The sequence below is a fragment of the Panicum virgatum genome, chromosome 1N (genome assembly GCF_016808335.1).
Source record: "Panicum virgatum strain AP13 chromosome 1N, P.virgatum_v5, whole genome shotgun sequence".
Taxonomy (NCBI): domain Eukaryota; kingdom Viridiplantae; phylum Streptophyta; class Magnoliopsida; order Poales; family Poaceae; genus Panicum; species Panicum virgatum.
In genome coordinates, this window is record NC_053145.1 from 57,243,261 (window position 1) to 57,311,328 (window position 68,068).

Here is a 68,068-nt window from a genome sequence, read left to right on the forward strand (position 1 = left end):
GCCGTCCAGTAGGCGGAGAGCTCCTCGCTTCACCGCCAACAGGCCGCCGCTGGCGGCGCGAGCCACCACGGGCGGGAACCGTCCGAAGTGCGACTCCCCCCACCGGAGCAGGAGGCCAACGCGGGTGGTGCGCCAGCCTCGCCGCCGGTGTCCGCTCCTCTCCCGCCGCGGCCGCCGATCCACGGTCGCGTCGGCCCCAATTACGACGCGCGCAATGTCATTCAAGGCCGGCAACAGGCGAGGCACCACGCCGACGTCGACCGCGCGGCCGCTCGAGCAGAGGACGCGCGGGCGTACGCACCCAATCCAGAGTGCTCGCCGCTCCAGCGCGGGGGACGCCCTTGCGATCCCGACATCGATCACGACCGGAGCCCGAGCCCGGACCCCTTTGGACCGAGCGCCTTCTCCAAGGCGATCCGTGGGGCTCATTTCCCCCAGCGCTTTCAGCCACCGGCGAACGTCGTGAAATATACCGGGGACACAAACCCCAGCGTGTGGCTGGAAGATTACCGACTCGCATGCCGGGCCGGAGGAGCAAATGATGACCGCTTCATCATCCAGTACCTCCCAATCTGCCTGGGAGAGAACGTCCATGCCTGGCTGGAGTTCTTGCCCGCCGACTCCATTGGCAATTGGGCGGACCTCCGGAAGGTGTTCGTCGGCAACTTTCAGGGCGCATACGTGCGCCCTGGCAATTCTTGGGACCTCAAGAACTGCCAGCAGGAGCCCGGTGAGTCCTTGCGCGACTACATCCGGCACTTCTCCAAGCAATGCAACTCACTCAGTGCGTTCCTCAGCGGGACACACTGCAAAACCCTGGTCCACAAACTGGGGTGCCAGAAGCCGCGCACCGCCCACGAACTCTTGGACATCGCCACCAACCACGCCTCTGGCGAGGAGGCGGTCGGAGCAGTCTTCGAGCGGGACCAGCACGCGGCGAAGGCGAAGCGACACGACCCCGATAGGCCTTCCTCAAGCCGCGATGATAGGAAGAACAAGAAGAACTGCCGGCCTCCCGCCGCCGGCGTGGTCGCGGCGGACGACCGCCAAGATAAGCGCCCTCCCAGGAACAATCACTTCAACCAGCTCCTGGAGAAGCTGTGTACCAACCACGGCTATCCGGTGAGCCACAAGTTCAAAGATTGTGACATGATGAAGCGCCTCCTTCGCAGGACAGCCAAGTCTGACGGAGACGGCCGCGACAAGCAGCCCGACGCCGACCAGGACAAGGAGAAGCCGGCGGAGGGATTGTTCCCGAAGGTGGACCGGTGCCTGGTCATCATCGGCGGCCTGGAGGATGACTGCTCCAGGCGACAGCAGAAGGTGCGGCTTCGTGAGGTATGTGCTGCCGTGAGCGCAATTCCCAGGAATCTGAAATGGGCATCCATGCCCATCGTCTTCGATCAGGACGACCATCCGACTAGCATCCCTCGACCCGGGAGCTACCCCCTCGTCGTCGACCCCGTCATCAGCAACATGCGCCTGTCCAATGTGCTGATGGACTGGGGCAGCAGCCTCAACATCCTTTATATCGACACCCTGGAAGCCATGGGGATCCCGTGATCCTGCTTGCGGGCCTCGCTCTTCCCCTTCTATGGCATCTTGCCAGGCATGAAGGCATACCCGGTCGGCAACCTCGACTTGCCGGTCACGTTCGGCAACAGAGCCAACTACCGCACCGAGACCCTCACATTCGAGGTGGTAGACTAGAAGGGGGCGTACCACGCCATTCTCGGGTGCCCCGCCTATCCCAAGTTCATGGCGGTGCCCAACTACACCTACCTCAAGCACAAACTATCGGGGCCAAACAGAGTCATCACCGTGAGTGGCTCCTTTGAGCAGGCCTACGCCAGCAGCCGCGAGCATTTCGACCTCGCCACCACCGCGGCGAACTCGACGGAGCTCAGCTAGCTTCGCGCCGCCACCTCCGAGTGCCATCCTGACCCTAGCAAGCCCAGCCAGGCACCGACTTTTGTCTCGACCGAGGAGACCAAGTCGGTCGAGGTCAACGACGCCGACCCAACAAAGATGGTGCGGGTTGGCTCCCAGCTGTCGGCCAAATAGGAACTCGCGCTCGTCGACTTCCTCCGCGCCAACAAGGACACTTTTGCCTGGAAGCCGTCCGACATGCCGGGCATCCCAAGGGAGGTCGCCGAGCACGAGCTCCGCATTTTACCAGGATCCAAGCCCGTCCAGCAATGACTACGCCGCTTCGACGACGAGAGGCGTAGGGCCATAGGGGAGGAAATAGCTAAACTGTTAGCTGCTGGCTTCATAAAAGAAGTCTATCACTCCGACTGGCTCTCCAACCCAGTCCTTGTAAGGAAGAAAACTGGTCAATGGAGGATGTGTGTTGATTACACCAGCCTGAACAAGGCATGCCCCAAAGACTATTTTCCTCTGCATAGAATAGAACAGATAATCGATTCCACCTCCGGATGCGAGATCTTATCTTTCTTAGATGCTTACTCGGGCTATCACCAGAAAGCGATGAAGGAACCCGACCAGCTTGCAACATCCTTCATCACACCATTCGGCTCATACTGTTACGTTTGCATGCCGTTCGGGCTCAAGAACACATGTGCAACATACCAGCGATGCATGCAAGCCTGCTTTTCCGACCAGATTAATCCGTCAACCGACCCCGACCGGGCAGATCCGCCTCGGGCGACGATCGCGGTCTACATTGACGACATTGTCGTCAAGACGCCGCGCGCGGACGACCTAGTCGCCACCCTGAGCGCCACGTTTGCAAACCTCAAGAGGTTCAACATCAAATTGAACCCCGAAAAATGCACGTTTGGTGTACCTAAGGGCAAACTCCTCGGGTACATGGTGTCCGAGCATGGCATCGAAGCCAACCGCGACAAAATCGCGGCCATCACCAACATGGGCCCTATCCGTGGCATTAAGGGCGTCCAGAGGTTAACTGGGTGTCTAGCAGCGCTCAGTCGGTTCATCGCCCGACTGGGAGAGCAGGGCCTGCCGCTGTACAAACTCCTAAAGAAGTCCGACACCTTTGTCTGGACGGAGGAAGCGCAAGTGGCCCTCGACCGCCTCAAGACCCTCTTGTCCTCTGCCCCGGTCCTTGTCGCACCAGATCCTTGCGAACCCTTCTGCTTTACCTGGCAACCACCGACCATGTGGTCAGCGCTGCTCTGGTGGTAGAAAGGGAGGAACCGGGACACGCCCTCAAAGTCCAACGTCTCGTATACTTTGTCAGCAAAGTACTGACTGACACGAAGTCGCGGTACCCGCAGACATAGAAACTTCTCTATACCATCATCATGGCGGCCAAGAAGCTGTAACATTACTTCACCGAGCACGAGGTGTCGGTCGTCACCTCATTCCCACTCGGTGAGGTGGTCCGCAACCGCGACGCCGTGGGGCGGATTTCCAAATGGGCGGTCGAGCTAATGGGCTACGACGTCAAGTTCGTACCACGCACGGTGATAAAGTCTCAGGCCTTGGCCGACTTCATCGCCGAGTGGACGGAAGTTCATGCTTCGACCCCAGAAATCTCTCACGAGTACTGCACCCTCTACTTCGACGGGTCGGTCATGGGACCCGGCGCGGGGGCCGGGGTTGTCTTGATCTCCCCAGAGGGAGGCAAGTTCCAGTACGCAGTCCGCCTCCATTTCCCCGCGTCCAACAACGTCGCCGAATATGAGGCGCTCATCAGCGGCCTCCACATAGCCATCAACATTGGGGCAACCCGCCTATACGTCTACGGCGACTCCAAGCTGGTAGTCGACCAAGTCATGAAGAACTCCAACTGTGAGAGCCCCCTCATGGATGCATACTGCCAGGAAGTCCGCAAGCTAGATGGGAAATTCCGAGGTCTGGAGCTCCACCACATCCCGCGGAAGCAAAATCCCGATGCAGATGCTCTCGCAAAGATGGCCGCCGAGCGCAAGCCGGCGCCCAGTGGCGTTTTCGTCAACGACTTGAACGCGTCGTCAGCGTGAGAGAAGCCGTTGACCGGGGACAAGACACGGGCAGAGAAAACAGAGCACGCTCCCTCTGACCCAGCCCCCGACCAGACACCCGGGGGCCCACTCTGCCTGGCTACGGATCAATCCGACTCAAGCCAGGCAGACAACACAGATTGGAGAGCCGACCTACTGGCTTATCTCCTTCACGAAGTCCTCCCTGAGGAACGCAACGCAGCTCGCCGGATAGCCCGATGAGCCAAAACATTCGTCGTGATCGACGGCGAGCTCTACAAACGCAGCCCCTCTAAAACTGGCATTCTCATGAAGTGCATCCCCACTGCCCAGGGCAAGGAACTTCTTCTTGAGATACATGTTGGGATATGTGGACACCATGTTGTACCACGCTCCCTGGTCGGAAAAGCTTTTCGACAGGGATTCTACTGGCCAACGGCACTATGCAACGCGGAGGAAATCGTCCGCGCATGCAAAGGCTGCCAGTTTTACGCAAAACAAACCCACTTGCCAGCCCAAGCCCTCCAGACCATTCCCATAACATGGGCGTATGCCATGTGGGGTTTGGACATAGTCGGGCCACTGCGAAAGGCACCAGAAGGGTTCACCCACCTACTTGTCGCAATCGACAAGTTCACTAAGTGGATAGAGGCAAAGCCGATCACCACAATCGATTCCAAGGAGGCCGTCAAGTTTTTTCTGGACATCGTCTACAGGTTTGGCGTGCCAAATTCCATCATCACCGACAACGGAACCAACTTCACGGGCCACCAATTCTAAGAATTCGCGGAAGGGTATGGGATCCGGATCGACTGGGCATCAGTCGGACACCCACGCACAAATGGGCAAGTTGAGAGAGCTAACGGCCTAATCCTCCAAGGACTCAAACTACGAATTTTCGACATGCTCAAAAAATTTGCGGGTCACTGGGTGGAAGAACTGTCGGCAGTGCTCTGGAGCCTACGAACCACACCTAACCGATCGACGAGGCTAACACCTTTCTTTCTGACATATGGCTCTGAGGCCGTGCTCCCTTCCGACCTGGACTACGGCGCCCAGAGAGTCAAGGCGTTTGACCCAGAAATGGCGGCTGAAGCCCAAAGGGACACCATGGAACTATTATAGGAAGCAAGGTTAGCAACATTACGCCGATCGGCCCGTTACCAACAAACTTTGCGCAGGTACCACGAGAGGCGTATACGGGAGAGGACGCTGCAGGTCGGAGATCTGGTCTTGCGACGAGTCATGTCGACGAAGGACAAGCACAAGCTCTCGCCGCCATGGGAAGGACCCTACAGCATCGCAGAGGTCATACGCCTAGGCACCTACAAGCTAAAAGACTCTGACGGTAACATACTGACCAACTCTTGGAATATAGAATAGTTACGTCATTTTTTTCGTAAGAGCACCAGCGGCTTAGCCCAGTGCCCCGACCCGGCCACCTCCAGCTTGGAGCACTCGGGGGCCCGACACATGTCAATTTTTCTCTCCCCGCACAGCACAGTAGAATCTCCCGGTGTCCCGACCCGGCCACTCCCGGCTCGGAAACACTCGGGAGCCTATTACCTGCTTTCTATCTCTTCGCATCACACAAGCTTTCTGGTCTCTAGCACCCCGACCCAATTGCACTCGACTCGGAGCGCTCGGGGGCCAGACCATGGTCTTCGACCATCCCATTTTTCTGGTGCTTTTTCACCTCTATAGCCCCTTGAACCGAGCACTCTCAGGCCAAGGCACTCGGGGGGCCTCACAGGGACGGACTGTGCAGCACACGCACACCAATTTCTCTTGTCACACAGCACGCAAAAACGTCCACAAGCAAGTCGAAAAGCAAACGGTGGAACTTTTTCGAAAAAACCAAACTCGCGCAAGACGGAAAATGGGGCAAGAGCATAAGAAGCAAACAAGACACTAAACATAAGCAGGGTGCCGCACACACAGCGAACACCCCAGATATTCCCCCAAGCCGCACGAACGGCTTGGGCCCCAGCATTTACAAACATTTCATATTTAAACAAAATAAAAACATGGCTGCCGGCCGGCCCCGTGCTCCTCCTCCATCCCGCCCGGCCACTACAGGCCGTCCAGGTCCGGATCCGCGCCACGCTGCAGGAGGTCGTCGACGTCCATCTCCGCCGCAACGATCCTCCCGAACCCGGCAAAGTTCAGCATGGCCGTCCGACGGACCACCGCGCTGGAGGTCTCCGGGAAGCCGGGGTCGATTCCCCCGAGGTGCATCCCGGTGCGAAGCTGGACGGAGGCCAACGCGGCAGCGGCACCGCGACGGATCCCCAGCCTCACCGCCGAGCGAATGATCACAGGGAGGGCGTAGAGCTGATCCACCCGCATAGGCGCACGCGGCTCCACCACGCGGAAGACGGCGAGCGCACCCTCCTCCAGGGCCTCACGTTGGTCCTCCACCTCCAAGTCCTCCTCCAGCACTGCGGATAAAAATCATGAAATGCAGGAAAAACAGGGGATGGAAGACACGACCAAGAACAGAACTCACCAAATGCATAGGCTTGGGCATCCGCGGTAGCATCCCTCGCCGCACGCGCCTCCTCCTCGATAGCACCGCGGGCCACTTCGACCACCCGCAGGCTCTTCCGCAGGCTCTTCCGCAGGCGATCGATCTCGACCGAGGCGACCGAGAAGCGGCCACGCGCCAAGTCGCACTCCCGCTGCAGGACCGGTATTACTGGATGGACCTATGCAGGGCCGGACTCCGAGGACGTGGCGGACGCCGCAGTTGAACCCGGCGCGGCAGCAACGGCGAGCGACGGCACCGCGACGACCTGCGCCGGAGGTGCGACGAAAGACGAAGCAGAGCCACCGGCGGCAGCGGCAGATGCCCCAGCACCGTCCCACGCCGGGGGTTCTCCAGACGAAGAGGAGTCGGAGGCGGCGGTGGCGCCCGACGACCCGACGCCACCTTGCCCCGCAATCCACTCGCCAGGACTCGACGACGCCACCCTACCACCACGCAGGTATCATCAAGAACATGGCAAGACCAAATGCAGAAGCAGATGAAGGAAGGCAGCGCCGAAAAATACCTCCCCCGGAAGAACTCGCGGCATACCCGTGGCAGGCCGTGCGGCGGAGCACTAGACTCCTCGTCGCGGGGGCGCTTACCGTTGGCCATCGGGAAGATCACGATGACGAAGAAGACGGTTAGCACTTCCCTTTTCTCCTTCTCCTCCCACGCCTTGTCATCTCTCTGTTTTTTTCGCGAACTGGCAGGCAACAGCATCGTCGGAGACGAGGCGGCAGGAAGGAAGGGCTTAAATAAACAAGCATCATCACTCCTCGACGGTTCCCGAGTAAAGCGACGCCTCGAGACGCGAGCCGGTGCACACAGACCTCTCTGCGGCAGCCGGCGCGACGCATCGGCTTACGGGTGCGTACTCCATAATTTCAATTAAGATCCATCGTCGTCCATACGTTTCCAATTGCAGGGAAGACGGCGAACCGTTTCCATGCCTCAAACGAATCTTCACTGCACAATTCGATTTCAAGGTTCGAAGGCCAGTCCTCTAAGGGCTCCGCGCCGCCTTGACTAAAAGAGCCAGGGAAGAAAAACCGAGACGAGCACCAAGCGGCCCGAGCCCAACCTGCCCCGGCAGCAGTCGGGTCGTCTCGAATTTCCTTGTCCGATCCGGCCTCTAGCGTTCCACGGAATCCCCTCCATGGGGAGGCCAACTAGGCCACCCGAGCCGGCGGACGGTTCGGGCATCTGACTGGCATGCGGGCCGTTGAGCAGCGGAGTGCTCCCAATGGGGTTCCGTCGACCCTGTCGTCCGCGACGGGGTCGGACTTCACTCGGATTGTCCTTAAATGTGCGTACCCGCTATCGAGCTCACCGAACCTGTCATTAGGGGCCATCTAGGTCAAGTGGCAGGGTTCACCTCTTCCGATCGCCACGGATGGCAGTGGAGTTCATTCATCGTTGAGGCATGAAAATGAAAAAATAGTGCGGCAAAACGAACAAGCACAAACTCCCCTGGGCAAACTTTATTTCATTGTTCGTCTTCTTAGGACAATCGGCCGAAAGCCGTACAACAAACAAAACCTAGCTGGCCTCGACTCGGGGAGACAGTGGATACAATGGATCAAATCCATTTACTCCCACAAAGGGAGCAACAAAAAGGGCCTAAGGCAACGACCGCTACCTGGCAAGCTGGAGGACATGGCCAAAGAACGTCGTAAGACTTCTTATAGCACCTCGCAAGCCTTCTCCTAGCATCAGCCGTGCCGAGGGGCCCCCGGCGGAGATAGAGGCAGATGACGCTGTCGAGGAGTCTAATGGAGCTGAGGTTAGCTCAAACTCCTCGCCGGCGCCGCTTCTGGGTATCTTCCTCAAGCATGGGAAGAGGGGCCATGATCTCCTTGCCCCGGCCACGTCGCCTTCCAGTCGCCACTCAGAAAACCGTCCGCCTCCAAACGGAGGCGCGGAGACCCATCCTGGCTGCAAGACCACCCTGCCAAAAGAGAGAGAGGAGCCCATGACCGTCCCCCGCTTCCACGAAGTGCAGTGCCAAACTGCGCCACCTTCCAGTTGGAGCTGGAAGATGAGGCAGCGGATCCGCAGCTCCACGCCGACGACGCGTGATTCACCCACCCGAAGTCTCGGGGGAGTGGCACTAGTAAGAAGGACGCAGAAGGGCGACCCCCATGGCAGGATAGGTCCACCACCACTAGGTCATCGGAACGACGCCGAAGAAAGTCCAACGAGGCCACCAGCGAAGCCGGGAGCCCCCCGCGCCGATTGGCAAGGGGGCCGGCAGACCAGTGGCCTGGCTTGCCAAACTCTAGCAGCAAGCCCTCGGACTCCTCGGCGCCGATCAATGGTAGGCGGGATGAACTCATTGACGAGTTCATGCCTGAGGAAGATCCAACGCCGCTCGCAAGCATTCTTCTAGCACCAGAGACATAGGACATGCCCGCTCTCATCTAGAGCGCGAGTGTGGGGTGTGAGGAAGAAAACTATCAAAGAGATTTCCATGATCCGTTTCTTGTGTGGAACCATGTATCCATAACACCCCTATTTATAGGCAAACGTGGACACGAATGGCCACGGTGCCCAACAGACCGGTCAAACAGGACACACCAAAAGTCCTCACCTAGCCGTGTCCCCCCCCTCTTCAATGCCAAGGGGCCGGGCCCAGCGCGCCGAACGGCCGCCGCCCCACTCGGGACACGGTCGCCGCACGACCAACCAATGAGGGGCAGCCCCGAGCAGGGGGAAGCCAAGGCACCCGCGGCGCGGTGATAAGACGTGACGACAGGCCTTGAGATTCCACGGTACCCGCGCTCCAGCCGGCCATCAAGACCGGCATGACTCCGTCACGCCAGCGCTGGCGCCCGCTGAAAGCTGAGAACACGGACAGGCAGACGGGACGCTCCGGTCAGAGGTCATCAAACCGAGTCCAGCGGCTCCATGATTATTAAAATCGTAGAGCCACTCGGGGGCCTCTGACGGGGGTGTGAACCCGGGACCCCTGACGGGCCTGACTCGCATAAGGGCAGCCCAACAAGTCTCCTGGGCTGGATGCGGCGCGGCCCACCAACCAGCGTGGGCAGTTGCCTTCCTTCATAAGCCAACACGGCCGGGAGCCCGACCTCCCGCGACACGTGGAGGCTCCCCAACCTGGCACCCGAGGTCAGAGCCGTACCGGACGACCCGAGCCGTGCGCTCCAAGATTGCCGCCCTGCACGACAGGCGTGCCGGTCAAACCCGGCCCACGTACAGGCTCCACGACGCCTGCTCCCCTTATCACGCGACATGAATATAGGCTACAGGGCTCTCTGATAGGGGGACAACGCCTCCCATGTGGGCCCCGCGACACAACGAGAGAGGGCGTAACGGACGTCGCCTCCCGCGCCGTAATGATGGTTGCGCCTGCACACCACTCCATTACGCCAGCGAGCGTGAACGGACGGCCCTGCCTAACCTCGGTAAGGCACCCCACACTAGGCGTGCTGTCTTTCAGGCAGGGGCTACGCGAGGAGGACGTGAGGTAGCCCTACAGATAGGGGGCGTAGGTCCAGGCGGACAAGACTGGAGATGACCCCCGAGCGACCACCCGAGTGACCAGGCCATCCCAACCGGCCAGGGAAGGGACGGCGCTTGGACAACCCATTGCCCAAGAAACCCAACCAGACTCAAGCCTCACCCCTACCGACTGACCGAATGGGCCCCAACGACTGACGAAGACAAAAGACTCCCAGACAGAGCCAAGACATAGCGCTAGATATATGTAAATGGGGGCCCCACCTTGAACTATAAAAGGGAAAGCCCCCCGCGTCGGAGAGGGTTGGACTCCTAGAGGTTCAACACTGTTGGATACTGTTTGTAAGCTCCCCTCAGAACTTTGAGCACCCGGGCTCGAGAGCAATAGAGTAAGAATACCACCCCCCATACTGGACGTAGGACACATTCGGCCTGAACCAGTCTAAATCCTTGAGTCTTTGTGTGCTAGACCATATCCGATCAAGCGCACTACAAACGAGCAATCGAGTAGTTTTGTAGTCGCCCATTTCTCGCAGCGACAAAATATTAAAAATATTACATCCTAAGAGGTAATATGACATTAGATCAACGGTCCACAATTACTTCGGTGTACCGTAGCAAAACCTCGTGAAACAACATACTAGTAGGTTAGAAGTTAGGGCGCGTTTAATTACCAAATTTTTTTGGGTAAACTTTTTTTACACCTTTTCCAACACTAATTACGAGTATTAAACATATACTAATTATAAAACTAATTATATGGATGGATCGGAAATCGCGAGGCAAATCTATTAAGTCTAATTAATTCATCATTAGAGGTTGTTTACTGTAGCACAACATTGTCTAATCATTGCATAATTAGGTTCATTAGATTCGTATCGCGATTTCACCCGGGGTTATGGAATTTTGTCAGTTATCCACATTTAATATTCATAATTAATGATCAAACGTTCGAAGTTACTGTAACGCAATAAAAAATTTGATAACTAAACAGAGCCTTAAAACAGTGCGCACATGGGATTATACAATCAACAGTATCCTTACTCTTTCATTTCTACCGAGAGGAACCTCTTCTGTTGTGAGCATCAGCCCTGCAGTAACAGGTCCAGTCAGTATTTGGTGAACGATAGTCATATCAAACACTTACTTGCTACAGAAGATTGTACTACCTAGCAGATTGGTTTTCTAGAATGGTTTTGTACTGACGGTTATCAAAAGTCGTGAACAACGAAGATACTAATTAATATCAAAACCTAATTTCAGTATCCAGACAGGTTGAATCGCCGGAGCTTATTATAGGCAACATCATTATGAATTTTTCAACCCCTCTCTCTCCTCCTCTCCGTTCCAACCCCATCCGCCTCCACCGCTCGCCCCTCCCCCCCCCCCCACCCCCCACCCCTCCGGCCCCCAACGCCAACCTCCCCCAACGCCAACCCGTTTGCCTCCACCATACGCCCCCACCGCCGATCTCACCCATCGGGGGTCCTTCACCGCCGCCGTCGGCCTCGCCACCCACACCTGACACCCTGCCTCCTCCGTCGAGCCGGCACCGCCCATGGCCATCTATCCCTCCAAGGCCGCTGGCCATGGAAACTCCCCAAACTCTAGCCCCCCGAGGGAAATCTATTCGTCGCGCGCACTGCTGGCGCGCGAGCTATCGCAGAAGGGGGCGGCACTCACTGCAGGTGGGCCCACGTGGCACTGTACTTCTTCTTCCTCTCAATCTCGCGAGGGTGATGGCCGCGGGGTTGGGGGAGGGGGTGGACGGGTCCGGGGGTGGTACGTCCGGCCATCGGCGAGGTAGCCGACGGCCGGGTGGTGGCGGGCGGCGGCGGCCTTTAGGCTCCGGGTTGCCGGGGCTCCAATGGCCACCGGACCTAGAGGAGGGGTTTGGGGTGGCGGCGGTCCGGCGATCATGGCGGGTTGGCCGGCGGAGGGCGAGGCAGCGCCAGCCGGGCTGGGCCGGACCCCCGGTGGGTGGTGTGGGCGGCGGGGGCGAGAAGAAGGCGGCGCGGCGGCGGCTAGACGGCGCGACGGCGAGCGGAGGCGGCGGGGGCGCCGCCGGAGCCGGGGAGGCGGGGGCGTGGGGCGCGGGGCGGACGGCGGTGACTGCGACTGAATCGCAGGGAGTCGCAGAAGATGGCGAATAGGAGAGCTGCTATCCGTGTAGGAAATAGGTTGGACTAGTTTTTTTTATGGCACAGGTTGGTACCCATGAATGGCGTGCATATGTTCGTTTGCTTTGCTGCGTCGACACGGATCAAGCGTGAACAGGCAGTTTTTTTTTTTTTTTTGAGGGCAGCGTGAACAGGCAGGCAGCAACAGATTAGCCGCCGCCACGCCTACTAGAGCCAGGTCAGCAAGCCCTAACCAGCAACGGCTATATTCAGCGCGTCCCGTCTCCCCCTCGGCGTACTAGCCGTTGTGTTCCGGCGGCGTTCCCCTTCCCTCCCCGTCATCGACCTCCTCCTACAAATAATCGTCAGCGGCCGATCCCTAGATCCCACAGCTCAAGCAGCTTCTCTTTCTCTCCCTCTCATCGCCTCCCCACGCCCATCCGAGCGCTTGGGGAGACGAGACTCTGCGATATTCCGCCTCGCTCATCAAAGCTCTCGAAGTTCTCCGCATTTTTTTTGGCTTAATCCGCTTGTTTAATTGTATTCCATCTTCTTCGCGTATTAATCTGTGATTGATTCTAACCTGCTAGTTTACAGTTCGTGTTTAATCTCATTGATTCTGCTGTTTCTATTACTGTTCCGTGTCGTGCTTGTCTTGTACGTTTGCTGCTGCTAACCATGGACGCAGGTTCCCATCCGATCTCCTCAGAGAAGAGCCGCGTCGCCGCCCCGCGGCCGCCGCTGCAGGAGGCTGGCTCCCACCCCTACATGCCGTCGCTGAGCATGGGATCGCGCAACCCGTCGGCCAAGTGCTACGTGAGTTCTCCCTGGCCTCTGAATGTTTTGTGCGCGCGAGTAGGGTGTTCGACAATTTGCCTGAACGAATTTGGCGCTCCTGTGCGTGCGCTGCAGGGCGACAGGTTCATCCCGGACAGGTCGGCGATGGATATGGACATGGCGCACTACCTGCTAACGGAGCCTAGGAAGGATAAGGAGAACGCGGCGGGTGTGGCGGCGTCCCCGTCCAAGGAGGCGTACCGGAGGCTGCTCGCGGAGAAGTTGCTCAACAACCGGACTCGGATCCTCGCCTTCAGGAACAAGCCGCCGGAGCCCGAGAACGTCTCCTTCGCCGAGGCAGCTTCCTCCAACCTGCAGGCCAAGGCAGCCAAGCAGCGGCGCCACATTCCCCAGGTATGTACACACGCTCTTCCTAGTTCCTATTCCACTTCTAGTCTCTGGATTGGTGCGATGGGTGTAGTGGCACTGGAATGGTGATCGCTGATGCGCGGCTTGGGTCGAATTGTGCAGTCTGCCGAGCGGACTCTGGACGCACCAGAGCTCGTTGATGACTACTACCTCAACCTGCTTGACTGGGGGAGCAACAACGTGCTGTCCATTGCTTTGGGAGACACGGTGTACCTGTGGGACGCATCGAGTGGATCCACATCTGAGCTTGTGACCGTCGACGAGGACAGCGGTCCTATTACTAGCGTTAGCTGGGCTCCCGATGGTCGACACATTGCTGTTGGGCTCAACTCGTCTGACGTTCAGCTCTGGGACACCAGCTCCAACCGACTGGTATGCACATTGCCCTTCATCAAAAAATGTTGCAGTGAATTTGCGATACATGTTCTCTGTTGTTTGTCCTTCACCCAAAATTGTTGTGGTGATACTGTATTGCACGTCATTTGTTGCTGAATTAGATCGTTCTTTCTATGCAGTTGAGAACCCTTAGGGGTGTGCATGAGGCAAGAGTTGGCTCGCTGGCATGGAACAACAGCATTCTAACGACCGGCAGCATGGACGGCAAGATCGTGAACAATGACGTGAGGATCAGGAACCACGTCGTGCAGACGTACGAGGGGCACAGCCAGGAGGTGTGCGGCCTCAAGTGGTCTGGATCAGGGCAGCAGCTGGCCAGCGGGGGCAACGACAACCTTCTGCACATTTGGGATGTGTCAATGGCATCCTCCATGCCATCTGCTGGCCGCAACCAGTGGCTGCACAGGCTCGAGGACCACATGGCCGCTGTGAAGGCGCTCGCCTGGTGCCCATTCCAGAGCAACTTGCTGGCCACTGGTGGCGGTGGCAGCGATCGGTGCATCAAGTTCTGGAACACACACACTGGTGCGTGCCTGAACTCTGTTGACACTGGATCACAGGTGTGCGCTCTTCTCTGGAACAAGAATGAAAGAGAGCTGCTGAGTTCACACGGATTCACACAGAACCAACTGACTTTGTGGAAGTATCCATCAATGGTGAAGATGGCTGAGCTCACTGGCCATACCTCTCGTGTCCTTTTCATGGCTCAGGTGAATTCTTCACACCACATTTTACAGATACTATCACACCACTTCATATGCTGGTGTGAAAATTTGCTGATGGTTCTTGTGTGGCTAAACTGCAGAGTCCTGATGGTTGCACGGTAGCATCAGCTGCTGCAGATGAGACCCTCCGGTTCTGGAATGTTTTTGGAGCCCCTGAAGTGCCCAAGCCTGCAGCCAAGGCTTCCCACACTGGGATGTTCAACAGCTTCAACCATATCCGTTAGGAGAGTCATGAATAATTTCTCTTCTGTTGGATATGGTCCCGCTGTCCCAGTGTCCTAGTTTACATAGATCGCCTCTCATTGGTATTTGTCAGCAACCCATTTCTTCCTTAATCATGCTGATCATCTATTCTTAATTTTTGAAGCTTTCGGGTTGAATTTTCTCGTACTCCTGTGCAATGTTATGACAGATGAGATCTACCTAATTGGCTAAGCAGGCGGCGTGATGGGAAGCATTGCAATCTCCTAATGCATTATTTTTCGGTATTGCTCAATTTCTCTACAAACGCAAATTCTTGGTGGTCTTGTAGTGGAAACTGATCTAGCACCGTGTTTTGCTCTTTTCTTTGGAAGCTTTCAGAAGGGTCAGCAATTAAAGACACAGGGTTGGCTTCATTGACGTCTTCATCAAGAAGTAGATGCTATCCTATCTGCAACCATCTATCTGCAACACCAACACCACAGGCGTGGGGGCACCAGAGCCTCGGAGAATCAATTTTGTTACTTTTCCTGTCATTTGTATGCCCGTTCACTAGTTCTGTTCAATGTAGAATGTTTTCCCCCTTTTGGATGCAACATGCCAACATCAAGAGAACATGTTTGATGTGGCAGCAGCAATTGTAAATCAAGACACGACCATTCTTTTCATAATATATAATGAAATATTTATCCTCATTTTCCTCTGCCATAAGTATTCCAGACTTCAGAGACGACCTCTGCAGTTCAGACAGGAGGCAGCTGGCAGAGTAGTTTGAATGCTAAAAGATTGGATGTAAGCAAGGCTGTGATGACCAGTGGCTGTAGGCAAAACATGACTTAGTTCTTAGCTTAACCAGAATCTAGCACCTAATACACAACGTAAGCACAACCCAAAGAACATCAAGGAAGTATAGATCTAGACCGGCAGTCATTGTTAATGAAGATCTGGCCATGGTTGGTGACGAGATCGACGTAGGAATTTCAGTAGTCGTTCCCGTAGTTGTTCTTGGAGTAGGTGAAGAAGTAGGTCGCGGGTAGCGCCGGCCTTCGGGTCTCCACCGGCATCACCCAATGACGGTGACGGTGGGTTGGCGGCGGCCTTCAAGTGGCTCTAGCACCGTCAGGGGTCGGACAACTGTAGTGGAGAGGCTAGGGTTTTGGCTAGGTTAGACTAGTCTCCAAAAGCGTCAGGCCCTACTATTTAGTATAGTGCTGGATGATTTGGGGTCGCAACCACGAGTCAATTGCGTCTCCGATAAGACACGGAACGGGCTTCTCACTGTGTTCTTATCCTTTTCCCGTTTTCCTCATTTGATCACTAACAGTGGCAGAGTAGTTGGGAACACAAAAACATCTATTATCTTATTATTTGGCCAACAAGCGGAGTCTCCACGTTCGCTCTCAAGGCCTAAAAATTCCCACGTTAATCGGAGAGGTAAAGAAAAATTAAAATTACCCACCACTGTCATTATAATAAAAATTAGCCTTAAATACCCCTGTGCTTAATTAAAAATCACTCACCAATGCCATTATGAAAAATTAAATATAAAATATCATTTAGCTATGTATAGGTTACAGACATATACTGTTAACAAAAACTAAAGCTAACAACAATATATCAAAATAAGACGAAAATAAGAATAATTATATACATAATATTATTAAAGCTCAACAAATCAAAATTTTATTATAGGTAGATTATAGTAGAATTGTTTTAACCAACAATAAGATATAATTTACGATAATAAACATGATGATGTATGGTAAAAAACTAATATAATATTTAAGTAAGGATACAACGAGATGCAAATTTTTAAATTTTCAATACAAACCGTGCAAATGCGTGGGCTATACGCCTAGTTGTGCAGATTTTGAAATCATTTCCCATGCTCAAAAAGTCTTTCTTTGAAAACAAGAAACCCAATGTACTTTTGAAGACAAAATAGAATATACAGAACTGAACACGTAAGACTTACTGTGTAGACTACACGCAAAAGGATGTTCCGACTAAAGATTGCAAACATATCGGTGACAAATTCATCCAGAAGACCGGAAACAAATAGAGACATGGTTTCATGGGTCGCTTGGAAAAACTCATGATCCGCACCATTGTACCACTTTTTTAGATACATCCGTGCACGTCGATTGAAACCAAAAGAACTACTGTCACGGGTGGCACATGTGGACTAGCCGACTAGCCCGTCTTGCTGCCCGCACCATTCACCTCGAGCTCAACCTGGCATTTGCGGTGTTTAGAAACTATAGAAAGTATACCAAAGAGTTTTCAAGAAATCACATATGAAATCAATTTTGCAGCAAAATTGCTGGCTGGAGGCATGTCGATATCGAATCCACCATAGAGGACAAAAAAAACTAAAGAATACTCCTTTGTAGGGCCCGTAGAAGGAACAGTGCTTCCATGTGGCCCGCGGACTCAAAGATTCTACCAGTCCCTTGTCGCGTTGCGCGGCCCGCCGAGCAGCCAGGCTCGCCGGTTCTCCACTTCCGCGCCAGGCGCGCACGGCCGTTCGGAGGAGCTGCCGCGCGAGCGGTGGCGCGGTAAGCGGACTACGCGCGAGCCAGCCGCTACGGGGGAGTAGAAGAATAGTGGAGAGCACGAGAGATTCCGCGTGTTCCCTCCCCCAGCTCCCACGGCCGCACAGCTCATCCTCCTGGCTCGCTGCCGCGCCACCACCCAACAACCCCCGCGCGGCCCGGCGGGGGCCTGCGCCTGCGCGCGCTCTCGGATCCCCTCCGCTAGGACACGCCCAGCGGCATGTGATCCCCCGCATTGACAAGCCGCCGCTCCGCATGTGGCTGCCACGGCGGAGAGGCTGCAAGCGAGCGGTGAGACGACCGTCCCGGCTCGCGCCCGCGCTGTCATTGTGTCGCGCCGCGATCGAGACATGCGCGCGCGCGTCGTGCCCGGCCGGAAAGAGGGCCGGTTCGTTCGGTGCCTTCATTCCTCCCCCCGTCACGTAGTCGTCGCGGATACATGTCCATAGGTGCCTCCAAAACTCACGAAGTGGGATTGGTCTGAGCTATGAAAAAAGAACCATGTCATTAGCATGCTGGGAATGGATCAAAATTGTTCAACGGCCTCCCTTTAAGGTTTGAGCATACGATTCCATCCCCAAAACTGAAACCTAAGTACGCGATGCGGCTGAAAGGCGTTTGCTTTAGAGTAGGGTAGTGAGCGAATGCGAACAAAAGCGAGCGAATCGTAGGATAGCTAGCTCCTCAACCAAATCTATGCGTGCCTCCCGGCCCCAAAGAAGAATCTTTCAACCTCAAGCTGACCCTACTACACTCCTAACATGGGGACGCCATCTTCTACGTAGGCTCTGCTATTTCTTTACTCCCTTCATCTCTATCTTCGATCCCTCACTGTTACTCGCACCTATTGCATTGGCGACATTGTCACCAAGCCGCTGTTTAAAATTTCACGCCTCGGATTCCATTGCCCGATCATGTACACAGTACGAAGATCACTTATTTTAGGGAGAGGCACATTTCTTTTTTTTTTATTTGCGAGGGAGAGGTACAGTTAAGCTTCGCAGATCATGCTATGTTATGTAGTGCCACAGATGAGTACGCCAAATCAACCATGTGGCGTGCAGGCATGCCATTAGCTCCATCTCATAATTCTCGGTACCATGAGAGATGAGAATGAGATGGAGCACGGCACAGCGCGTAACCGTACCGTCGGCGCCGAGCTAGCTCCTGGGTCCTCGCGACGCTAGCCGATGTTCACGCTGACGCCCTCCCTCGACGTGCGCTCCGGCTCCGCGGCCAAGCGAGCGATCGAGAGAGCAACACGACGAAAAAGCGTGAGGCGCGTTGGGCGCCCGGCGGGGCAGAGGCGGGGGTGGGGCGGCGGTCACCGCCAAGTTGGCGCCCGCGAATATTCCCCCCGCGCGTGGGGCCCACGCGACACCGCCGCCAACATCTCCCCGCGTCCCTCTCGCGGCGCTTCACCTCACCGCCCTTTCGCTCTCCGCCGGGCCGGAATATTCCCCTCGGCAAAGGCCACAAAGGCTGTTCGCAGCTCGCTGTCGATCGCCCATCACCGGCATATCCACACGCGCATTGGGCTGGTCGCTCTCGCGAGCTGCTAATTCCGTAGTGTTGATCACCTCGTCGTTGGGTGGTGGACTGGAGGTATATTCAGTGCTGTCGCTCTTGATCCCAGGCTCCCCGGCCGCGGCCGCGCTCCGGCTGCCGCCGGCGCCGGGGATGGACATGACAAATCTTCGAAGCAGCGATCGGGCAGCTTCTCTGGCCTACGACCGGAAGACACAGCGCGGCACGCACACATGCCAGCCCCGCGCCTGTCGGGGGCCGGCCTCCACGTGGCGCGCCGCAGCACATGCCGCATGACCTGTCCTGTCCCGCGCGCGCCCTCCGTCCCGATCTCTCAACTCTGAAGCCCAACAGAAAGAGATCGCGAATCGAACGGCGCGAGCGCAGGTCGCCCGATCGGACGGCCGCGGCGGCGCGGTGCCGACGACTCCCCCGGGGCGGCGGCGTCCACACGGCGCGGCCCGGTTGGGCGTCGTTGGCGTGCCGGGCTTGCCCCCCGGCACAAGGCTCCCCGAGATTCCACGCACATGACTAGCGAGCACGTACATGGCGATGATGATGGGGGCGAGGCGATGCCGGATGCGCTCTCCTCGCTTTCTTTCCCTATCTACATATTCCTCCCTCTCTCTGTCCCTGTCTTCTCATCACCGCCCCGGCCTTCGAACGCGCCACTCCTCGCACATTCCCGTCGGGAATCCACCTCGGGCTTCGCCGCAATCCTACGCTACCTCTCTCCGGCTCTCACCGCCCCCGAACACGCGCGCGCACCAGATTCACACCGCGCCGTGCGGCCGCTGCCTCTAGCTAGCTGCAAGCAGCAGCAGCCGGTCGAGGCGGACGGGCGTGTTCGCGAGCTGCGAGGTAGCTAGTTGCAGCGCAAGCGTGCGGATCGCTGCCGCGCCGCGGCGAGCAGGCGAGCCAGCTGCTCCGCGATCGACAAGCCGGCCGCGGGCGCGGGGAGCGAGGATCAGGCCGAGAGCGAGAGACAGGCCGCTCGGTCAGCATATTCGAGGGGATGGAGAGGGCGGGGTACGGCGGCGCGGCGGCGATGGGCGGGGTGGTGCTGTCGCGGGATCCCAAGCCGCGGCTGCGGTGGACACCCGACCTGCACGAGCGCTTCGTCGAGGCCGTCACTAAGCTCGGCGGGCCCGACAGTGAGTACCCGCATGTCCTCTCAATTTGCTGCCTCCTTCCTGCACTAGTACAAAGTACAAACAAACACACCCATAAGCTCGATGGAACAGTGGTGCTAAAAAGCAGCATGCATCCTCCAGCTTCGAATCATCTGCTCTGCGCTCTGGCTGTTTGGCTTAGTACGGGCATGCACAAGGATGCCAAGAACACTTATCTGACTGCATCCAAGCTACATGATAGTCATGCATGGTGTTCCTCTGATTAGCAGATTCACTGATCAGGGCTCCTAGTCGTGATCACATTGCAACTTCTTTTTCGGAGGCTCTGACATCGTTTACCATTTGATTGCGCTGTGCGACGACAGAAGCGACGCCCAAGTCGGTGCTGAGGCTGATGGGAATGAAAGGGCTCACCTTGTACCACCTCAAGAGTCATCTCCAGGTACCATCTACTCCGATCTTCTTCTATGCAATTTCATGTGTAACTGTAAATGCTGTCCGTCGTCCACTTTATATCGCTTTGTCCGGTGCTGATTTGTGCTTGTTCACGACGATCCCTCTTGTCGCAGAAATACAGGCTTGGAAAGCAGAGCAAGAAAGATACAGGCTTGGAAGCCAGCAGAGGGGGTATGCACCTTGCAAATACCTATACTGAAAACTGAACTGGTAAAATGAAAAAAAGATGAAGCTTTGTTCTCGAAATCTTACCACTTTTTTCTCTCTCTTTTCACAGCATTCGCAGCACAGGGCATCAATTTCTCCGCTCCAGTACCTCCTAGCATTCCATCTACGGCTGGTAACAATACGGGGTGAGTAGCAGACGAGCAGTCACCATCCTATTCTGCATGCTTCCTTTAACATCAGTAGAACTGAACTGTCGTCGCTGCCAAAACGCCATAATGTCTGAAGAACATGCATCTATCGTCTACCTCGAACAGCAATAATTCAAGGACAACAAACTAATTTGATTATATGCAGCAGTAGAATGAACTGTCACTGCCAAAACGCCATGATGATCATGAAGTGGGATAGAACAGATTAGCAGCATTTGTTGTTGGCAGGGCCTGAAACAAGATGCCAATTGATCCTACTATCTTCGTCCAAAACAAAGGATATAGGTCATACTATTAGTGATATAAATATACTTATTCTGCTCTGATAGAAGAGAAATATCTCCTTAACTTTTGAACACAGCGTCCTTACTCAAATAGTACTGGACTGTCAATGATTGGGCAGATGAAGTCAAACGAAAGAGACGTTGATGTGACAAGTTATAGGGGCCTATCAAAGCCTACTATTCAGGTGCTGATTACCAAGTTGCATAACTCATAAGAATTTAGAGTGTCATCACACTGGTTAATTGTTTTAAAAATAACCTAAAAATAATGATGACGACTTTGTCACTCAACTGATACAAATTATATGCTGGATCAGGATTCAGAATCGTTTTTTTATCATTGTCACTAAACTGATACAAGTAGCAATATCTAACTCAGGGGGCGGACTAATCATTTATTTAAAACAAATAATTAAAGTTTGCCCAAGCAAGCTGCATTCCGTACTGTCACTCTCTGAAATCTGAATTACTAGTTACGATTTTCCAAATAGTTTCCGTTATGAGCTTTTTTTATCACAGTTTTCATTGTCTTATTTCTGTTTGGCTTACCATTTCTGAACATGGATCAGAGAAATGCCACTTGCGGATGCACTTAAGTACCAAATTGAAGTCCAAAGGAAACTCCACGAGCAGCTTGAGGTGAGACTAAGTGACTAACAAACAATCTTCCCTACTACAACTTTTGCAGTCGCGGACACAAAATCTGACCTCTTACTTTGTTTTGCACATGCAGGTGCAGAAGAAGCTGCAAATGCGAATCGAGGCGCAAGGCAAATACCTGCACACAATTCTAGAGAAAGCCCAGAACAACCTGTCCTATGACGCAACAGGAGCTGCGAACCTGGAGGCAACCAGGTCGCAGCTGACAGACTTCAACCTCGCGCTCTCAGGTTTCATGGACAACGTGTCACAGGTGTGTGAGCAAAACAATGGCGAACTGGCGAAAGCCATGACCGAAGACAACCTCACAGTGAGCAATCTAGGCTTTCAACTGTACCATGGTGTTCACGACGGCGAGGATGTCAAGTGTACTCCAGATGAAGGATTGCTGCTTCTGGATCTGAACATCAGAGGAGGCTACGATCACCGGTCTGCGGCGGATTTGAAGATGAACCAGCACATGAGGTGAAAAGCAAAACAAAACAAAAAAAAAAACTGTAGAAGGACGACAACAATAGTTTAATCTAAGAGTTCCCCTTGTGGTGTGAGAAATTCTTTCAGCAATCCCGAGGATGCTTGTTTACAGCATTGGTCTAATGTAAAATTTGTGGCAAGAGACTCCGAATAAGCATAGCAATTGAGCTAATCTTATACGAGATCTGTGTAATTCATATGTATCTTGAATCGAAAGAGTTGCAATATGGGGTCGTGCTGCGTTTGCAGCAAGGTACTTCTCTAGTTTCTTGGTCTCATCATTTTGGGTGAGCAGGTAAAAGATTTAAGGCAAGCACAACTGCACAAGGCAATCTTAAACTGGACTGACCGAGCCAACCAACAGTTGGTTTCATCTTGAATTATAGCATGTCCTCAAGACAAAGTCTAGAACCACATCGATAACAATGTCTTTCCTAGGGTCCATCTATTCCGTAGAGTGATTCTGGGACAGGAACCACTTAGATTTACCCAATCAAAAACGCGAGTGAAACACAGATAGGCATCACCCAAAATTTATATCTGTTTGATCAATAACGAAGTACCAAAATAAAAGTCAGAAGACAATTAAGAATATAAAAAGAAATTGCGTGACAAATTAATTTAAAAAGGAACAAAACAGAAATTTATAATGGATTACAAAAACAAAAAATTGGTGGAGCATTTGGAAATCCTTCAAATGCAAATGCAAATCGCCAAATGGCAAAATTTGAAAAAAAAAATACTATCAGAAAACAAATTTTTTTTATGGATTACAAATAACAGAAATTTGGTGATGTATTCAAAGTCCCACAAGTGCAAATGCCAAAGGACAAAAGGCAAAATTACACCCAGAAACAATAAAATTGACAGTACAGTCCACACTGGAAATTAAAAATATCTGAACTGTGAGTACAATTATATTTTAAAATGTAAGTTAACAAAATTTGAATCAAATAACAGAAAAATCAACTAAAGTTGACACATAAACTATAAAAAATGACAGTAATCTGAATGCTATTAGGATCACTAAATTGACTCTAACTATTGATATTAAAATTAGAAATAACACTAAATGGATATAGTCAGTAATTTTTAAATGACAAGATAATCATTTATAAATGTCACAAAATATATCCAACAATTACAGTCATATGGATGCGGTCAACATTGCACAATTTCACTGTAAGAAAATAAAAGCCCAAAAGATTGGATATAAATGGACCGAAGTAAGTAATTTTGGAAGGAGAATAAAGGGCCAAACTCACCTCGCGATTGTTGCATAACTATCGAGACGCCCCTAATTCAAAGAAGAAAACAACATGGGCAGCAATTGAAATCAATAAGAGAAAAGCAAAATCACCGTGCGATTACATCAAAACTAATGGGAAGCTCCTAACTCGAACGAGGAAACAACATGGGCTGCAGTCGAAAATGATCAGGAAAACAACCAAAATAACCACAAAATTACTGCAAACATCATGGCGACGGCCGCGATCGAGTCGTCGTGTCGTGTGGCGCGTGTAGCTTGCAGTTAAGCTGCTCGTTCGTCATCAACGTTCAACGAGCAAACACGAGTAACGGATGGCAAATCAAGTGGCAAGTGCAGCACCTCGTTCGAAACCTCGAATTATTGCAATCGCAGGAGCTGTAAATCGGCTTCCCGGGCCATCCTGACAGGCGCGACCAGTGTGTGCTTGCTCCTCGAAGCATGTAGGCTACCTGTGTTCGTGTCCTCGATCGGGTGCAGACGCGCAGGTCCATCAAAGTTCATCACGGGTGCTTAAGTTCATACTGGTTGGAGATTCAGGATTCAGAGGAACTGCCGGATGCTGATCCTCGAAGGAAAGCGAGAAGAGAAACTGCCGGATGCTGAACTTGTTGAAAAGAATTTGAGTGTCCTGTTGCACTGTTGGAATTGATGATTTCATCGATGCCCTGCCAACTTCCCTCCAAACGCTACAGGCTTGAATGCCTCTATCACCTTTTTTTAGGAGAACAGGAGGGGCAAGTCGCTACTGATTATATATGATAAAAAGAAAAGCCAAACAGGTGCAGCAAAACAGTACAGAAGCTGCTCCCTAAGGAAGAATAAAATGAGAAAACGGATTAAAGGGAAGAAAGATTCCATGGCCACCACACGGCTAGGTTTATCTTTCAGTTCAGCAGAGCAAGCTTGAATTCAGAGATAAACTTTCTTCGACAAGAGGCCACCGAGGGGTCAATTTCATTCAAGATCCTATCGTTCCTAGTAGTCCAAATGCTCCAAGTCATGAGAATAATGATTTCCGTGAATAAAGGAACCCCTAATTGTTGCTTGATCCTTTTGAACATCTACAACACTGTCCTCGTGGTTGTGATTCACTCCGATGGAAGTCAAGCCAGCTTTTGCAAGATTACATCGTACAAATAAATGTGCTGCAGTTTCAAGTCTCTATAAAAATGCAGAGATCATAACTGGACGATTCTAGGATTATTCTTTTTCCTCCTGAGCATCTCTCTTTAAGTATTAACCAGGAAAAAACTTATGTTTCATTTGATATTTGGCTCTCCATAGCCATCCAAAAATAGGGTGGGTCTCCAATTAGAGGCTTGGATACTTTTGAGGTTGAGAAGAGAGTGTTGCCCCAGATGTAGCTCCATTGATCAGTTTCCTCATGATGTTGCCACCCATTTATCAGAGTTGATAAATCCTGATTCTGTTGATAGGCCTGAATTGATAAGAGTAGGTGGAAGTTTTTGGAGAATGAAGGCGGGAGAGTAGCTTCCTTGAATGTGATATTGATGTTCTTGCCAAAGGAATAGAGCTCAGTGTAAGCTTATTTGGGTACTTGATCATTCCAAGTATCGTAACAAAAAAAAGGGACCGAAGTACCATCCAACACTGAGACTTACGCTATTCCTTTGAAATTATCCAGCAGCTTAACTATGTTTAGATTTTGATGGTTGGTAAAACTAAAAACATTGTTCTTTGTTTTTTTTCTCTGACAAATATGCATGCTGACCCGCAAGAGGACTAACAAGAACTATACACTTGTCAATCTGCAGGATTCATCTATGGTTAGAAAGAGGGACATTATTAGTTCTTTCATCACCGAAGTACTTCTCGTGTTGAAAGAGCTAATTAAACTTTCATTTGATTTTGCACACTTTCTCAATTATATGGCTCAATAAGGATGCTGGCCACCTGACCATTTTGCTGCTGCATTATTCGTGTTAAATTGGGTTCTACACTTGTACTATTACCCTGTTAGCCTTTTGCTGGTGCATGTGAAGATGCTGGACATGACGAGAAGAAGGACAGCTTAGACCATGCTTCAAGGTGATGGTATATTTCAGGAGAAGATTCAGTATTACTAGCAACCTACTCTAATTTTTTAAGGTGGAACTACTTTTTATCGACGCGAGGCCCTGCCCCATCTCCATTAACCAACGGAAATATAGGAGTTCATACATACAGAGTGTGTGTGTGTGTGTGTGTGAAGTGGAACTACCTACATCTAGTAAAAATGAAGAACTGTCACAAAACCGGTTTCTTCAATGATATTCAAGCGGCGCAGGTGTCTCCTTGAGCTCCATCCCCTGGAAATGGACGTCCTGCACATCAGAAGCAAAGGAATTCAGAAATCACAATCCGTATGCCGCTTGAACCATACAAGATTTGACCATATTCAGACATCACAAAACTCGTGTGAACCATATAAGATCTGACCGAGGTAATCCTGCCAAGTGCCAGTGGACATACCGAGGCAAAATGGTTGACATCGCGGTGGTGTGCCTCGTCGGCCCGCACCATGGTGACGACGTCCTTGAGTGTGGCATCGGCCGGAAGCTGCCAGTAGTCGATGGCGATGGCCGGCGCGGGGACGTTCTCGATCTTGCCGTCCTCGATGTCCTTGAGGTACTCGGTGTAGGAGTGGATGGCCTCCTCCTCGAGGTAGCCAACGACGCGGTGCGCGAACTTGGGGGAGATGAGGTAGCCGAGGAAGTAGGCGTTGAAGAAGACGCCCTGCACGGCGAGGACGAGCGCGCGCTCGTACCACCTGGGCTTGGCCACCTCCATGAAGGTCATGAGGTGCATGCGCTCGTTCTCGGCCTCCTCCAGCAGCACCCGGATCCAGCCCCCGCTGTGCTCGAAGCGGCGGAGCGAGCGCAGGTGCAGCAGCATGCCGCCCACCATCCCCGGCACCGCCGCAACCGTCTCCAGCATCATCGCGCGGCAGCCGTACCTCCTCTGCACGCAATCAGTCGTCCTGTTTTATCGGGGATCGACATGGGTGCAGGGTGCTCTGCTCCAAGAAGACGGGAGATGCGATGCGAGGGAAAAAGAACTCGGGAGAGACCTGGAAGAAGATGTCAGTGGGCGCGCGCAGCGATTTGACGGTCCAGTAGGCGAGCTTGTCGAGCAGCACCTTGGGCTCGTGGTGCCTGGTGAGATCGATCGAGGTGTTCGGCTTGTACGTCTCCCATGGCTGCAGAATTAGCGCAGGGTGGGTGCACGCCAATTGAGACCACCATCAGCACAAGGTGTGCGGGCTCTCTTTCTCTCTCTACGCAGGAAACAGTGAGCTACGACTTACCCTGAAGCAAGACCACTTCCACTCGACGCCGTCCTTGGTCACCAGCTTGGACGGCTCGATGCCCCAGTAGCTGTTGACCCCGGGGCTCTTCTTCCCATCGTTCCCCTCCTTGGCGGCCTCCACCGCCTCCGCCTTGGCGACCGCGGTGCTGCCAGCGTTCCCCTTGGACGCGGCCGCCTCCACCTTGGCGGCCACGGCGCTGCCAGCGTTCCCCTTGGACGCGGCCTCCTCCTCCTTCCCCTTGTACGCGGCCGCCTCCTCCTTCGCCTCGGCGGCGGCGGTGGACAGAAGCCTGACCCACACGGCGGCGGCTCCCCGTTCCCCTCCGCCGGCCAGCGCGAGCAGGGGCCTCGGCGCGGCGGCCGCCGGGAAGGAAGCGGGGCCGAAGACGCGCGGGCCCAGGTGGTGCAGGAGGACGGATCCGGCGGCGCGGGAGCTCATCTTCGGCGGCGAGCGGTGCGGTGAGCGCACGGAGGATCTCTCTGGAATGCGCTTGCCTCGCTGCTCCTGCGCTCGGGCGCTGTGACTGAGCGATACGTGGTCGATCGCGGTCGCGGCAGGCGTCCCCAGTTTTGTTTTGGGAGGGCTTCCGCTTCTTCACGCGACGGACACGGCTGGTGGCGAGTGCAAGTGCAACTCCAGGCTGGGCCCACCTGTCATGCTAGTCGGAGGCTGCTTCTCGAGAATAAAACTGAAGTCACTGTTGAGCAGGCAGCAACAAGCAGAGTGGAGCCATGGATGTCAAATCATGGTGCCTGCTAAGCTGAAAAAGAAAACGAGATTCAAAGGCGGCCGTGGCTCCACGATTTAGGGGTGTTTTCAGGCACAACTTGGGGAACCTTAACGTGCTGGTTTGATAGGCTCCTTGAGGTTGGCGTTGGTTGCATACATTGTGTTGGATGTCTGGCGTGTTTGTTTTTTGCCTGAAAATTTGGAGCGTGCACTAGCGATACACACTAGCAGAGGCTAGATACGCTGCAAAAACATTCGGATCGAAATCCGTTTGATGCCACTTTCCACCAAAGTTCCCTCAACTAGCGCATCCCAGCTGAAATGACTACAGAAAAACAATGCTTTTTAAAAACAGCCGGAACCCACGTTTGTGGCCCGTTTAGTTCGTGCTATGCCAGTGAATAGTGATTGCTAATTATGGTGTCAAACAAAACCAGTTTATAAAACCAACTTCAGAACCCTCGTGCTAGTGGCCCTGAAGAATCTAATGACGTCTTTGACCGCGCGATTAGAGGATGATTACTGTAGCACTAATGTAGCAAATCATCAATTAATTACCGTCATTAGATTCGTCGCGAAAAATTACACTCATTTTTGAAGAAAAAAAATTGCAAATAGACTTCATTTAGTACACCATGCATATGAAATTCTTTTGTAAAATGGAATAGCACGGGAAACAAACAAGGCCTGTGTCATCCTACAAGACTAAAATCAACAAGCGTCCAGCGTGTTACGGACTCAAGCACTGCAGGGGCAGGAGGAGGAACAAGCGTCTAGCGTATTACGGACTCAAGCACTGCAGGGGCAGGAGGAGGCGCGCCGGAGCCCAAGCAGGAGGTGGGGCAAGTGGAGGGGCGGCGGGGAGGGGGCTCAGGGGGAGGGGCGTCGGGGAGAGACAGGCGGCGGAGGGCAGTGACGGAAAAAGCGACTCCTTGCCAGCGAAGCGTCGGTGGGAATAGATGTTCACGTTGTTTCGATGAATCCGACATAAGCGGCGACCCCAAGAATCGGATTTTAATCGATACGTTTGGGTAAATTTTTAGTTTTTTTTCATAAAAAATTCGCTTATAAGCGGAAACAAAAGGCCATAATTTTGCGCTGTAATGTGATTTTTTTAGGGGTGGCGCTGCAATGTGATTTTTTTTTTTGAGGGACGCGGACCTCCATGGGCTGGGCTATCGTTTGAGATCTGAGCCCACCGCGCTGGCTCCCCTCTATGGCTCTATCGGTTTTACAACAAAAATCTCTTCCCCGTGCTGTGAAACGAAGCACAGTGTATATCGGTTTTACACAGCCCATCCACCTCACGGGCTACGGCGCGAGCGGCTCGTCCACCGCGGCGGCGGGTGCGGGCCCCACGCCGATGTCCGGGAGGTCCGAGTCCACGGCGAACCTGAGCCACCCCTTCTTCTCCACGAACCTCAGCAGCGGCTGCAGCACGAGCCCGACGGCCGCGGCGCCGAGGCTCACCAGCGCCACCTTGAGCGTGGACAGCGCGAGCACCACCACGATCAGCGCCGTGGGCGGCACCAGCATCGCCACGCACCCGGCGGTCCCGAGCGGGATGCGGTACGGCCGGGGCGCGTCGGGCCGCCGCACGCGCAGCAGCACGAAGGCGATGAACTCCAGCAGCATGCCGAAGCAATAGAGGAAGTTCTCGGCGGCCACGATCTCCTGGAAGCTCATGGAGGAGAGCAGCAGCACGCCCGACGCCGAGAAGAGGATGCCCACCAGCGGCGTCTGGTGCCGCGACCGCCGCGCGAAGAAGGCCGGCAGCATGCCCCGCTCCGCCATGCCCAGCAGCTGGTACGAGTCGCTGCTCATCTCGGCCACGAACATGCCCATGTTCGACATCGCCGCCGCCGCCTGCACCCACCACATCAGCCACGCGCCGCCGAGGAGCTTGGCGAGGTCCGAGAAGTAGCCGTCGCTCCACTGCGACCGGTCCAGCGGCACCGCGCCGGTGCCGGCGAGGAGCGGGTACAGGTAGCCCACGACCACGAAGATGACCGCGTAGAACAGCGCCTTGGGCAGCGTCTTGCCGGGGTTGTCCACCTCGCCGGATAGCGTGCTGATCGAGTCCCAGTAGTTGAGGTTCCAGAACAGCGTGTTCAGGTACAGGTTCCAGTCCACGTTGTGGAGGTCCACCACCAGCCACCTCGCCGGCCGGAGCTTGGGGAGCGAGATGAGGCCCAACACGAAGAACGGCAGGACGGAGAACACCCCGAGGCAGATGGCGACCCAGCCGACGACGGTGAGCCCGCGGTAGTTGAGCAGCGTGAGCACCGCCGTGAGACCCAGGACCGCGAACGCCCTCGGCGGGCCGCCGCCCAGCGCGGGCACGGCGGACTTGAGGTAGTCGAGGAAGAGGACCGGGTACAGCGCGTTGTCGATGACGCCGCTCAGCCACTTCGTCCACCCCTGCTGGAACCCCCAGAAGGGCCCGAGCGCCGAGGCGACCCACACGACGTACCCGCCGTTCTCCGGGAACATGGTGCCGAGCTCCGCCGTGATCAGCGCCTCCGGGATGCTCCAGATGACGGGGAGGACGAGGAAGCCGGCGATGGCGAGGAGCGGCCCCGCCGCGCCCACGCTGTCCTCGATGCCGAACGGCCCGCCTGAGACCTCGTAGAAGATGAGGAAGACCAGCGGGACGATGGAGACCTTGCGGAGCGACGCCGGCACCGACGCCGCGCCGTTGGCCTCGGCATTGCCGCCGGGGAGGCCCCTGTACTCCGTGCTGCATTCGCCCATTGGAGCACCACTTGCCGCCGCTGCGGCGGTGTTCGGGACGAGCTTCTGCATGTTGGGCACAGATTGATCGGTCAGATGATTGCTCGCATGAATTGCAGTAGGATTCGAGTTCAGCAAACATGGAGACAATCACAGAACATGAGAGGAAGCCGAAGGTGGGCTGGTGGGGAGAGAGAAAAAAAAAATCAGATTTCGGACCAAATCATATATGATCACGATACATGAAACGGATTGGAAACGGGGGCAGAGATTCACCGCAACCTTAAGAAACAGCAGCTGCTAATGTCTGTTCTCATACTCGCATTCTACGCTTCTCGGCCTGAAACATTGCAACTGGAGATATAGGAGCATGTCGAAGCTGTAATCTAGCGGGAGTACTATACAAACATCCCGTGACTAGGACTCTGCTTGGATTGCTCGCCTGAGACGAATTTGTTGGGTGAAATAGCGGCGTTCAGACAGGGTGGCGGCCGGTGACACATGTCGCGGCAGAGACGGCCATGCGGCCTGCGTTGGCTAACACCTGGAAGGAAATCACGGCGGGCAGATCGGGATGGAAGCCCAGTCATGGTTGGGCCCGCCGGACTAGTAGTGCAGTGTTAACTGGACCAGGTATGGGCCATGATCGCTAGACTTTTCGGGCCCAATAAAAGGCCAATGGGCTTTTAAAAAAATGGCAAATCATTGACGATGAGGCGTTAACCGAGGCGATAAGGTCAGAGGTCAACGGATATTGGACTGTCCGGCGGCGAGGCAGGCTGGCGAACGGGGACTCCCCAGTCGGAGTAAAGAGCTCCAAGTGCGCAAGAAACAGGGTGCAGCAAGAAACAGCAGAACAGGCAGGAGCGGAGAGGGGAGAGCGAGGGGGCTCACCTCCTGTTGTCCGGGGTCGGAGCCAGGCTCCGCAGGCGGCGGTGTCGGCGCCGGCACAGGCGCCGTGGAGCCCGGGCGGTCCTGGAGCACGGCCAGCGGCACCTCCGACCGCGCGTCGCCCATGTCCTGATCTCCCCGGGGATGATGCTTCCTCCCTGTCGCGAGCAAGGCCGCGCGGTGTGGGCGTGAGGTATAAGTACTGAGCAGATAGAGAGATTGGGGGCAGAGCGGAACGAAGGAGCGAGGCAAGACGCCAAGACCTCGAGAGAGGTCACTTTACTGGCGATCCCAGCGTCAAGGAGCTAGGAGCCGCTGAAAGCACAGGCTCGCACGACTGGACCTCACCAAACCAAGGAGACATTTTGTCCCAAAACACGCAAAAGGTGTGCGGTTCATCGCAGTGCTCGACATGAGAAAAACAAAGTTCAGCTTCAACTTTCAGCACGCGTCTGCGAGAAAAGCAACGATGGCGCACTGTGTCTGCAGGAGCAGGAACGGATAGAAAACGGGCAAATAGAAGAAAAAAAATGGCTTTGCCTTTCTCGGGGAGCAATCGGCCATGCGGCGCACATGGCCAGTGCCATTTCTAAAATCTGCCGGGTGCTGCGCTGCAACTGCAACTGCACACAGAAAATGTTTGTTGGTTTTCGTGGTGAGCGCCGGGCTGCTGACCGCCTGACGCACCATCGGCCCACGGCGCGCAGCACGAAGCTTGCAGGAGCATCTTGCCATGCGCGGATGGCGAGCCCTGCCCTGCGCTCGATGGATATGGATATCTGAACATCATAATTATTTAAATTCGTATCTACTTAAAATATTAATATAGATATATGTATTTATATCTGATTCTAATATGGATATCATATGGATACATCTGAATCCGATTTTCAAAAAAATTTCTATCTGATTTCAAATCCGTACTTGAAATAAATGTGAAATATCCGACCATAATTGTATCCACAAAGAAAAAATGACTAGTGAAATCATCTTAAATTTATCTCTATAGCTAATTACTTAATGACGTATATCATTAAATTGTTTAAAAAGCTAGATGACTAATAATATTAATTATAATATTATTAATAGTATAAAAAATAAAATTTAACTATTTTATCATATTTATTTAATGGAAAAATTATTTTATATGAGTCAAATTACTTATTTATTTAATGATCAAATCTTTTTTATATATTTTAATTATTACGTATTTATTTATTTTGCATTTAGAATAGTTTTATATATTTAATATAAAAGCTATATATAGATAAGTAGTATATTATTTTTTTATTAGCTATCTTCTAATCTTTTACTCTCTACTTATATAATAATTTCGATCTACTAAAAAATTATTGATAAGTAAATTGATACTCGCGTTAGCACTAAGTTTCAAATCGACAAGGTATTCGGATCCGGATCCGAATCTGAATTTGAACTACCCATTTTGTATTTTATCCGAGAACATCTGAATTCGTCGAATTAAAATGTGATGAAAGATGACATCCGGATCCGATTTCATTCCGAATCGATTTCTATCTTTACCTGCATGCGTGGGGATCCGCCCAGTGACACTGTAGCCAGATCTAGCACGTGAGCAGGCAGTGGGATGGGGATCTATGGACTGATCCGCGCCGTCCCCGTCCAATCCGAAAGCATAGCTCGGTCGCATCAGAGGGAGGAGGACGATGACGAGAACCAAGGGATCTCCAATGGCACGCTGGGACCTGGGAGGACATGCAGGCTGTACGAAGCTTGAATTATGATGGGTTGCAGACTTGCAGTGCTGTGCAGCTGGGTAGCAGTAGTTTTTAAGACTTGCTGATTCCTTTGGCGTTGGGGAGCTGGGATTCAGTTCCAGTTGTTGAAGGTGCAGGCTTGAGCTGCTACCCGTCGCTCATAATTCCGAACAGTTTTGTCTTCTCACCAGTTCTGGTGCTCACATGATCGAACATCGAAGAAATCATTGTACCCGATTTCCCGAGCTAGGGTACAAAATCTGACGAGAATAGATTACCGACTCCTCAATAATAGCAGAAAACGAGTTTATAACTGAACATTCCCACTAATAATCGGACCGAGTTGTCCGTTGGAACAGAGCAGCTTATATAGCAGGATGGAAAAGCGTCACCGAGCTCGCAACGGCGACGGGCCACCAACCGGGAGCAGGCAGAGATGTGTGTCAGCTTGCTTTGCTCGCTTGCGTCGGGACCAATCCACCGCCATTACACACCCCCGCGCAGCGGCGGGGACCGGCCGTGCTGTCGATGGCACGGAATGCGGTGGACTGGTGGCTCGTGAGCACCGGCCCCTCTGCGCTGTGGCTAGCTAGCAGGTGTGCGAGCGCCAAACCTAACGGAGGCAGGTGGTAGCTCTAGGTTGGAGTTGGTCGGCCAGGACCATCGAGCTCCGTCACCATCCGACGCTGGACCCGGTGGAATGATCCAAGTGGAGATACCGGTAAGAAAGTAGCAGGCAGGGCCCGTGATCATTCCGTGGCGAGAGGTTTTTGGAATGAACAGGAATGATTATCCAAACGTGCCGTCTGATCTCCGGTTGAAACTGAAACTAAACAACGTAGGGGAAATAGGTAGATACAGTTTTGCTTCGAACGCATCGTCGCAGTTGGTAAGGCATCATCGCTAGCTAACGATAGAGGCGTCGCGGTCGCGCAGGAAAAGTCCACCCCGGCGATAAGTGGCCCATCATCTCGCTCAAAATCGTCATTAACAATGCATTACGCCGCGATCGCAAGCCAACCAGCCTGCTGCCATCGATGCCAACTCCTTTGATCCTTTCCCCCCAGCCGCCCTGACGACAACTTGACAATCGCGCGCGCCTCCGTAGGAGAAAAGAAAAAAAAAAGAGAGAGAGGAGAAGAGGGTGAAAGGCGAGCGCTTTCGCCGTTTCGCGTCCCCGATAACGAGCTGGGAGCGGTTAAAAGGCGAGCGAAAAGGGGGTGGGACGCCGAGAGCGGCAGGCAGACAGGCAGGCAGGCAGGCGGAGGCCAAGGCGGGGGCGGAGCGCGAGAGGCGACGCGACGCGAGGAGAGGAGAGGGGAAGCTGGCGGGCGGGGGTGCTGGCGGTGGCCTGCCATGGTTATAAAAAGTAACGGGGCGCGACGCGGGTAGAAACCGGAAGGCCCGCGGCATCCCCATCTCCCTCCCCGTCCCACACACCCCACGGCGCCGCCGGCGGCGCGGCGAGCTTCCTTCCTTCCTTCCCCCCGGGCCGCGCGGGCTGCCTGCGCGAGCAGGGAGGCAGGCAGGCAGGCGGGGCACGCGGCAACCACGTGGGGGCGCGAGCACCACCACCACCCTATGCTCTGTCCTCGCCCGCAGGGTAAGGTATGGAATCGATTCCTGTTCCGCCTCCACGCACGCACCCTCGCGCTTTTTTGTCGTCCGCGCGCGCCCTACCTCCGCGCTTGCTTCGTCGCGCCGCGTTGCTTTGCTTGCTCGGCGGGATTTGGCCCCGGATCTGTGCACCAGGCGCCGGATCTGGGCGGCAGGCTCTTGCGTGATGCTGTGATTGTGGTACGGTGTTTTGGATCTGTTTCATTGGGTCGATTTGTATTTTGTCGAAAGGTTCTCTTTTCTAGCTTAATCCAAGATGGTAAAAGTCTCATTTTCCTTCTTAATCACCGCAAGGACGATAAAATGTTGCTTTTGGTTCGAAGAAGGTTTAAATTGCGGTTGAGGGTCAATGCAGGTTGTTGGCCCCCATGTTCCAGCCTAATGCTATCGCTTCCCTGTTTCGGGGCGGTTGTATGTGCTTGCCTGTCTTTGCTTGATGGATTGTTCTCCACGCTAATTGCCTGATAGAACCACTTTCTATGGTCTTTTTCGGAGTATATAATCATTGATCGACACGGCGAATTGTTATTTCAACTGATAGAACAGCAGCCTTGGTATAGCTACGCTAATGTGCCCATTTAGATTTTCTCATGTTCTGCATTGATATTACTTTAGTTCATCTTGAATTTAGCTGCAAATGCGATTATATTGGTTTTCCCATGGGCATGATCTTTGATCTTCAATATGTGCATATGAAGGTCACCATGTTAGTGATAGACTTGCTACCAAGATTGATGGGTGATAATTTCATTATTTTTCACACGGAGAAAGCGTAGCCCTTTTATTACAAAATTCCAAGAGTTCCTTTTTTTTGTGTCTGGTATTTTTGGGCATTATAAGGTGGATTCAGTGTGCAACATTTTGACGTGCACTGGTAGTTGTGATTGTCAAGTTCGATGTGTGTATACACTGTTTGAACTGGTTAGTGCTACATATTGGAAATCTAGATATCAGTCCTTTTATTCCCGTTTGTACTTTTCTTATCTGTCATATGTGCAAGAATAGTGCCTTTAGGTACTGTAAACTTTTCTGATTTTAACTGTTGACTAGATTGCACCAGCGGTGAATTTGGGAGCTTGAAGTTCATCCGAGACATGGAAAAAGTGGTCTGCCGGGCATATCTCCTTCAATGCAAGCAGTTCTTTTCGAAAGAAACTCTTGATTGGGCTCCTGGGAACACCCATCTCTCCTCTCTGGTGAACTACACATAGTGGCTATATGCTCCTCTATGCTCAACAACAAGCAGGCTGATGCGATCTTTTCCTGAAGTTATATTTCAGTCTATGCTAGACATCTACATGTAACTCCACCACCTTACTCATTATTTCTTTTGTGTTTTTGCATTGTGTAATTTCACCTTCTCCATACATTGCCATGTGAAGGAATTCTTTTCTAGTGACTTGCTTCACATATTCTAAATTTCATTTCCTGTTCTCTATTTTTGCAGGGTTAATATCTTTGCTGCATTAAGCGGACACCTGTTGCTGCCCTAGTTAGTTGTTTTGACTTTTGTGTACCATTTGAGGTTTGGGCTCAATCCTTGCTACATTTTGCAACTTCATATTATGGTTGCAGTGGGCTTCTAGTGGAACAGAATCCCACATCCTGAGGTATTTGTTTATCTTTCAGACCATATCAACCTTACTGATTTCATTTCTTTTTCCTCTGCGCTAAAACTGCCAATTTTACTGAATCATGCATCTTATTTGCTGATTGCAGATAAAAGATTGCTCAGCTAGAACTGGGCAAGCACTTGCCTGTGTTGGCTGTTATATTTCTCTGGACTTGGTTATTCTGAAGGGAAAAACTTGCAAAGGCAGCTGGGATACATAACAATGGATAGGTAACTTTTGTATTGATTGGCTATTTTACGTTGCTTTTGTCTTGCAACATGTCTTGTGTTGACTGGTTAGAGGAGGTCTAGTGGTGGTCAGGTCCCATCTTCTTTGTTTGTAATAGTTTTTTTCCTAAACCAGTTACATCCCTTACTCTAGTCCAAGGTAAGGTGATGGCTTTGTAATTGGACTATTTTCCTCTCTTAATACAAAGATACGCATATCTCCTGCGTGTTCGAGAAAAAAAATGTCTTAGTTAACATGTCTTCTTCAGATTCAAGTTGATTAAGGAAGTTGGCGACGGGACTTTCGGGAGTGTATGGCGTGCTATAAATAAACAGAATGGCGAAGTTGTATGTCTCTCGACATTTAAACTTTTGGAAACATTTTAACCATGAACTCTGAATGAAATAACACTAATTCATGAATTTATTGATGCTAATGTAGGTTGCTGTTAAGAAAATGAAGAAAAAGTATTATTCTTTTGAGGAATGTATGAGTCTGCGTGAAGTCAAGGTATTTTAGATCAATGATGTACTTTCTGTCGCCCCTTTCATGCTATGTTCTTTCAATTGACATTTCCTTTTTTTTAAAGTCTTTGCGGCGCATGAATCATCCTAACATTGTGAAGCTCAAGGAGGTTATTAGGGAAAATGATATATTATACTTCATAATGGAATACATGGTAACTAAAATGTTATGTATACCAAATATTCAACTGCCCCATTATTGTTCTCTTCTTGAATCTGAATCTTTGTTTTTCAGGAGTGTAATCTCTACCAACTTATGAAAGATAGGGTCAGACCTTTCCCAGAGTCTGAAGTCCGCAACTGGTGCTTTCAGATTTTTCAGGCTCTTGCTTACATGCATCAGAGGGGCTACTTCCATCGTGATCTCAAACCTGGTTCGTTCTTGTGTGTTGTCGTTATTCAGTTGAGATGTTTGTATAGCCTGTCAGAAGCTTCTCCCTTTGGTGACATTTTTTTTGGACATCAAACTGTTACCAAAACACTATACTGGTCTAGATAATATGGCAATTTGTGGGATGGTCTAGTAAACTCCATGTGGCATACACACATTGCATGGACAATAAACAAGAGTTGAACAAAGGCATGCGTCGCAATATATACATAAAACTACTTTTGAAGAAACAAATCAGCCCATATCATTTTCAAATGTTCAATATCACCTCATACATAAAGGTTGTTTATGGCTGAAGTTAAGATCATAACACATAAATGATACCTTCATGTACTGAGGGAGTCTGTTGCTCATTTGCATCTAAATCCGCAGCCCGGTCTTACTTATGCATGCATCATACTGTATTGATAACTGCGTGACGTGATTGTGCAGAGAATTTGTTGGTTAGCAAAGATGTCATAAAGCTAGCAGACTTTGGTCTTGCAAGGGAAGTCTCATCAGTGCCACCCTACACAGAATATGTCTCAACTCGTTGGTTAGAACCGTGCACCCTTCAAACTAGACACACAAGCACACATTAATAAAAAGAAAACAGTCCGTCTTGTTTTATTGATCCATATGTTTGAATATCTTAGGTATCGAGCGCCGGAAGTCTTGCTCCAGTCATCTGCTTATGATTCTGCAGTTGGTATGTGAAATACTTACTGTTTGCTTAGTGATAGGCTATCCATGGAACCAACTCAGCTCATAATTTGACATGTCTTCACTTTGCCAACTCATAGATATGTGGGCAATGGGTGCCATAATGGCTGAGCTGTTGACACTCCATCCTCTTTTCCCTGGCACCAGGTAATATGATTGACTATGTATGCTGCTAAACTTGTCAGTTTCAAATCTGTTAGCTTGTTTTGTTTGCTGCGTTCCAGTTGTTAGCACTTCAATGACTGAATGCCCACTAAAGGTTGTCTGTCTGTTTGTTGACCTACCTAAATTCTACAGTCCAGCCTTGAACCTTTTGGTTTCGAAATTTAGTTTCTTTTGGTTTTATTATCTCTCTAGTTGATGGTTTTGGTGACCCCTCATTTCATTTAAAATAATTAAAAATGTCTGTTTTACTGTCTTTTGTCTTCATGGTTGTTTTACACCTTATTTCCCTATTCAGTGAAGCGGATGAGATTCACAAGATATGCAATGTTATCGGTAGTCCAGATGAGCAATCTTGGCCCCAAGGATTGTCTCTTGCAGAAGCCATGAAGTATCAGTTCCCACAGGTCAATATTCACTAGATTCTTTCCTCTTTGGTATTGCCTCAAGTAAAAAACATGTGTGGACCTAGAATGATGTAGCAGCAGTTGTACATGAATCTATTAGTAAACGTAGGATTTCAGAAGGAATACATTTTCCGAAAATTTAATTTTGTTAGGTTCAAAAACTATTTTACACTAAGTTGTTGACAAGATTATTTTTTAAAGAGATTGTGTCACTGTCCAAAACAATGCTTATTCTCGTGGTGATACTTTTTTGGGGGGGAACTTCTTTATTGCTACAAATATACTTTATGCATGTCATTTGAATCAGCCTAAATTATTAGAATGTTTTATCTTGTGCTAAATTTTTCTTGATTCCTAGTCCATTTTATTCTGTTGCCATTCTACTGTTACCAACATCCGATACTAGAAGTGATATGCTTTACATGTTTTTCTCTTTAATGATTGCTAGTTATCCCCAAAGAATTGCGCTATCTTCGCCCCATCATTGTGACTACATATTGAATGACAGCTTGGTGTGTCATCTAAGGTTGAGTGTGTGTTTTCTAACCATGCAGATCAAAGGCAATCAACTGTCGGAGGTGATGAAATCTGCTAGTAGTGAGGCAATCGACCTCGTATCAGTGAGTTCATTTATATTATCTTTCATGGTCTATCATTCAAACATTGCATTATTTGATTATTTTATTTTATTTTCCACGTCTTGCAGTCACTATGCTCATGGGATCCTTGCAAGAGACCAAAGGCCACGGAAGTGCTCCAGCACACCTTCTTTCAGGTAATATTATTCTTCCACACAATCTTTTTTGACCAGATGGAAGCTGCTGTTCTTGTCTCCCCAGCATTATAATCACTTCTCTGGTTGCCAACTTATATAGGGTTGTACATACATTCCACCTCCTGTCCGGCCGAAAGTACTCCCTAAAACACCTCCTTGCGGTTAGTTAACAAACTATTGGTCTGTAGTTAATTCATTTAGGATAATCTTGTTTTATCAGTGTTTGGTTCATTTGTTTTAGTTGGAACAAAAGGAGTTTCAGAGAACAATGTTGCTCGAAGATTCTCAACTGGAACTCTATCTATGATGAAATCTCATAGCAGTGCACCCACAAAATTAAATACTTTATCGAAGACTGGTAATATTCCTTATCTTTTTTAAAAAAAAAATCGGGTGGAGTATGCCAGCATTACCACCTTGCAGAGTGTATTTTGATTGTCTATTTTGTTTCCGACCCTACAGGTGTACAAAGAAAACTTCACATGGATCGTCAGGCGCCGCAGAAGAGTACAAGATCAACTGAGAACAACAATAAACTAACTACAAATCGGGTACCAGCTCGGAATAGCCCAGGCAAGTCTCCTATAAAGAGTTGTGTTACCCAATTCTTTGCATGGCATTGGGTCTTGATTATTGGAAATATCCCTTCTTTTCTTGAAATTACAGGGAACCCTGTACTAAGGCATTCACGCAGTTTACCTGAAACTGGCCGCGGAGCAATGCAAAAGGTCTCATCAATCACAGAGAAACTATCCCAAATGTCTGTGACATCCAGAACACGGAGCACTGTGAAGCCTGCTGTCCCGATGTTGAAAGCCGGGCATGGCAAGTCAGACTTCCTTGGGAAGTCTGATGATATCCCTCCAGCAAAGAGGCTGACACGAAAATTGGTCAGCTAAATGAGGACATAGAGTGATCGAAACTTTGGTCGGCTGCAGGAGGGGTATAGAGTATACTGCGCAAAACCAGTGTGCCGAAGAGGATAGCACAGCAGGCTGATGGTTCCTCGAATGTGACATCTCCCTAATTTCGCTGCATTCAAGCGACATGCTTGGTAGATTGGGTTGCAAATACCGTCGTAGAGTGCTGGAGTCTGCTGACGTTACCCTCTTCTGGGCCGTTGATCTGCTTTTTGCCTGTCTCGAGCCTGCCCCCATGTTTAATAAGCATGATTGTGCTACTGATTTGATTTGGTTTGTTCATGCTACGTTTCTTGCGCCAAACCTGTCACAATCTGTTTGTTTATATGCACATTAACAGTCTGTAAAACCATGAGCCCTACTGGGGAGGGAACATTTGGTTTGAATGTACAGCGCACAAGTTTTTGGTGAGCACGCAGTATAGTATCATTTTGCCGTGCTTTATGATGGCAAATACTACTTAGCATGATCTCCTTTGTCATTGCTAAATGATGTTTGTATCTTGCAAGGACTGAAAGCTGGTACTCAGACTGCAGAACCTCTTTTGGATGGTTCGTGCCCGCACTCAGAAAATGTGAGCACAAATAATCTGAAGAGCTCAACACAATACCATATTAGTACGTACATCAAACTAAAAAATTACATTGGTCATCAGCACACAAACCCTGATCGGTAGCAGGAAACATGTTTTACACAAGCTCCACCCCCTCAAACCTCCTCTTTCACCTCTCTGTTCACCCTGTAAAAAACTAAAGCTAACAGATACTCGCCGCAGTAGTATCACAGAACACCTACTCTAACGTTGGCCATGGCGTGATGTGGCTTCCATCCAGCCGGTTGCACATCGGTTAAAGCTCACTCCGGCGCGGCGTCACAGGTACTGCGCGTGTATTCGGTCCCTGTTCTGCTCCCACCACACCTTGGCCCTCTCCTCGCCGAACCTCTCCCGGCTGCAGCAACAACAGCACAAGAACACGAATTCAGTTAGCATAAAAGCAGTCAAGCTGTGGTGGTTAGATGTTCGACGATGATTTTTTTTTTGCATTGGCAGATCGATCAGCTAGTGCTCGTTTGACTTGCCTGAAGCGGACGCGGCGGAGCTCGCGGGTGCCGTCGGCGAACTCGCGGATGGTGATGCACACGCCGGGCTCGTCCTGCTCCACCCACTCCGCGGCCTCCAGGTCGCTCGCGTTGCTCACGGACACGGACGCCTCGTCCAGCGACGACGTGGTGGCGCGCGACGGGTCGAAGTTCGGCGGTGCCGGCGCTGGCGGCGGGGCGGAGTTGAGCAGGTTGAAGTGGTGCGCCCACACGTGGTCCGAAGGGTCCGGCACGGCCGTGGACGACGGGTTGCACGCTGGTCGGGCCGTCGGCGCCGCCGCCGCGGCCATCGCCCTGCACGGCGTGGCGCGGGCGATCGGCTGCTCCCGGCCGGCCGCCGTCGGCGGCAGGATCACCACCGGGCTCTCCCTCGTCGAGCCGGCGCGGGAGTAGAACGACGAATCCCTCTGCACGCACAGACGCCAGAGTTTCAGACGGCGATCTCGTCGGAGACAAAAACAGAAGACGTGCTGCGTGCAGGACGACCCACACACCACACGGACCTGCGTGGTGGCGTCGTCGACGGAGGACGACGGCGTGGAGACGCCCTGCTGCCGGCTGAACGTCTGCACGTTGTAGAGCTCCACCACGCGGTCGTAGTTCTCCCCCCACCACCGCTGCGCCTCCCACTTGTTGAATATCTCGCGGCTGCACACCCACCCACACACACATAAGCTCTCGGTTAGTTGATCATGCACATGATCGTCCCAGAATTCAGCGCGCACGACACCGATCGCGGCGGGCGCACCTGAAGCGGATGCGCTTGAGGTCGTTGCCAGCGCCGCCGGGGATGGAGACGAAGGTGATCTGCACGCCGGGCTCCACCTGCGCCGTCCACTCCCGCGGCACGCGGTCCTCCTCCAGCACGACCGCCTCCTCCTCGTCGTCATCCTCCTCGTCCTCCTCCCCGATGCTCGGTATCCAGCTCGCGCTCGGGCTCCTGGCGTGCTGCGGGAAGCCGCGGACGACCTTGCCCACCTCCCACGGCGGCGGTGGCGGGGCGGCTCTCGCGGCCGCCGCCGTCGTCCTCATGTAACTGTACCCCGAGTCCGACGCGAAGCCCGAGTCGTCGATGACGCCCGGGTACGCGGCGAGGCGGCTGCTGCGGTGGAAGCGGTTGCCCCTGAACGACGGGCTCCCCGCGGTCTTGTACTGCCTGCCGGAGCCGGAGAACTTGAGCACCATGTCCTTGAGCTGAAAGCACATTCGCGGAAAGCATAGTTCCTCCGTCAGATTGCCACTGCCGCGCAGAATTATCACGCGGCACGTAATGCATTCTTGCTTATTGCTCCGTACGGCTGCTTTTTAAGTAAGCATCCATTGACAATTCTTCGAACAAGTAAAGATGATGATCCCTTTGTACAATACGCGCGCGCACATTCATTTCCGTACAGCATGAAAGCAGCATCACACGCCTCGACAGGCAAGCAAGCGTAAGCCAGAATCCCGTCTTTCAAGTAAAGTGCCAATGATAACAGCAGATGAGTAACGACAGACGCCGCCCTGATTAGGACCTAAGCTTAGCAAGGCACAATCAAGGCCGCTTGAGGCCTTAGGTTAGTGCTGCTAGATCACTCCGGATGTCCGGAGAGCACAAAAGCACACTCCTGACCCCGGAACATGTTCTTTTGTCCGAAGCAAGGAACAAAGCACCAGCAAAGCAGCTGGGTGCTGGCCATAATAACGCCGGGAGGAGGGGACGATCGGTCCGCAAGTGCATGTGTTGATGTGTGCCGTGTGCGGACACGTTCGTACCTTGCCTTAAAGCACAGCAAAGGCCAAAGCACGCGGGGGAAGACAAAGAAGGAACACTCGAGTCCCAGACCACAGTCACAAAAGTTCCCGGTGCGTAGGTACGCGGAACATGGTACGTGGGACGTGGATCAATAATTTTAAGTTCCCGGTTCTTAGAGGGGTATACTTCTTCGGGACGTTTGGTACGAGGTTGGGATCATGATCCCTACTTAATTGGAACGATGTATCCGGATCGAAGCCCAACATCTTAACCCAGATGAAATTCGGCCCACGTAAACTCAGCCCATCGTGGTCTTCCAGCTGCTTCGTCTCCCTCCCCACGCCTCCCGTGCAGATCTCCCTCCCATGGGTGGCCTCGCCCCATGGCTTCAGCTCACTTAAATCGGCAGCAGCGGCTTCGACTAGAGCGAGGAAGCGAGCACACACGAGTCACGGTCTCATGGACTTGCCGCCGTCAGACGTGGGGAGGCCGCGCCGCCGGTACGCCGTCCCAGGCACGTTCCTGCGACCGTACCGCGCCGACCCCGTTCCGCGATCCGGAACGAAAGTTCCGGGAACGGGGAACGCGGCGCCGTACCGCGATCCCTGTGATGCAAGAGGGGCGGCCTGGTGGAGTGGTGGCGACTGGCGAGCGGAGGGGAGGAGGGTGCCGTGCAGCTACATGAGGCCCAGCCTGGGCCTAGGGCCCATGGACCGGACCACACACAAGGTGCCATTTTATTCTTTGCGTGGCCAGAATCGCCCTTTCCTTTTTCTTTTTCGTTTTGCTCGCGAGGGAACAGAGCAAAACATTCCTGGGGTAAAGGTCAAGGTTAAATCAACCAAAGAATGGCTTTCCGGTCTCAGATCAGAAAAGATAATGGTGTTAGTACTAGCAACCAGGATTGTTTCATATTTGGAGTAGAAAAAGGAGGAGGACAGATGAACCGCAGCAAAGTCAGGATCTAGCGAGTGAAAAAAACAAAACAAAACGAAACGAAAAAGAAAAGGTATGGGGAATGGGGGGAACAAAAGTGGTCGAGATCAAATCAGAACATCACACTGCGCACAGAGTCCAAACTCCAAAGCCTGGGGGTGAGGGCGGTGTGGGGATCCATGCGATGCTCGGAAAAAAGCAGCCTTCGCCATACTCATGTACCCACCCGGTCACATTCCGCCCGGGGCCTTGCTTGACCAGCTTTACCAACGGGCCGGACGTTTTTGAAAACGTGATTCCACCAGCGTCAGTCCGTTTTACCCCTGCTACGCTACAAACTCGCCGTACCCGTACCAAGTACCAACTCTGTACTGCTACAAGAGAAGAGAGAAAAAATTGGGAATTTTTTACGTCGACAAAAATGCTAGGCGTACCAGCGTGCCAATTATTTTGTGACAGGGAGAAAAGCTGCCGCCGTGCTCCGTGCCTGGCTCCCCACTCCCCCCAGCCTCTGTTGGCGCGTCAACAGCGTGGAGACAAGCGAGCCAATAGCAGCAACTGCGCACGCAGGCCGTGCGAAAAATTATGGGGAGAGACGACGAGCCGACGGCGACGAGCGGCGACGCAGCGCATTCAATCCGCGCCGGGGGGACGCGTCGCGTGGAAGTGGCGGCTGCCCGGCCGGGAAAGCAGCGCGGCGCGGCGCACCCAAATCTACCTGTCCATTCCTCGTTCGCTCCCTGGGCCAGCCGCCAGCAGCCGTATCCGGCGGCGTCCCGTCCATGATCCACGTATCGGGGAGCGTGCAGCGAGGTGGGTCGGGTTGGGGATTTTTTACCTGGGAAGTGAGGGACTTGCCGGCGTCCCGGCCGTGGGGCGGCGTAGCGGCGCGGGGGCCGTCCTGATCCCCGCCGTCCTTGGTCGAGCACGCGATGCACGCCAGCATCCTGAAGCGCCCTCCGCCGCCGCGCGACGATGGCCGATGGATCCTCGCGCGCAGCTGACGGTGGAATGGAACAGTGCTGCTGCACCTGCACGTACCCAAGAGCCAACTCGTCAACAAAGCAAGCAAGCGAGCGAGAGCTCGCTCCATCAAATTTCAAATCTTCAGAAGGCAGGACCAAATCTAACAGAAACTTCAGTGAGGCAGAGACCAGAACGTGCAAGAACTGCTGCAACCGAACATTTCCAGATCAGATAAGACTGCTTGCAGAACGAAGGAAGCACATAAACACGGGCACATGGCCACATGCACCCATCAGCAGGGGGCCTTTGCGGGTTTGTGGAGTGTGTAGGCCGGGGAGGCGGCAGGCTATCAATTCCAAGCCAGTGACGCCGTCCGTTCCGTTCCGTTCCGACGCAGGCCACGCAACGGCCCCCGGCGTTCAACCACTCACCATCAATGGGAGCTGCACGGCCGGCCGGCCGGGGAACAGTGCCGCTAGAGCCCACGCGTGCGCAAGGGGGCCCCCGACCCGACCGTCCACGGGCCGTAGAGTTCAGAGCTCCATGCATGTCGCAGGCCAGGTCGGCCACTGTCTCTACCTACGCCTACGCCTACGACATGCAATGCCATGCGAGTATGCGATGCATGCCTGTGTGTGAGCTCGGCCTAGCTGGAGCTAGGGAGTAGGAGCACTATACGATGCAGCAAGCCAGCAAGGTGACTGGAAACGAAGTCAATGCCGACTGCCGAGTAGAGGCTACGGCAAAGCAGAAGGATAGACGGATTGATTGTTTGGTTCCGGGGATTTTTTTAAGTCTATGGAACTCCGATGCGTGCCACTCGATCTGAAACCAGAGGGAGCTAAGCGCAGGACTGAAGAAACAAGAAAGAGATGCTGGAGGAGTACAGGAAACAAAGAACAGCAGCAATGGCCAACAGTGGCCGGCAGCAGCGGCACCTAGCAGGTTGACAAGCACTTGGAGCCAACTAAGCCTATACCCACGGGTACGTGGGGTCCTCGTGCTCTGAAAGCCCTTTGTTTCCATTGGGAAGAAGGTGCTTAAGAAGAGCAGAAGCAACAAGTATGTACATGCTGCCTGGATAAATAGGCACTTTCAGGCAGGCCCAGGGGCCGCGGTATTTGTTTTTTTTTCAGTGACAGGCAGCGGTGCCCACTACAGGGTCAGGGAGAATTTTGCAAACGCAAGCTCTCGGTGTCAGCCAAATGGCCACCAAGAAACATGCCACTCGGAGATTAGCTACCGCTAAGCACTTTTGCCGAGCTACGTACAGTGAGCAATCAATAATGGCAGTGGATGATGCCAAAGCGAGGCACAGTTAACTTACTGGTCAGCGAGCGACCATCGCGGGTCGAGTTCGCCAGCCACGGCAATCCAATGCTCCCCGCGCCGCAGAAACAGTGGAGGCGTGGCGCCTGCTCACTGCAGCCTCTGACGCCGCGATGAGCCGAGGAACACCTGCCAGGAGGGGAGGGGAGGGAACGGCTGTGTGAGCAAGCAGGCGGCCGCAACTGGCGTCGTGGATCGTTCCGCGACGGCCTGGTGCGCGAATTAACAAGCAATCGGCCTGGTCGCGGTAAAGGAGCGGGCGAGCAGGCACTCATTGCCGGGGCAAGGGTGTCCGCGCCAGAGCAAAAGGCAACAGCGGGGAACAATGGTGATTGCCGGCACGGACCCCGCGGATGGACCCGAGAAAGGGTCGGGGATCTTGATGATCGACATCATGTCACAGCCAACGCAGAGATAAGCCACTCCAGAGTTTTTTTTTAAGAAAGAAATGCATCGACGAGAAAGAAAAGCGAGAAGCAGAGTGAACGAAGCCCGAATGCGAGGTTTGATAGAACAAGATCTTGTTGTGGAAGTAAGGAGAGTCCCCATTACCTTGCTGCTTCTCTGACTCTCGGAGTCTTCTCCGGTTCTCCCTCCCTGGCCTCCGCCGTCTCCTCACGGGCGAAATGTCTGGAGCAGCAGGCGGCGGCGGATCCCTCCGGCCGGCGGCGGAGCAGCAAGATCCCCCGGCCGGGGGGCGACGACGCGGAGAGGCGGAGCAAGCCAACGCGCTGCCGCCTTTTGGATGGTAGCGGGCGGGCGACGCCAAACGGGAAGAGCACGAGGAGGAGATTTCTTCCCCCTTGTTTTTTTCCTCCGAGACCGAACTCCGCAGGGGAGCAGAGCGTGGTGGTGGAACTGGAGGTGGAGGGAGGAGGAGGAGGCAGGTGCCGCCGTGCCGGACGGGGCCCCCCGATTCGCTCCCCGCCGTCTGATCCGCGCCCCCGAAATCGAGCGAGAGCACGCGCGGGCCGAGCCCTGCCCCCCCGCGTATTTATACACGAGGGGGGGGGGCCTCCAGGGCCGGCGGGCCCCACGCGATCGGGGCCGTCCGTATCGCCCGCCAGGGGGACCGCCGCTGCTGGATCGCTGGGCTGGTGGACAGGCCTCGATGCTTGCGTGGCGCCCGCCGGACCCACCGGACGGGCCCCTCCCGGGAGGCCGGGACCAGCTGCAGCTGCAGCTCTGCTGCTGCACCCCAGACGCCAGACGCCAGAAGCCAGACGCAACAGATAATGCGCCACTGGGGGTGCGTCGTAGCCCGGTAGGCCGGACATGATGCGCCGTGCCGTCGCGGGCTCTCCGGCCGCGGCTGCCGTCAACGTGCGGTGCGGGACGGGCTCGTGGCCGCGGTGGCCCGGCGTGCCACGACGCTAGGCGCCGTAGGGGGCGCATCATTCTGGGCGAGCATCATGACGGCGCGCGCGGTGGCGTTCTTGGCGTTCCATCATGGGGGCGCGCCGTGTGGGGTGCCCGGACTGGGAGATGGCAAGGCACGCCGGCCGTCGCCTACTGCTCCAGTGCCCGTCTCGGATCGCCTACTGCGGCAGCATGATGCGCCGCTATCTTTCAGCCTACCGGAGGGGATCGGTGATCACCAGGTAATTCGATGCAGCGTGCACGGTGCACTTAATAAGAGTGGTCAGGTCGGCGTCAGTTTGGTGGCGACTCGTTAGCGCATCGATGGCCACTGTCTGCTCCACAGCCGCCACTCCGCTCTGACCCCCAGATGATGGGGAACCCACGCACGGTTCGCGTGGAAGCATCGATCGTCAGTCACCCGTCAGTTGGTTTCAAGGTACAGTGGCCCTGGTGTCAAAGGGGAATAGTTGATGATGTGACGAGCAGTACAGTTGCCACAAACGGAAACTGGGCTTTGGAATCTCGAGCTCGAAAATGGTTTGGGCTTGTTTAGATCATTTTACATTTTGTATTTTTATATTTTTAGAAGAAAATCTTCAATATTTAAAGTATTAAATGTAGACTAATTACAAAATTAATTACAGATCTCGTCTGTAAACTCGAGACGAATCTAATGAACCTAATTAATCTATCACTAGAGCATATATTACTGTAGCATTACTGTATCAATTTAGTGTCTAATCACGTCTTAATTAGGCTCATTAGATTCGTCTCACGATTTACAATATATTTGTGTAATGCAATTTATTTTTCGACTACATTTAGTACACCATGCAAGCGATTTAAAAAAAATTGCATTTTGCATTTTGGGGTCTAAACAGGGCCAAAATGGGAGTGCAAGCAGAAGCAAAGGCCATGCTGGATCGTTCATGCTCACTGCAGCTGGAACTTCTCATGCTCACTGCAGTTTGAGAACACCATATACGCAAAAACTAAACTGCAAGTATGATGAAGCAGAATTTATCATTGCATCAAATACTTCAACTTCAGTAAGTTTGAAAGCTTGAAACTTAAAATCTGCCTGCATTACTGTAAGAGAATGTCAAGGTCTGGAAATGGAAATGGTGTGGACAACGGAGCGTGTTCCCTTGTCACTGAAGGTTCGGATAGGGAATAAACCGGCTGCCTTTGGCAATACGGCATGGCGCACTCGATTGAGCCCGAGGCCGATCTGCATAGTCCCTCGAGAGGCTTTGCGGAAAGAAGCGTTGGCGACGTTAGCCCCGAGCGCGCAAAAGCTAAAGGGGAAAAAAAAAGCGGTTAAGTTTGCGGTGGCTGCATGATAGTTTCTTGAGAACACCTTAAAAAAAGGGCAGAGGCTGCCATGGCATCGAGGGACGGGCATCGTCACTAGCCCCTGCCGGCTGCTGGCGCTGCATCCGCGAATGGCCATGGGGACAGACACTGCATGGACACGAATCGCATGATCACCTGAACAGAACAGGGCGGCGTTCTGGTTCAGTATTTTAGATTATCCGCTCCGCGACCAGGGTTTACCAAACCGGTCAAACCGGTCCGGTCCGGTTTCGGTTTGGGCCGGTACCAAATCGGCCCAAATTCAAAATTCAAATTTAAAAAATAAAAAAATTCCTAAAAATACTTCAAGGTGCGATGAATCTAATGGTGTCAAATTTTCTCAAAAAAATCGCTCATTTAGTATAGTTTGTGGGGATTTAAAGTTAAATAAAAAAATGTGCATATAAAAGTATAAAAATACAATATAAAAGTAGTACAAAAGAGGGTTGGAGGGTTCATTTAGGCTAAAATATGTTATACAAACATTTATTTAGTATACTTTGCGGGCATTTGAATTTAAATAAAAAAGGAAAAAAATGAATTTGACCGGTTACCAGTCAAACCAGCCGGTAAACCGGTCGGAACCGATTGAACATGCGATTTTGAATTTGACCGATTTTCGATCAAACCAGTCCGGTAAACCGCTACCGGACCGCACCGTTTTACTAGACCGGTCGGTTTATTTAACCCTGGCTGCGACACACCATGACCATGAGATCAAACACTAGGGTTTGCCAGGACAAACATTGACTTTTTAAGAAAAAAATACCCTTCACAGTTTGGGATGGCATTGACATGGCTAGCTTGGCCGCCGGTAGTAAGCTGGCTGCATCGACGAAGTGTTAGTACCATTGCTGGTACAAGGGCGGTCGGTGTGTGCCTGCTGCACGCGACACGCCGTTGTTGCAGCACCGCCTTGGCCATGATGCCTTTTCCGTTCCATCTCCACATGTTTTGCCGGCACGGCGGTAATCACCGGGGTAAAACGCAATCATTAGGCGACAACGCCGCGCTGTCGTCGCTCGGTTATTCTCCGGATCAAAAGGAGCAGAAGGGACCTGACGTATTGCTGATGCAAACGGCTACGGCTGGGAGGCACTCAGCCCAGAATCTATTCAAAACATCAACCGACTACTAGTAGCAGCAGCAGATTGGCAAACTGTTCTGGGAGGCGCTTCCCGGGCCGGCCAACAACAATGCTGCGTCCGTTTCCTGATCCCAAGGCGCATCGCATCTCTCGCAAAGCAGATTCCCACTGCGATGTCGGCTGGGAGAGGCGGAGAGCTTGGAGCTGCAAGATGCCGGGCGCCTTCTTTCCCCGGGCGCGAACTTTGCTGCAGGGGAGGGGGAGGAAGGGAAGCAACGGCAAGTACGTGATCCTGTTTGTATGCGCGCTCCCTTGTCCCTTCCGTGCACACGCATCCCCACACGGAGGGGTAGGCGCGCGGTCAAAGGGGTGCACATCGAGCGCGTCGCTTCTGTACGGATCGCGCAGCCTTTCGTGCGTTGGGTTTCCTCCACGGGTCGGGCAGCTTCTCGATCCAAGAACGAGGACGCCGACCGGCTCGAAGAACGCAGTTCAGATCCGGGGGACACGCCTTCTGTTCTGATCGACCTCGGTTGGCCACCAAGACAGGCTGTGTTTACTTTGTGAAAAAGTTTAGGTTTTAGTATTGTAGCATATTTTGTTGTTACTTAACAAACTAGCAAGTTGGTCCGCGTAAATAGCGCGGGTAGCTAGTCATTAGATAATTTTTATATATTTCCAGATAGTATCATTATAATTTCTTACATATGTAGCTTACTTAAATTTATTCTATATGGACTAATTACATAAGTAATTTGCTTTTTAGCTTAATCCAAATAAACATATTCATTTTCATTAATTATATTGATACATACCTTTATTTAGCTATTTTACATTACAATTCATATACAAATTAAATACTTATTTTCTTATTTCTACTTCTAAATTTAACTATTTATTAATCATATTTGACCTTGAACACTTATTAAACTTGTAATTTCTTTTTTAACTTTGAATTTGATTATTTATTAGTTGGATTTTGACATTTACTATATATTGAGCTGTTTTTTCTTTCTAATTAGCTTCTTAATCGCTACAAAAGTCAATTACTAATGTTTTAGTTTTCAATTCTAAATATATGTATTCATTAGTCATATTCCATATGAACATTTGGATCAATTGATTATTTTATTATGTTTTTAACTCGAAATAGCTATTTATAGTAGTATTCAACATGTACTTTTTTATCAAGTGCTATTTTTTTAATTTGGAATTTAGCTATTTACCAATTGTGTTTGTCGTCGGCTCTTTGGTCCTAATTTTCTTTTTTTTTTAATTCTGAATTTAGCTATTACTAATCGTATTCGGTAATAACTCTTCAGTCATATCCTAAGTCTTAATTTTTATTTAAAAAATCATAATAATATTTTTTTAATTGCATTTATATGCACTCTTTGAGTTAGTTTAGACCGTTAGATCTTTGTAAAATCTAACGATGTATATTTTTATGTTTTTCAATTAAGATGGGAACTTCTAGACCCTCTCGACGTTAATACCCTCTTATTAATATAACAAATTTAAATGTATAATGTGTTATTTATTCATCATATTTGATATGGACACTTTGAGTTAGTTTAGAATGTAATTTTTTATAAAATCCAACAGTATATATTCTTATTATTTTTCAATTAACGTGGGAATTTCTAGACCCTTTCAGCGAATTTGATGGTTTATTTTCAAACTTCGTTGTTAACGTAGGAATTTCTAGATTCTCTCATGAACGTGATGTCCCTTATTAATATGGAAATTTTGAACTCTTTTAAAAAATATAATGGTTTTTTAACACTCGACCTAGCCGCACACACGTGCTAGCGCTGGACGTACAGACCTCGCTGCCGCCTTTCGCGCTTGCGCACGTGGCCTCGCCACCTTCGTGCTTGCTCGCGTGCCAGGGTGCCACCCGTGTGCAACCCTAATTTTTTAATTTTCAATTCTAAATATATGTATTCATTAGTCATATTCCATATGAACTTTTGGATCAATTTTTAATTCGAATTAGCTATTTACAGTAGTATTCAACATGTACTTTTTTATCAAGTGCTATTTTGTGGCAGTACCGCCCTAATTAATCCGGTTCAAGTGCGCTAACCATCATCTTAAAGATAATCCCGGCTAACACGCACTTCAAATGGAGTAATTCGGCAGTGCTGTCGGGTAAAGTCCCGAAGAATCCACCTGAGCGTCGATCGAACCCAAAGCTTACATGCAACCCACACGAAGGTGAGTCCAGAGAGTACAACATTTCACAGATACATTACATTACAGAGTCTTAACTTAATTATTACAAACCAGTTTCGAAATCTCCGAAAGGTAATTGAAGTTCGAAATGAAAGTAGTTCAGAGTTCACTGCAGCGGAAATAAAACGAGTTCTAAACGACAATACATGATGTCATGATGAAGCCCGTACATGACATCACTCGGCATTGTCATCGTTGGCCGGAGTCGTATCCCACTCCACCGACCAACCAGGCGGTAAAATACACGGCCAAGTCAAACTAGCTATCTGATCTTTAAAAGTATCACCTGAAAATAAAGTGGAGCCACAAGCAAGGCTGAGTATGCTAATACTCAGCAAGGCTTACCCGACTAGGATATAATTAGCCCTCTAACTAGACATGCAAGGCTTTTGGCTTGAGGGGTTTGTCTTTGCCGAAAAGCAATGAAGAGTAAGTCCTTATTTTCTTATTTTAGCTTTCAAGTTCTAGTTTGATTAACCATTCTACATTAGCATCTACCCTAAAGCATGCATGGTGAAAAACAATTATTTTTCACCATTCAATCATATTTCTCATCATCATTGTTCTATTTCTTACTCTATGTGGCAAAAGGGTTAAGCAGTCTCAATATCCGTGAGAGACGGACGATTCGAATCGAATTTGTTAACCTGGCCAGGCAGACCTAAACACACGCATGGGGAATGCTATCACTCACGCGACTTTTCCCCTTTTTCCCCGAGCATGGAACAGGCCCACCGCCCTAGGGTGCCCTGCACCCGTGCGTGACCATAGACCAGACAGTGGGGAGTATGTTCCACGGCCGGTTCCATCAGGTACTTAAGCTTACCGATTATCATATTCTCGGCATGTGGTTAGTACGTTCAAACGCTTAACCACCACTACCACACACCGCGGCCTTATCCATTTTCGCTAAACAGACGGAGTATCACGAGTACAACAACCCCGCCCGTAAACCTTATATTGCAGTGTGTAGTAAGCATTCAACTCCTATGAGCTCGCGAGTGACAGGAAATCACTCGACTTCTACCGAACCATTAGCATAGCCAACTAGCGACCTACACATACTAGTGTTCAAGCATAGGTACCTAGGATCATACAACTAAGGTTCCAAACAATTCCTGCAACTTAAATGCACAAATAAATAGGGATATAATTAGTTGCATAAATTAAAATAGGTAGGACATGCTCCGGGGCTTGCCTTCCTGAGCGGAGCTAGCCTTGGGCTCTTCTGAACCCTGGTTCAGGTCTTCAGTGATTTCAGTTAGATTCACTTGAGCTTCACGCTGCTCACTCTCAGACTCCAGCACCAGCTCGTACGTACCGTCTGGGAGAGTAGTCGAATCTATATGAAATGCATAAGCGTGAGTTACTTTAGTGATAACGATTTATTCAAAACTCCATTATAGAGTTGTAAACCAACGCAACTCAAGATGATTTACAAAATATTCTGTTACATCATTTTGGGCAATCATTTATAGAGTAAGAATCGTTATATCTGACTTCACAAAGTAACTCGGGTGGATTTTACCTTTTATCCCTATGCAGCAAAAGAAAGGATTTTTCTTAATTATTACTAGGTTAAGCATGTCATTATCATAATTAAAGTTACACAGCTATTATGGGTTTGAAATTGTTATGCAAGGTACATGTCTGAGTAACTTGCCTACTCTGAAATTTTCAGCCCATTTCATGCAGCCTATTAACCATGAAAAATAAAACAAACAGCTACTGCTAGAAACAAAAATGAATTTTACAGGTCAAACTATGCAAGTAATGGTAATGAAATTTTAACTGAGTGTTTTCTAACTAAAGGTGAGATTTACATAAATTTTTCACAATTAAAAAAGTATTTCACAGGGAATGAAAAATAGAGCAAAGTACAACTTCCGTAAAGAAAATTAATTTCCACAGGTAGTTCTAATGAGTTTTAGAGGTCAAAATTTTTCCAACAAGATACAGTACTAAAATAGCAGCTCCACTAAAAACATCAGATTTTTCTAGGCAGAGGAACTATTTTTCTTAGTTTAGTGCATTTATTCATTGCATAAAACACTTGAGTATATTCTGCTTGGGTAAAAAGTCCCTAAATTTTTCTAGAGAATCCAGGTAACAACTCAGAGGCACTGAAAAAATTTGAGCTTGTGGTTCAAGGTGGAACAACTTGGAAAAACAAAAATATTTGTACTAGGCATACATCAAGATTTAAATAAACTGATATCTAGGTATGTCAACTGTCCACGAAACTTTTACCCAAGGTTATACATCTAACATGTACCCTACTGACCAAAAATGGCTAACAACTCATTCTTGTAACTTGAGATCTAATATAAAGTACATTTTATTTGTATTTTAAATGAAATAAAAAATATTGAGCAAATGAAAAAGTGCATGTATAAAAAGTTGTAGATCTCTTTGCAAAGATTCCAGAACAGTTGAGTTTGCATTTTTCTGATTTTTCTATGATTTTTAAATGAATTTACAAGTTTGCTGTTTTTCAAAACAAAAAGAAAAAGGAAATGTAAACTTGCATCTAGGCCCCTGGAACAAATTGGGGGTTCACACATAACCCCTTGGCCGGAGTTGGGACAGAGGAGGCGGCGGCGGGGGTTTCCCGGCGAGGAGGAGGCTCGCCGGCGGCGGGGAAGTGGGGGAACGGCAAGAGGGAGGCGAGAGCTACTCGGAGGTAGGCTTGTCGAGGTCGGGGGCGGCCGGTGGCGGGGTTGGCGGCGGAGCAGTGGCTAGTCGGCGGCGTCGAGCTGCGGTGGCGCCGCTCCGGCGTGGGAGGGAGGGCGATGACCGGCCGGGGAGCTTCACTGGACCACGAGGAAGCGAGTTTGGGGGTCAATTTGTGTCGAGGAGGGGCGGAGAGTAGGGCTCCACGGCGGCCTACGGAGGAACAACGGCCATGGCGCCGGCGGAGGTGTTCTGTGCGGCGGCAAGGGCTCGGGTGGCCTTCTGTTGCGCGAGAGGGAAGGGTGGAGGGGCGATGGTGCTGCTGGGAGCAAAAGAAGGGGGAAAGGAGCTCGGGCAGGGGAGGAACGTGGGTGGCGGCCGGTCAGCGGACGGCGGCGAGCTCAGGCGCGCACAGGGGAGGTTCTGGACGTTTAAAGCGAACCCGGGGAGGAAAGGGAGGAGGTTTGGGGGCCGGTGGCATGCGGCATTGATGGCCGGCAGCGGTCAGTGGCTTGGCAGGTGCACGGCCGGCACGTTGGGCGCCACGGCGGCGTCGCGGTGCGTCGCCGAGTGTTCGTCGCTTGTGGAGCGCTCGTCGACGGAGCATAGGGCCGCAGGCTTCGACGGGACGGGGGAGGGAAGGTCAGCGGCGCGGCGTGCAGGCGAGCACTCAAGGCCGGGCATCGAGCACGGGGGCAGCGGCGCAGCGAGGCACGCGCGGGCGCGCTCAAGTGCCTGCGCGCGCGCAGAGAGGGTAGGGTCAGCGAGGGAGAGAGAGAAAGGAGAGAGAAAGGGAGTGGAGAGAGAAAGCGAGAGTCAAAGCTTTGACTTAGGTTTTTCTCAAAAAATTCCATGGAAACTTGAAAAATTTTGAACACGAAAGTTGTTCCAAATTAAATTTCCTACAACTTTCCTTTCAGGCAAAAATTAATTTGAGCGATGATTCGAAAATTTAAAATTTAAATTCAAGTTTAATGATCCCGCTTGTTTTTCGGGGTTAACTCCAAATTTCATGTTGTAACTTGAAAAACTTTGAACACGAAAGTTGTTTATCTTGTCAAACTCTACAACTTTCATTTTGGGCAAAAGTTCATTTGAGCAAAGGTGCGAGAGTTGACTTTTTGGTGTGTTTAAACGGAACTCGGCTTTTAAGTAATCACCAAAATAGGGTTTACTGTGTCATTTGATGTTAATGGCATGTTTAAACAGTGCTAAACACCGGAGGTGTTACATATTTTTTTTAATTTGGAATTTAGCTATTTACCAATCGTGTTCGTCGTGGACTCTTTGGTCCTAATTTTCTTTCTTTTTTATTCCGAATTTAGCTATTACTAATCGTATTCGGTAATAACTCTTCGGTCATATCCTAAGTCTTAATTTTTATTAAAAATTCCATAATAATATATTTTTAATTGCATTTGATATGCACTCTTTGAGTTAGTTTAGACCGTTAGATCTTCATAAAATCTAACGATGTATATTTTTATGTTTTTTCAATTAAGATGAGAACTTCTAGACCCTCTCGACGTTAATTGTGGCAACCCCGTCTAAATTAATTCGGATTAAGTGCGCTAACCCTCACCGAAACGTCAACCAGGGTTAACACGCACTTAAAACGGAGTAATCCGGCAATGCTGTCGGGTAAAATCCCGATTAAACCACTTGAAACAAGATCGACAAAGCAGTTCAGAGAATACAACATTCCGCAAATTTTACAGAACAGAGTATGAAACTGAATTATTGTTACAAACCGAGTTTGAATTTATAAAGGTACAACAGAGTTTAAGTGCGGCGGAGAAATGAAGGATATTCTACCGACGAAACAAGACGTCATGATGAAGCTCGTACATGACGTCAACCATATCCTCAGATGTACCACCTAAAAAACAAAGCCACAAGCAAGGCTGAGTATACTAATACTCAGTAAGGCTTACCCGACTAAGGGTATACTTAGCCCTTTATCTAGACATGCAAGGCTTTTGACTTGAGGGGTTTGTTTTGCCGAAAAGCAGTAAAGAGTATATCATTAATTTCAGGTTTTAGCTTCCAAGTTCTAGTTCAATTAATTATTCTAAGTGAGCATCTATCCAATAGCATACATGGTGAAAACAATTATCTTTCATCATCCAACCAGCCAAATTCATCATCATCATCTTTCACTTCTTACTCTATGTGGCAGAAGGGTTAAGCAGTCCCAAACTGTGAGAAGCGGACGATTCGAATCGAATTTGTTAACCTTGCAAGGCAGACCTAACCACACGTCAAATGGTTACTCCCAGAGTCACACATGCAATATTTCCCCTTTCTTTCCGGGTTGTGGATCAGGGTCACCCACCTCGACTATAAGAATCCACGCCCCGCGTGCGCCTTCTTGCACTTGCATGTGGCCGCATGAGAACAACATTCAAAGACGGTGAGGGAGAAGTCCACTCGCCGGGCCGATCAGGTAATTAAGCTTACCGATTACCATATTTCTCGGCATGTGGTTAGTACATTCAAAAGCTTATCCACCACTACCACACACTGCGGCCTTATCCATTTTCACTAAACAGACGGGGTATCACAAGTACCACAACCCCTCCCGTGAGCCTTATAGTTGCAGTATGTAGTAGACATTTAACTCCTATAATTCTCGCGAGTGACAGAAAATCACTCGACTTCTACCGAACCATTAGCCTAGCCAACTAGCGACCTACACATACAAGTGTTCAAGCATCGGTACCTAGGATCATGCAACTAAGGTTCCAGTCAACTCCTGTAAACTTAAATGCACAAGTAGATAGGAACAATAATAAGTTGCATAAATTTAAAATAGAAGGACATGCTCCGGGGCTTGCCTGGAATTAACATTAGGTTAGTGTTAGTTAGAGGATAAGTGCTCGGTGAGCATCTTCCTTCGGTCGTGCATATCGGGATCCATCCGTCCATCTTCTAGACGTGTCCACCATTCACCGTCTTCTGGCTCGGTTCCAACATCACATCGTTCACGTGGTACATCTTTCGTACCAAAATGAAATGCAACAATGCATATGTATGAATGCAAAGTTCCGAGTTGCTTAGCGATTTAGGTGTTATTATTTATTCCTTCATGATAAAGTTGCAGTCTAACTAAAGTGAGTTTGGACATGATACTTCTTAATTAACAAATCATGGGCAGTCATTTATAGAGTAGTAATCTAATATAATTTAGTTCATAAAAGAACGGGGTGAGTTTTTTCCAAATCCTACTAAGTCATGCAACATCAATATTCTAGCAAATATTATTCAACCAAGGATACAACATAAACATAATTACATATATCCTTTGGTAAAGAAATTCTTACACAAGGTAGAAAACTTAATGAACAATCTACTGTAAGAATTGCAACTATTTTCATATTTAAAAAATAGTAAATGAGGTATGAGAAATAGAACATGTTATAGCTGCATTAATAAAATTTAAATCCTACAGACATTTATAGCAAGTTCCAGAGTCTCATATTTTACCAGCATGGTCAGATGCTCAAAGTTAACCCATCAAAAAATTATTAGATTTTTATAAGTGCAGAAACTATTTTTCTTGACTTAGCACATTTACTAATGGCATAAATTACTTGAGTAGGTTCTACTGAGATAAAATATCTCAAAATTTTTATAAAGCATACAGGGATCAAGTAAGAAGCACCATAGAAGTAGCAACTCTTGAATCATAGTGGAACAACTAGGAAAAATTAAATTTATGTACTCATAGCATAAAACAATATCTAATAAAACCTAAAGCTAGAGGTGTCCACTGACCATGAAACTTGTACATAAGTCTAACCTTTTATCATGAAACCCACTGACCAAAAATGGCCCTTAGATCATGCATGGAACTTGAGGTACAATTAAAGGTCCATTTAACTTGTATTTTGAATAGAACAAAAACTATTGAGCAAATGAAAAAGTGAATGTAACGAAAGTTATAAATCTAGTCACAAGGAACTCAGAACAACTAGATTTGCATTTTTATGATTTTTTTGAATTGTTATCTATTTTCAAAGTTCACAGCTTGAGTTACATTGGTTCTTTTACACCCAGACCCCTGGAATAGTTCTAATTCAAGCAATCGGGTCCTCGGCTGCCAGAAACAGAGGAGGGCGCATAGGGGCGGGGGGGGGGGCCTGCTCACCGGCGGCGGCGTTCCGGCGTGGCTGGGCGACGGTGGCCGGGCCGAGGAGCTGCAGGACGCCGAGAGGAAGCTCGCTAGGGGTTTGGTTGGGGGCGAGGAAGAGCGGACGAGGGGGCTCCGCGTGGAGGTGGGCTCGGCGGCGAGGAACGACGGGCGGCGGTGTTGCTGAGCAGGGAGCCTCGGCTTGGGGTTCTGGGGAGCAAGGGAAGGAGAAAGCGAAGTCAGCTTCGTAGACGTCTTGAGCGGCGGAGAGCTGCACCGGCTGTGCGCCGTGTGGCTTGGCACTGACGTCGAGACGGCGACGGTGTTGGCGGCGTGTCGAGCAGAGCACTCGCGGGGGCGCGTGGCGAGCGCGGTAGGCGCCAGGGATGCCGGTGTGGGGCAAAACCGGGGGCGGGGAAGGCGGTTTCGGACGAGGCACGACGCGTGGCACAGACGGCGTGCCGGCGGCGTACAGGGCCGCCGTAGACAGGGGACGCAGGGAGGAGGAGATGATGGTGAGGGCAGACTCATAATTAACTCGAAGTTCCAAAGTTCAGTTTGTAAATTTAGTTTTTCTCCTTGCTCCAGAGGTCAAACGAAAAACTTTTGAATACAAAAGTTGTTCAAAACTTCAAATACTACAACTTTTGTTTTAGGCACAAATTCATTTAAAGCTTAATTTGAAAGATAAAATTTGAAACTTGAGTGCATTTGAAAATGTCCTATACGCTTTGAAATTCAAATTTTTCTCCCATTTTTGTGTGGCGAAACGAAAAACTTTGAACATGAAAGTTGTTCGTCTTTTGAAAACCTATAAAATTGGTTTTGGGTAAAAGTCCATTTAAGCAACGGTTTGAAATTTATTTTTAAAACTTGTTTGTTACAATTTGAAAGATAATTTAAACGTTTAAAAACTGTGATTTGAAGAACTCGTCATTTCATGTGCAAAACTTCATTTTGTCTCTTGTTTTCATATACACATATACACACATACACATGCATATTCAAACACACACATATATTATTTCCCAAAAGAAATGCATAATTTGAATTGTTCTTGTTTATTAAGCATGATTCTATGTTTATTATTTCTTACTTAGTATTTTAAAAATCTGGGATGTCACATTAATACCCTCTTATTAATATAAAAAATTTAATTGTATAATATATTATTTATTCATCATATTTGATATGGACATTTTGAGTTAGTTTAGAATGTAATTTTTTTATAAAATCCAACAGTATATATTCTTATTATTTTTCAATTAACGTGGGAATTTCTAGACCCTTTCAGCGAATTTGATAGTTTATTTTCAAACTTCGTTGTTAACGTATGAATTTCTAGATTCTCTCATGAACATGATGTCCCTTATTAATGTAGAAATTTTGAACTCTTTTAAACAAATATAATGATTTTTTAACACTCAACCTAGCCGCACACACGTGCTAACGCTGGACGTACAGACCTCGCTACCGCCTTTCCCGCGTGCGCACGTGGCCTCGCCACCTTCGTGCTTGCTCGCGTGCCAGGGTGCCACCCCGTGCACAACTCGCTGCCGAGGCCTGGTTCATGCGCAAGATCGCTGCCAAGGCCTGGGGCAACGGCAGCCTTGTCGTATTCAACGCCCATAGATGAAAAATCAAACATAGTGTCCGAAATCAAATGCCTAGCAAATTGACTCTCCTTTTTTTAGGAGAAATTGACTCTTGGATGTTTGAAATTGAAATCTGATTACATGAATCATTAGCTATTGGAATGAATTGATAGGAAACAGTGATACATGCTACTTGGCGGTAGCAGAATTAATTTGACACGCACGCACACAGGCCCATGGCACCGAGTGGCGGGATGGAGTGCTAGCTGCCGAAATTGATGCTTGGCTGAGCATATGTAGAGGGAGGAGATCGTGAGGACCAAACAGCAAGGCTTAGGCTCTCCTTGCGTTGCTGAGAGAGAGATGGGAGGACGGATGAAGCATAGAGATTAGATTGAGGAGAGAGAATGGAGCTAGCACTTTTTAATAATATAATAGATTTAATTTCATGATAAGCTATTTATTAATTGTATTTGCTATGAGCTCTTTGAGTTAGTTTAGACCGTTAGATCTTCATAAAATACAACGGCTAAAATCCTTCTTTTTTAGATTAATGTGGGAATTTCTAGACTCTCTCGGCGAACGTGATGGCTTCTTTTAACACTCCCTTATTAATATAATAGATAATATCTAATTATGGACAAATTAGGATTAAAAGATTGAGCTTGTGCTAATCAGTGAGACTGTATAATTAGCTATTCTTTTCACCTGTATTTAATGCTCCATGTATGTGTCTGAAGATTCGATGTGACGGATCCTGTGTAAAAAATTTTGGAAACTAAACAGGGCCCAAATTTTCGCACAAGTCCGAGTACTACCAATGATCGTGATCTCGCTGGTTCAGTTGAAGAAGGTTAAGGGGGTGTTTAGTTCCCAAAATTTTTTCTATAATATCCGTCACATCGAATTTTCGGACACATGTATGAGATATTAAATATAGTTAAAAAATAATTAATTACATATTCTAACTGATTACCACGAGATGAATCTTTTAAACCTAATTAGTTTATAATTGAGCATTATTTATTAAATAACAATAAAATATACTACAATACTAAAATCCAAATTTTTTTACCAACTAAACACACCCTCGGTTCGGCTGAACCAACCGGAACTGGCTAGTTGTACATGTTTTGATGAATGGAGGCGCGTACGATCGCGAGCCATCAGTCGGTGCCTGCCGAACAGATTCGGATAGGGCAGTTCAGATCCTCGAACACTGTGCCACTGCCCGCTGCCACGCCACTAGTGCCAGGCTGCCAGCACAGTAGCCGCTTTCGCTGCCCATCTCGCCGCGGCGGCCCCCGGTGCCTGGCCGTTCCAGCGCTAGCCGAGCCCGCCGCCGCGCGCGCAGAGGCCGCCGGCCCGGGCGAAAACGACCTCACGACGCGGCCCGGCTACTCTCCGCTGTCCGCTCCCTGTGCTCTGTGTGCCGTGCCGCCGCGCCGCAGCGGACAGATCGAGGTTTCGCGGCGGGAGGATTAAAAGCAGGACGGCGCGGAGGAGCAGATCTTTCACGAAAGGGGGCGGGCAGGGAAAGAGAGCGGCTGGCCGGCCGTGGCCGGGCTGGCCGCCGGAGCGAGCCAAAGACGGGGCGCCGGGCGCGAACTAAAGGCGGCACAGTAGCGGGCGGATGCGGCTGCCCGCGCGGCGAGGCTGCCAGCTGCCTGCGTGCCAGCCTTTGGGAAAAAGGCCACTCGATCCGTGCCAGTTCAAGTACCCAGCGCGCTGTTGCGGGGTGGTGTGGCCGCCGTGTTGCTGGGCGGCGAGCGCGATGGCAACGGGACGCTGCGTCACTGTGCCGTTGCTGCTCCTCCGCCTTGCCTGGCCGGTTCGGGGCCGAGTGAGGGACAGCGCGCTCTGTGCGGCGGGAAAGCCTGGCCCAACTCGGCCCACCGGACGGAGCGGCGGACAGCAGAGCCGAACCTAATAAAAGACCCGCACCCTCTTCTTCGAGCGTTTTAAATTTCCGGCTGCTTCCTAGTACCATGCCTCCAAAAGAAAACGTGCTGCGTGCTGTGGTCTCACAGTAAACACTGCGCGGGCAAGGGCAGGCGATTGATTGCCGGATGAACAGGGAAGCATGGGGAGGTGATGGAGCGTGGAGTACACGGAGCACGAACAAATGGAGAGCAAAAAGCGGCGAGAGGTCACGCGATTGTGGCGCGTCTCTTTGGGCGATTAGACGGTTCGCTCCGGCGCTTGACTCGGCCGTCGCATCGGCTGCGCCATTTCGAGGGGTTCCACACGCATGCACGAGCACGACAACCAGGCCATGGCGCTGATCGCCCAAAGAGATTGTCTGCCTCCGTCCGCTGGCCACTGCGAAAGGGGAAAGCAGTGTGGTGGTACTCCAGTACCAGTACGCACCTGCGCTCGCCCTCACGCTTTCGCTGAAATCCACTTCCACTCGACCGCTCATGCATCGGCATTGCTGCAATGCTGACCAGCAGACGGCAGCTCGCTTTCTCTCGGTCCGAGCCGATGATCGGCCACGCACGCGTGCTGCAAAGGACGACGGCGAGAGCGCAGATCGTCGTGGACCGCGGCCTGTCGCGAACGCAATCGGTCAGAGGAGGGTCTGGCTGCAACAGGCCCGAAGCTAGCTTGCAAGTGTTACATGACAGAAAAAAAAGTAGCCACTCCGTACTGTTCTCGACTGGCTCGGCTAACAGGAAATGGAATTCAGAGACGTAGTAAAAAAAATGCGCCAAACTCTGTAGCGAGTTTTTTTTCTAGTACTAACTCGCTTTGAATTTTCGTGATGGACAATGTGACAAGTAACACACTATTTTTGTGACAAGTAGTATATACTATTTTTGTGACAGTACTAATATACTGTCACAGACAGTAAAGTTCTAGACGAAAACATTTGCATATAAATCGGTTATGATGATGATGGATACGATCAGACGCTCAGATCTTCTGTAAGGTAAAAACATCCACAGCCCTTAGATACTAACTGACGCCTGTATCATAGTGGAGCGACAGTGTGTCACACCGAAAGAATATAGGAAAAGCATGACGTATTGGCATGTAGGCAGAGTTATACTCCCATATCACGTAGGGAAAGCAAAGTGTATGATGGGCATGCACAAGGTTTCAAACATTTAGCTGACGAAGTACAACACGTGATGATGCACCTAATAAGCGACTGCAAAACTGCAACTCAGCTATTCTTCTTTTGAACAGGAGTATGCAACTTTTAATCTTTCATGCGGTACATACTAAAAGTCGGAAATGAGACCGCCGCGAACGAGAGGATTTTTGGCGAACTCATCTCAGCTTGCAAGCACAGACATGACTATGGAACCGAAAGCACAGATATGCCTTGCAAGACTGAACTGAAAAAGAACAAAGCCTGAACAAAAGCAACCGAAAAGTCTAAATATATCACCTTATTGTAGGAAACAATAACCCATCCACTAGAAAAACTAGCAGCAGCAGCAACACGCGCGCGCGCGCGCACACAGAGAGAGAGAGAGAGACTAGGCCCAACCAAGCCTGAATGCTCACCGCGGTGACACGCGCCATGTCGAGCAGCAGCAACAGCCACGCCAGGCCGGCCGCCTCGAGCGCCGCCTGGAGGCGCCTCATCAACACATCCACCAGAGCTTGGAGACGACCACCCCGAGCGCCATCTCAGCATCCACCGGATAGGACATGGCGGAGGCGATCGTCGGAGGCCAATGGCGGGGTGCGAGGCAGCGTCTCGAGGTGTAAGACGATGGATTGGCGGGGAACAGGGCTAGGGCAAGGCTAGGAATAATGCATGGAGGGGCAAAGGATCCAAATGCATTCATATAATTCAAACTACAACAGTTTTGTGACAGACAAAATATAATGCTAAGCATATGAATGACAAAAACAACTAAATTGTTTCATTTTAGCATTACTCTACGAGTCTGAATCGCATCGAAGTCATTGATAAGTTGATCCGTTGTAAAACTTCTTTGCAATCTTCTCAATGTAAAGTATTAAGCAATTTCTCAGGAACTCATCTTCCATCTTATTGTGAAGCCTTGTCTTAAAAAATTTCACTATAAAAAAAAACACGCTCTGCTGTTGAAACTGGTAGGGTTAGAACAAGCCGAATCAACCGGCAAGGAAACATACAGTTAGTATTTTCTATAATGATCAAAACAAAGTAATCAACTAAATGAAGAGTGTAAATGTTATATATCCTATCTATCAAATAATAGTCATCTGATTTCCTTGTTTCCGCAAGACGAAGACAAAGATTAGCAATGGTTGTCAAAATCTGAAGCATAGAATTTGTAGGCACATCAAGTGCACAATGTTGTAACTGAAGCCTCAAGGTACTAATTTCTTGCTCTGAAAAGTCAGCTGGGTAGACCTTTGAAGCCAGAGAGCACACTACATCAATTTTCAATGAGCTTAATGAATCCCTAGGATCCAAAGAAGTGCATAACCTCAGAAGTTCTGTAGCTTGTTCGCTAAACCTGCAATTCAATTCTTGTGCTTGCTGATCAACTGCAACTGTGAAAATATCACATCTATAGTGATGCTCAACTGTGATCTCATTCTTTGCACGAGATCGAATGTAGTCTGCACAAAAGTCAGCCATGTTTGGAAGTATAATTCCTTGTTTGCCGCAAAATAATGTCACATCACTAATAAGATTATCGCAACCGTTATCTCTTAGATTCTGAATCAATTTTTCGGTGGTGACAACATCATCCATAGCATTCACGATGTCCTGAGATTTAAGCTGTAACTTTTTGCAGAGCAGGTTTGTGAGTCACATGAGTTCTTCATAACATGCATAATAAATACAAACTCAAATGACATCATCAATTGAACAACACTTGCAGCCTTCGCACGACCTAAAGGTGAGGTTCCTGAATCTTTAGCGGTAGTGATATCCTTCAGTACTAAGTATGTAGGCTTGTAAATTGATTGGAACCTCTTCCAATATCAATCTCGCTAAGATAAATATGATCCTCCAGTTCAGCAATTTGATTAGGACGTAGATAATCATTTCTCTTACTAGAAGACACAACTATGTTAACAATCAAAGCGAGATTTTCAAAAAGATTATGAACCTCGGTTATCTATTTAAGGGCTAGCTGTAATTGATGAGCAAAGTCGTGAATATAATATGCATAAGGACACTCTTGTACAAATTTTGCAAGCAGTCCTTTCCACTCTCCACGCATATTACTAGCACCATCATATCCTTGACCATGCATATTCTGAGCATCTAATTTATGGTCTAATAAAATGAAGCACAATTCTTCTTTAAGAGTGGCAGAGCATGTATCATGAACATGAACCAGATAAAAAAACATCATAAAATAAAACCACCTTTGTAAGCAAACAAAATAGCTAGTGCATTTGTTTTCTTCTTGACTCATCTCTTGATTCCTCAACAATCAAGCAAAATTTAGCATCACCAATTTCACTACAAATTGCTGTTTGCACATTCCAATCTATAAGATCCAATATTTCTTTCTGAATCTGAGGTGAGGTGTATTTAGTATTCTGTGAAGCATTACTCAGTACAGCAACCTTGACCTCCTCATAATATGAAGCCAGTTGCTTTACCAGCTCAAGAAAGTTACCTTGGTTCATTGAATTGGCAAATTCATTATGTCCTGGAAGTTGGATGGCTAATAAACTCTAACAGGGCCGTCTCCAAGAATTCGAGGGCCCCCGACAATATGCAAAATGATGCCCTAAAATATATAAGAATAATATATTGAACATAATTAATATTATTTTTATGCAATTATGTAACTTGGGTACATATTATTTCAAACACTATTTAGAAATATATCACATGATAATGGTAAAACAATAAAAAGATTGAAAAATGAAAACACCAAACCATGTTGTTGGTTGGTCCTCTGTCCTCCCAGAGCCCAGGGCCCAGCAGGAAGCATAGGTGGCAGTCGGCAGGCTCCCAGCGGCCCACGAGGTTGTCGTCGGGGGCGGCGGATGCACAAGCAACCCGACCCTAGCTAGCAGCGATAGGTTCATATTCTATTTCACTGATTCACTCGCATAGTCCTACCATCGTGCGGTCAGAGCAGAGGGTTCAGCTGCGCCTTGGCCCAACTACTTGGGGCCCTCCATTTGGGGGGCCCTGTGCCGTCGCCCAGCTAGCCCATGGCCATCGACGGGCCTGCATTCTAACGAGGAAACATATATTAGTGTTGTATCTTCCCTAAAACATGCCCACTTACAAGGAGCTCTGTCCATGTAGAGGAATTTGGTACTACTATTACAATATCAATTAATAATGGAGAAACCAAATAATAGTCTGTTAATATAAGCAGAAACTCTTCCTAGAAGTCAAAAATATAAAGTCAATTTTGAGTTTCCTTTTTGAAAAAAAAATCGTGTCCTTAGTAACACATTGAGGTTACTACATGGTAATTTTTTTTTTGAAATGTATGTATACTAGTACTCCACCAGACCACCACGCGATCGACCTTCTTCTTCTTCCTAGCCTCCGTCTTCTTCCTAGCCGCTTCTTCTTCCTAGCCTCTCTCACATACCGCCATCGCATAGTGAGAAGAGCCCTGCCGCCAAGCCCCGCGCTGCCGCCGGCCGGCCGACCAACTGTTCCCGGCCAAAGAATCGTTGCCTTCGATTGAGAGGAGATGGCATTGTCATCCTACGCGACGGCTGAAAGCATCTAGGCCCCTAATTCGTGTTTGAGTAATTAATGACAATGGTTTGTAGATTAATGATTTCATTTGAGATAATGAGTATAGGTTGATCCACGAATGAAAAAGGATTTGACTGTGATCGTATGACGTTTTGGAGATGATGTGCTAAGCTTGGGCTCAAGGCAAAGGTATCAAATAGGGGCTTTTGCATTTTGCCGGTCACAAGGCGATTAGTGGATGAAAGGTGACCGGATTTGTTGGATAGATAGCCGTACTATCAAGAGGGGTCGTGTACTCGTGCTTGATGGGTCTTTAGTGCCATTTTGCTCAAAATGTCTAGATACATGCATGAGGGCTAACGACGTTTTGAAAAATCTGAAAAAGTGGACAAGTTTGAGTGCTGACTGACTTAGTGCGACTCACTTTGAAATCATACCAGAGAGAGTGTTTGGCTCTGGTGAGAGTTAAAATTGGCTTGCGGACAGTCCGGCCAAGGTGGGCGGACGGTCCGCCACTCTAATCAAAAGTGTACCAGAGACATGTTTTGTCTCTGGTGGAAAAGTGGATTGAATGGCGGACGGTCCGCCCCTGGGGCGCGGACCGTCCGCCGGTCATTTAAAGTTTTGTACCAGAGACGTTGCATCTCTGGTTGGGCTTGATGGTTGAACGGCGGACGGTCCGCCCCTGGGGCGCGGACGGTCCGCCGGTCATTTTCAAAATGTACCAGAGATATTTTTCTTCTTTGGTAGTGTGGAACTTATAACCACGGACGGTCCGCCCCTGGGGCGCGAACAGTCCGCCAGGGCTCCAACGGCTAGTTCTGACACACAATTATTGCACT

The 68,068-nt window shown here is 50.2% G+C and overlaps 6 protein-coding genes across 14 annotated transcripts; 3 read left to right on the forward strand and 3 right to left on the reverse strand.

Moving 5' to 3' along the window:
* Nucleotides 1-12,261: 12,261 nt before the first annotated feature.
* LOC120656919 (cell division cycle 20.2, cofactor of APC complex-like) lies at nt 12,262-15,308 on the forward strand. 2 transcript variants are annotated; one of them, XM_039935150.1, is made up of 7 exons: nt 12,262-12,893; nt 12,990-13,268; nt 13,386-13,655; nt 13,799-14,389; nt 14,485-14,709; nt 14,817-14,889; nt 14,980-15,300. In XM_039935150.1, the coding sequence occupies exons 1-5, from the start codon at nt 12,756-12,758 to the stop codon at nt 14,626-14,628; spliced, it is 1,422 nt and encodes a 473-aa protein (XP_039791084.1). In that variant the 5' UTR covers nt 12,262-12,755; the 3' UTR covers nt 14,629-14,709; nt 14,817-14,889; nt 14,980-15,300. The 2 variants fall into 2 exon arrangements, with proteins under 2 accessions (XP_039791084.1, XP_039791086.1); XM_039935152.1 differs by having other exon boundaries at nt 12,756-12,893; nt 14,987-15,308.
* Nucleotides 15,309-19,329: 4,021 nt separating this feature from the next.
* On the forward strand, nt 19,330-22,327 carry LOC120656921 (myb family transcription factor PHL11-like). The gene is made up of 6 exons (XM_039935155.1): nt 19,330-19,841; nt 20,186-20,262; nt 20,390-20,447; nt 20,554-20,629; nt 21,507-21,576; nt 21,671-22,327. Exons 1-6 carry the CDS (start codon nt 19,703-19,705, stop codon nt 22,064-22,066), a joined length of 816 nt encoding a protein of 271 aa, XP_039791089.1. The 5' UTR covers nt 19,330-19,702; the 3' UTR covers nt 22,067-22,327.
* A 3,054-nt stretch (nt 22,328-25,381) lies between these two features.
* On the reverse strand, nt 25,382-27,475 carry LOC120656920 (ubiquinol oxidase 1c, mitochondrial-like). 2 transcript variants are annotated; one of them, XM_039935154.1, is made up of 5 exons: nt 26,862-27,232; nt 26,649-26,810; nt 26,412-26,540; nt 25,814-26,302; nt 25,382-25,665 (listed from the first exon to the last, which is right to left on the reverse strand). In XM_039935154.1, the coding sequence occupies exons 1-5, from the start codon at nt 27,087-27,089 to the stop codon at nt 25,606-25,608; spliced, it is 1,068 nt and encodes a 355-aa protein (XP_039791088.1). In that variant the 5' UTR covers nt 27,090-27,232; the 3' UTR covers nt 25,382-25,605. The 2 variants fall into 2 exon arrangements, with proteins under 2 accessions (XP_039791088.1, XP_039791087.1); XM_039935153.1 differs by having other exon boundaries at nt 26,649-27,475.
* Nucleotides 27,476-28,412: 937 nt separating this feature from the next.
* Nucleotides 28,413-31,500, reverse strand: LOC120656922 (polyamine transporter PUT1). 3 transcript variants are annotated; one of them, XM_039935156.1, is made up of 3 exons: nt 31,268-31,500; nt 31,008-31,162; nt 28,413-30,179 (listed from the first exon to the last, which is right to left on the reverse strand). In XM_039935156.1, exons 2-3 carry the CDS (start codon nt 31,128-31,130, stop codon nt 28,692-28,694), a joined length of 1,611 nt encoding a protein of 536 aa, XP_039791090.1. In that variant the 5' UTR covers nt 31,131-31,162; nt 31,268-31,500; the 3' UTR covers nt 28,413-28,691. The 3 variants fall into 3 exon arrangements, with proteins under 3 accessions (XP_039791090.1, XP_039791092.1, XP_039791091.1); XM_039935158.1 differs by lacking the exons at nt 31,008-31,162; nt 31,268-31,500 and adding an exon at nt 30,396-30,977; XM_039935157.1 differs by lacking the exons at nt 31,008-31,162; nt 31,268-31,500 and adding an exon at nt 30,396-30,977 and having other exon boundaries at nt 28,413-30,294.
* Nucleotides 31,501-33,972: 2,472 nt separating this feature from the next.
* LOC120656923 (cyclin-dependent kinase F-4) lies at nt 33,973-40,538 on the forward strand. Of its 4 annotated transcripts, none has more exons than XM_039935162.1 (18): nt 33,973-34,348; nt 35,418-35,657; nt 35,805-35,967; nt 36,077-36,200; nt 36,467-36,545; nt 36,640-36,708; nt 36,788-36,877; nt 36,958-37,096; nt 37,546-37,648; nt 37,749-37,801; nt 37,896-37,962; nt 38,276-38,384; nt 38,939-39,004; nt 39,091-39,159; nt 39,260-39,320; nt 39,401-39,517; nt 39,622-39,732; nt 39,826-40,538. In XM_039935162.1, the coding sequence occupies exons 4-18, from the start codon at nt 36,193-36,195 to the stop codon at nt 40,056-40,058; spliced, it is 1,374 nt and encodes a 457-aa protein (XP_039791096.1). In that variant the 5' UTR covers nt 33,973-34,348; nt 35,418-35,657; nt 35,805-35,967; nt 36,077-36,192; the 3' UTR covers nt 40,059-40,538. The 4 variants fall into 4 exon arrangements, with proteins under 4 accessions (XP_039791096.1, XP_039791093.1, XP_039791094.1 ...); XM_039935159.1 differs by having other exon boundaries at nt 33,975-34,348; nt 35,408-35,657; XM_039935160.1 differs by having other exon boundaries at nt 34,008-34,343; nt 35,408-35,657.
* Nucleotides 40,539-40,652: 114 nt separating this feature from the next.
* LOC120656925 (protein Brevis radix-like 2) lies at nt 40,653-47,104 on the reverse strand. Of its 2 annotated transcripts, XM_039935164.1 has the most exons (7): nt 46,699-47,097; nt 46,145-46,275; nt 44,690-44,882; nt 41,929-42,374; nt 41,684-41,828; nt 41,160-41,587; nt 40,653-41,029 (listed from the first exon to the last, which is right to left on the reverse strand). In XM_039935164.1, the coding sequence occupies exons 3-7, from the start codon at nt 44,795-44,797 to the stop codon at nt 40,951-40,953; spliced, it is 1,206 nt and encodes a 401-aa protein (XP_039791098.1). In that variant the 5' UTR covers nt 44,798-44,882; nt 46,145-46,275; nt 46,699-47,097; the 3' UTR covers nt 40,653-40,950. The 2 variants fall into 2 exon arrangements, with proteins under 2 accessions (XP_039791098.1, XP_039791097.1); XM_039935163.1 differs by lacking the exon at nt 46,145-46,275 and having other exon boundaries at nt 46,699-47,104.
* Nucleotides 47,105-68,068: the final 20,964 nt, after the last annotated feature.

What these genes read in the sequence shown, in the direction of transcription:
- LOC120656922 (XM_039935156.1), bottom strand. Translation starts at nt 31,130, where the DNA reads ATGGGCGACGCGCGGTCGGAGGTGCCGCTGGCCGTGCTCCAGGACCGC. An exon ending in CCGACCCCGGACAACAGGAG is followed by an intron (nt 30,180 to 31,007) that starts GTGAGCCCCCTC and finishes CCCAACATGCAG; the next exon opens with AAGCTCGTCCCGAACACCGC.
- LOC120656921 (XM_039935155.1), top strand. Translation starts at nt 19,703, where the DNA reads ATGGAGAGGGCGGGGTACGGCGGCGCGGCGGCGATGGGCGGGGTGGTG. An exon ending in TAAGCTCGGCGGGCCCGACA is followed by an intron (nt 19,842 to 20,185) that starts GTGAGTACCCGC and finishes GTGCGACGACAG; the next exon opens with AAGCGACGCCCAAGTCGGTG. An exon ending in CTTGGAAGCCAGCAGAGGGG is followed by an intron (nt 20,448 to 20,553) that starts GTATGCACCTTG and finishes CTCTTTTCACAG; the next exon opens with CATTCGCAGCACAGGGCATC.
- LOC120656920 (XM_039935153.1), bottom strand. Translation starts at nt 27,089, where the DNA reads ATGAGCTCCCGCGCCGCCGGATCCGTCCTCCTGCACCACCTGGGCCCG. An exon ending in GGAAGTGGTCTTGCTTCAGG is followed by an intron (nt 26,541 to 26,648) that starts GTAAGTCGTAGC and finishes CTAATTCTGCAG; the next exon opens with CCATGGGAGACGTACAAGCC. An exon ending in ATGTCAACCATTTTGCCTCG is followed by an intron (nt 25,666 to 25,813) that starts GTATGTCCACTG and finishes TCTGATGTGCAG; the next exon opens with GACGTCCATTTCCAGGGGAT.
- LOC120656925 (XM_039935163.1), bottom strand. Translation starts at nt 44,797, where the DNA reads ATGCTGGCGTGCATCGCGTGCTCGACCAAGGACGGCGGGGATCAGGAC. An exon ending in GCAAGTCCCTCACTTCCCAG is followed by an intron (nt 42,375 to 44,689) that starts GTAAAAAATCCC and finishes ATGTGCTTTCAG; the next exon opens with CTCAAGGACATGGTGCTCAA. An exon ending in CTCAAGCGCATCCGCTTCAG is followed by an intron (nt 41,829 to 41,928) that starts GTGCGCCCGCCG and finishes GTGGGTGTGCAG; the next exon opens with CCGCGAGATATTCAACAAGT.
- LOC120656923 (XM_039935162.1), top strand. An exon ending in ACTTCATAATGGAATACATG is followed by an intron (nt 36,878 to 36,957) that starts GTAACTAAAATG and finishes TTTGTTTTTCAG; the next exon opens with GAGTGTAATCTCTACCAACT. An exon ending in AGGCAATCGACCTCGTATCA is followed by an intron (nt 39,005 to 39,090) that starts GTGAGTTCATTT and finishes CACGTCTTGCAG; the next exon opens with TCACTATGCTCATGGGATCC.
- LOC120656919 (XM_039935150.1), top strand. Translation starts at nt 12,756, where the DNA reads ATGGACGCAGGTTCCCATCCGATCTCCTCAGAGAAGAGCCGCGTCGCC. An exon ending in AGCGGCGCCACATTCCCCAG is followed by an intron (nt 13,269 to 13,385) that starts GTATGTACACAC and finishes CGAATTGTGCAG; the next exon opens with TCTGCCGAGCGGACTCTGGA. An exon ending in GTGTCCTTTTCATGGCTCAG is followed by an intron (nt 14,390 to 14,484) that starts GTGAATTCTTCA and finishes GCTAAACTGCAG; the next exon opens with AGTCCTGATGGTTGCACGGT.